General features: G+C 39.8%; 3 protein-coding genes across 3 annotated transcripts; 2 read left to right on the top strand and 1 right to left on the bottom strand.

Moving 5' to 3' along the window:
- Positions 1-11,517: 11,517 nt before the first annotated feature.
- LOC310922469 (protein FAM199X) lies at positions 11,518-24,356 on the bottom strand (the record flags this gene model as incomplete). The annotated part of the gene is made up of 6 exons (XM_083883050.1): positions 11,518-16,473; positions 17,311-17,571; positions 18,673-18,834; positions 19,155-19,304; positions 21,394-21,613; positions 24,169-24,356. 6 exons carry the CDS (start codon positions 24,354-24,356, stop codon positions 16,303-16,305), a joined length of 1,152 nt encoding a protein of 383 aa, XP_083739176.1. The 3' UTR covers positions 11,518-16,302.
- Positions 24,357-24,572: 216 nt separating this feature from the next.
- On the top strand, positions 24,573-41,055 carry COMMD5 (COMM domain containing 5; the record flags this gene model as incomplete). The annotated part of the gene is made up of 7 exons (XM_083883051.1): positions 24,573-24,714; positions 26,706-26,866; positions 27,951-27,979; positions 31,802-31,852; positions 35,900-35,995; positions 37,651-37,726; positions 40,439-41,055. The coding sequence occupies 7 exons, from the start codon at positions 24,573-24,575 to the stop codon at positions 40,538-40,540; spliced, it is 657 nt and encodes a 218-aa protein (XP_083739177.1). The 3' UTR covers positions 40,541-41,055.
- A 6,357-nt stretch (positions 41,056-47,412) lies between these two features.
- LONRF3 (LON peptidase N-terminal domain and ring finger 3) lies at positions 47,413-67,454 on the top strand (the record flags this gene model as incomplete). The annotated part of the gene is made up of 12 exons (XM_083884592.1): positions 47,413-48,034; positions 49,183-49,301; positions 49,839-49,961; positions 52,101-52,256; positions 53,655-53,898; positions 54,561-54,651; positions 57,879-57,993; positions 58,410-58,531; positions 59,180-59,338; positions 60,359-60,521; positions 61,461-61,610; positions 62,340-67,454. 12 exons carry the CDS (start codon positions 47,413-47,415, stop codon positions 62,496-62,498), a joined length of 2,223 nt encoding a protein of 740 aa, XP_083740718.1. The 3' UTR covers positions 62,499-67,454.
- Positions 67,455-72,089: the final 4,635 nt, after the last annotated feature.

The raw sequence follows: 72,089 nt of genomic DNA, 5'->3' as shown, positions 1-72,089 counted from the left end.
CTCTTTTAATTCTGTTAATACATTTTTCCTTTATATCTTTTAAGTTTAAGCCTGTTGCGCCTTTAGTGTTTTCTCCTAATTGGTAACTCATGAGCCCTTTGGCTCTTCTTTCTCCTTACTCTGCCCAACTATAGCAGAGGAGAATGAGTGAATGGCTTTTTTCGTGGGTGCCTGGCTTTCAGCAAGTGTCAAACCACGACAGTTGAATAACCAAGTGTGGTCACCTCGTGTTTTGGGTTCAGATTGGTCCAGGGTACACATGAACACTGCATGATAAGAAAGCTGATTGGTTAGAAGTACACATCAACAGCAACACCTGCAGTGGCAGGCAGCCAGTGTATATTGTTAACTTGTCACAAGAATGTAAATAGGTAAGAACTTAGCATCTGAATACAGCATAAAATGGCATAGATTTTTGCAATAAATTATTCTCTTTGGAACAAGAACCAGGAGGGTCCATGTCTCATTGCTACAAGCTCCAAAAATGGTGAATATGGTCTATAGTTATTATAGGCCTGATGGTTTAATCATCCAAAACTAACCTTCCTGTACATGCAGCAAGGTGCACAGGCTGGGACACTCACCTGGGATTTGAAAGACTAATTCTACTTCTGACTCTGCCCCTGCACCTCCACATGTCTTAGGCCAGACACTTCTCCATTTGCCACACTTTGCCCTGTCTGCAAAGAACAATGTCCTCAGGGAGAGGAGCACCAGTCACCCTGCTGCTTTGCACAGCACAAAGAACTGCCAAACACAACCCTCCAGCACAGCCCCAAATGGAGTAACCAAGGTCTTACTGGACAAATAAATCTGTCCAGTTGATTTTCAGGGTTATTTTACCTTTTTTCTGCTTTATATAGATACATTCCTTTCATTGTATTCCCCCTTAATTTCCTATCTTTACCAAAATTATCTTAGTTCTGGCCTCTCTTGGCTTTTCTCTTTTGTCTTGGGCCTGGTGATACGTCTCTAAAATAAAAAGATAAATTATCCAGGAATAAAATTGTTCCTATAACAGAAAGTGAAATGACTGCAGCTACCCAAACCCAGCTTTGCTCTGCATCCTAAGGTCAAGTTGAATCTCCAGCCACCAAGAATGCTGCTTTATAACGAATTTTCAGGGCATTCTATGGTGAGCTTTTTTCCAGAACATGTCTTTTGTTCATTTGGCTGGTGTCACTTCCCTCTCAGGGAACTTTTTCAGTACAACAAAATATTTATCAATGCTGAATGCTCTGTGAAGTAGAAGTGGGAAGATTCTCTTCAGTGGAAGATATTTAAAATATTTCACTTTCCAAGTAGCTCTGTGAATACAGGGAAGAAATGCATAACTTAAGCACAAGGAGTTACTGACCCAGAAGTGATTAGCATTAGTGTAAAGCTTTCAGACCCTTTTTCATCTTATTGATTCTAAGCAGAATAAATCCGTAAATGATAATAGGGCTCAATTTAAATTACCTACAGCAAGTGCTGCTTTTCAGCTCTCATCAGACAATCATGCTGTTCAATCAGCTCCATTCTGTATGTACAAAGCAAATTAATGTGTATAAAACAGTCGTAACTCAGGCCAGTTTTCAACAAAAGAATCTTTTATGTAGCACACAACTGCCTTTTATCGACATGCTTTTAATTGAACTTATAATGCTATATCCATATTCCACCTAATTATAGCAGAAAATTCATATATCTTTCAAAATACTGACCATACTTTTTCCTTTGTAAAGTTCTAGAAACTTTACCAAGGTAGGGAATGATACTCTCAGTTAAGCTCAGATTTGTTTAGGAACACTGAAAGGGCACACGAAGGCAATCCTGAGCCTGTGGCAGCCAAACAATGTCTCAAGGACAATTACACTGGTGCACTGAATCGGCAAGGCCAGCTCCTCACTCCCTGAATCCAGCCTGTAAATGTGCCTCCCAAAGCCAGGGAAAGAGCACTGCACATGAGGCATTGATAGAGAAGCCTCCAGTCTGCAAGAATTCTCTCTTAAGCAATTTGTTTCTGCTTCAAAAGGCATTCTTTTGTGTGTCTCACTTTCCTTACTGCTGTTGCTGAGTTTACCAGGGAACAGGCAGACAGGATACTAGTTCTTTAAAGGGAGAATTCCTGGGACAGCAGAAGCAGCAATGCAGGAAACAGAATTGAAGATGGACTCTGGAAAATACTTCTGGGGCAATCCAAGACATTTGGCCTGTGGAATTGTCTTTGAGAGGGCAGCAGTGCCACTGAGGGGGGAGATTACTTGCACTTGTCTCTGCCATTTCAAGCAGGATGGCTTAGAGAGCTAGTGGGGATTCTACAGAGATGAAGGAGGGCAGAGCACAGGCCTTTTATTTCTATTTCAACATCACCAAGTCCAGGCCTTGCTGTGGCCAGGAAAAAATCCTGTTGTCAACTTCCACAACCTTTGTAATAAAGCCTCAAGCTAAGACAACAGCACATATTCTTCTTTAAGAACCATGCATGCCATACCATGGTTACCAGCAGCAAAGAGCAAATAAACCCAAGGCTAAAATCAACTAAACTGTTGACATTGATTTTAACATGGGTAGAACTCCACCTCAAGGATGTACATTGCAATTACTCAGTTTTATTGCCAAGCTCTTCTGACAGGTCTGGTCTGCGTTGACACTACACATGGGACTCCCATTTAACATTTTGCTTTAAACATTTTTTATTAACCAGTCACCCCAAACACAGATTAAGGTTGAGGACATGAGTGCAGCCACTCTTAGGTGCACACAGATGCAGCAAGTAGCTGGGAACACCATGCAGAAAGGCAAGTTCTTCAGAAGAACACAGATACTCCTCCTGACCAATGCATACAAAAGAAACCTGTAGTGTAAATTATTCAGCTAGACTTCCCACCACACAAACACACTTGCCTGGCACACAGATGAGCAGGTGGAGCATGGCAGCCAGTGCTCCAACTCAGTGCAACAGCTCTCTACAGGAGTGACCTTCCCTTCCTCTTTCTTCATGTCTCCTTTCTTGAGGAGTTTGTCAGGCACTGCAATTGAAAGTTTGTGAGCACTAGTGGAGTTAAAGTAAATAGATGTTTAATCTCTCTGGGGAAATATTTAAGAAGCGTACCCAGATGTATTTACTGAAGATTTCACTAATTCAAATAAATCAAGTTAAAATTACAGACTAGACTGGCTATTGTCAGTTTTCTGAAAACCTTTCAATTCAAAAAAGCAAATAGAAATGGTAAGTTCATTTGTCCTTAGCTTTTTGACTGGGAGCAGAGCTGACATTGATGTGAAAGACATTAGTATTTAACTACTTGAAGAAATTCACATTACCACAGTGTCCTTTTAAATTGCTGTACTTATGTTCGCCACATATGTTGCTATTAGCAACTCTAAAAAAACAAAAAAAACCACCCCTTATATTACAGTCTTGAACATAGCAAAGGTTTATTGTACTAAATTCCTTGGATCTTTCTTCACTCAATATTTGAAATAGAATTAAAATGCTATCCCTGGTATAGAACTTTCTTCTAAAGTGTATATATCACTCACTGTAAAAACAGACTTTATAAACTAATGTAGCTGACAAGTAATCTCCAAGTTTTATATCATGAGGTAAAACAAGTCCTTGTGAGAATATTGACTTGCCCCTTAAACTTGACTTTCCAGCTTTTAAGCTAAATAAAAGCATATTGGTAAAATCTTTATATTGAAGTGATTTTGATTTCTCCGAAGCATGTGATAATTCCTGTTTGCCCTCCAACACTTTTTTTATTTGCATATCACTTTTTCCAAATTTATAGTACAATGAAGTTCTACAGGAGTAGAATTTAGATGGTAGGTATTTAAAGTTGAAACAAACATTTTGTCTAGGACATATCAAACTCTTTGAGAGAATCTGACTTAAATATTTAAGTAATGATTCTCTAGGAATAAGTGAGACTACGTGATGTTAAAAACAAAATAATTTTTTAAATGTCTGCTTTACTAAATAAAAAATGTTCTGACATTTAGATTTGGTGGGCTGAGGTTTCCGTTCAGGTAAACAACATTCTATTGAAATAGCAAAAGAAATCCTTGTTCCTGAAAACACTCATACTCAGCATTAACAACACAGAGTGACAACATGACTCAAATTTTAAAAAATCCCAACATGCCAGTATATTCTCATTTACAATACTTTTACACAAGAGGATCAAATTAACAACTCAAAACGAAGAAAAGAGGTCCAATCTGGTAGTAGTGTAGTATTAAAGGAGCAAAATTCTGAAGTCAGGAAGAATGCTGGAAGGTCCTGCTTCCCTTTCAACATGTGTCAGAATCCAGGTTAGCTCAGAGTATTGTGTTTTCCTCTCTAAGAACTGGGCAGTAACACGTCTTGGACCTACAGGAATGAACACAGGATCAACTTGCTTTGGTACAGAAGCACCTTTGCTGTCCTGTATATACTCACATACAATCATCTAACCTGTTTAAATAATACAAGATAAACAAAAGCTTCAGAGAATGGAATTCTTTCACTGACACTATGAAATGTCTCACTGGCAAAAATAAGAAGTCTCAAAATTTCCCTTTATGAAGGTTGGAGCTTAGTGCCTTGCAGCAGCACAGAGTCCCATGTTCCATTAGGCTCCATTATCAGTAATATTCTTTATGGTATTTTAGTCAGGGGGACACAGTTCATTAACTAACCAGGGGGAAGGAACACGAGTGATAAGGAATGTCAATGGCAGAAAATGGTTCACATCACGTGCATCAAGCAAGTGAGTTTATCAGCTTGGGGGGAAGATACACTTTCCCCATCAGTGCCAAAACACTTCACTAATGAAATGTAGTTAAATATGCCTTCAGAAATGGGCTGAAATACTGCAGAAGTGGGGCTTTCAGGTTTCACTTTAAAGTGAGACTTCAGATTCTATTCTGTGGAGTTAAAGAGGGACCAAAATTCATTTTTCTCTTACACAAAGACTCTTACCTAGACCACCTCCAAAAATGTTTTTTTAAAAAAATTATGCCTGGACTCAGATTCTTCTCAATTCTTACTTTTTTTTCTGGCAGTACTGCTCAAGTTAATTTTTGTTGTCTCAGCAGAATAGATCCTAGATTTCCATGCTTTTCTAGTTGTAAAAAATTCTGCTTTCTTCTGGAACAGAGGATCTAGATTTAGTTCAGTCACTACATTAATTTTTCTAATGCATTCCAGGTCTCTGCAGACAGGTGGTCCAGGATGGAGAGATATAAATATAGCTGTTTCTCCATGGAGCATTCTGTTGCCTCAGGTTTCCAAATCCAAATTAAGTAGTTAATGATTTATGTATACACTGAGCATTAGCATCTTTGTGCCACGTTAGTCATCAGATCACAAGTGGCTCTAAAGAGGCTTTAGTCAAACAAATGAATATTAGGTTGAATGATTCAGCTCCCTTCATGTAAACAGTTCCAGCATGTTCACATCGATCATCACTAAACGGCACAGAGGCAGCAGGCTCAGTTGTAAAGGTGAAGGAAAAAACCAACACTACCATTGGAGCAGCAACAAACCCCTGGCTCTTCTTTAAATTCAGGCTTTATCACATGGATATGCCCTTTTCCAGATGTATTATCCAAGCTTGCAAGCATTCACTGTAGGTAATGTGTTTATTAAAGCTTCACAGATGCCATTATGAAATTTCAGGACTGTGTCTCTTCCTTCAAAGATAACTTCCAGCTTCCACAGTCACAAGAAACCCTGAACCTGTAAATTCATAACCAGAGACCAGCTGTATTTATGCATACATGCAAGTATTAATGATTTTTTTTAACCTAATTCCCAATGCAGAGATTTAACTTGGACTTTTTAGACTGAATAGGCAATACAGGGCATATGTGAATTCTTCATTCTCACCAAAGCTTCTGGCTGTACATTTTGCTCTTTAAACCAAAGTTTCCTCTGAGGGTGTTGGGTTGGCTTTTCTCTTTCTCAGTTTTGATACTCAAAGTCAATCATTTTATCACCTTCACATTGTCTTCACTGATAAGACCGACCCTCAGGAATCTCTGATACAGGAAACCAGGGTGGAGGAATGTTGGAACAAGACTTTCCCATGGTCAAGAAAGACTGGGTTAGAGAACACCTATGCAAACCTGAAATCCACAAGTCCATGGGCCCTGAGCACTCTAGGAATGAGCAGGGTTTACTATGCTAAGGAAAGCAGAACTGTCTCAAAAACAGAGTTAACTTGCAGGGATGGCCTTGCAAAGAAAAATTCAGACACAACTTGAATAAACCAGTTTTCAAGGTTAAATTAGTTTTGTTTTACAGATTCATGATCATTACTGCAAATGGTTTGGCCTGACCAAGTAGAACAATTAAATTTCAAGGAAGGCAACAGTTCTAAAATTTTTGTTTGTTTATACTCTGCTTTAGATCAAGTGACATCAGAAGTCCTTTAACAAAAGTATTCCTCAGCTGTATTCCCAGTCCCGCATTGACAACAAGGCAATTCTCTGAATGTAGAGAAGATAAATTGTGCTAATGCCACTAAGCAAACATGACATTTTTGTTGTACTGTGATCATAGATGAGTCACCAAGTAAAATGATTAATCACAAATCCATGTTACTAGGCTCATTTAGAGATGATTCTCCCTTCACAAAGCAGGTAGAAGCTCTAAATTTATAGGCTAATGCGTTTATTCTAGCTGTAGCAGTCTCATTATTGGTCTTAAGCATCAGAGTCTGCAGGAAATTTGTGTGCAATTAAGCTAAAGTGATGACCTCCTTATACACATTTTGGCACTTTTTTATCTGACAGTCTGTTGTGCAAATATATAAATGAATTGAAGCATTACATAGAAATTACAGCTAATGCAATACTAAGAAAAATAGACATATCCCCAAACTTTAATACATACGCCAATAAGGTATCTCGACCATAAATTACACTCATTTTATCAGTCTACAAATGGGTTTATCAGTCCACAAATGGGTTTGTGGTAAGATTTTAGACTGCTTCATTTTTGCTTGGCTAACATTTGTAAATTCTACAAACAGTTTTATGATCTAAATTGTTTCAGGAGGAAGTGCATGCATTTGTGGAGCAACATGTTTATAAGTCAAACACACATTGTGAATACTTTCTATTTGGTAAATAAACTCACCTTATTTAAAAATCAAGCAGAAAAAAAATATTCTTTCCAATTTCATAAAGTCTTGCTAGCACCATAGTGCTTTTTCTCTTACCTTGAATTTAATAAAATTAAATTCATAAACTCATACATGTTTTTATCTGCCTGCCAAATTAGTCAATACAAATGGTCACTGAAGTGATCATTTCCATCTACCAAGAGTAAAAGGTTTTACCAGTCCTAGACATGATGGGCCCTGGTCCCCTGTACTACCCGAGAGGGAATATTCCAAAGCAGAGCTGGCTGAATATCAAACATGACTTAAAGAACATGAAATAAATACATGACAATTTGATGAACTTTAGCGTTCAATTATACTTTCAGCAGGGAGTAATTAGTTGAATATAATAAATATACTTCTGAGTATGTGGTGAAAGTCACTTAGCACCATAATCACAAGTTTTTAGACCCTCCTAACACACCATGTTTTTGCTTCATTCAGCAGTAACAAAGAGATGGGACACAGAGGTCCTCAAACTGGTCTGTGTTCTAGAAGAGCAGAGAGGAGTTGCCAAGTAGAACCACCCAGGAGTTGTGAGATACTAAGCAAAAAGCATTTATAGTAACTGCTAAGCAGCTGACACTGCTCTTGCCAGAAAGTGAACACATCACTGTGCTCTGGCTTTGGAACAAGATCAAGAACAAAATCTCTGGGCATGCACAAACCTGCCCCGCATGAGAAGCATTTATTGTTCAGAGTATATGCCCATCATCTCAGTTCTTGCAGACTTGCAGTGTTCCTCAAGATTATAACTGGTGCACTGCATGTTTAAATACCACTGGAACACAGGATACATGAAACCTACATAATGATCTAAACTATTTTTAGATGCTGTCCACACCTAAAAATTGACCAGGTATTAAAATGAAAGAATTTTCAGCTCCTCCTTTGCTCCTACTAGGCACAATGGAAAGAAAAACAAAACCCTGTGATTAATTACTTATTTCTACATTGAACAAAGAAAGCAAGGACTAAATCAACTTTTAAATCACTACGAAAGGAAACAAATACCATGAAATGAGAATTACCTAAATAACAAGAATGGTCTACAATGAATTAAAACTATGTTTTCAGCAACTCCTGCAATGAACTGCCATGTTGTACTCAGACCTTATTGTTCTCAGGAAGTAAACACAGGAAGTAAGTGTCAAGAAAAACAAGCTATGTTGATATAAACAGCTTTCTGTCACATTTTAAATCTCTTTACTCTGTGATTATGAATTTAAAACTTTGTTCCCTCCTTTCAAAATTATTTGGGGCACACATCTTCCCTAGGGCAAATATCCTACAGTGGAAGACTTTAGAATCTGCTACTGTTTTATGACAGCTACTGACACAACAGAGGATGGTTCTGCAACCACATAGGAGTGCTCAAGGCCTTCCTAGTTCTGCACAGAACCATTAAAAGCTTGACTTCCAAGAATCAACCAAGATATCAGGGAGAACTCCTCATATGCTCTCTGCAGTTATACATGTTAGTAAGCTTTTTGAAAGATAGCAAAAACTGTCAGACATGCAAAGAAAGAAAAAGAAACACTACAGAATAGTTCCCTTTGAATCAGTACTTTCCTTTGCTCCAAAGGAAGCCCAATTCAGAGGTTATAATTTAAAAAAACAAAACAAAACAAAAAAACCAACCAACCAACAAAAAAAAAAAAAAAAAAAAAAAAAAAAAAAAAAAAAAAAAAAAAAAAAAAAAACACCCCAAACCACGTAGTCAAGCTACATCTTTTTTGCACTGTCTCCCAGGGACAGACAGCTATGTACATTATGAGATTCGGCACATTACAAGCTGGCTGCTTGTTTTCTATCATCACCTAATATTTTCATCTGCAAAGTTCTCAGCCCCTAGTGAAGAAGTCTGAATTCAAAACAGAAATCAGGAAATTTAAACAGCAACACAGTACATACATAACACTAAACAGGAGTGTGCTTCTACCTTTCAGTTGCAATAAGCAGGATCAGGCAAGAATTAGCAACCACCATGAACAGAAAAAGCTAACTTTTCCCTTAAGTCATTGGAAATTATTGCAAAACTGACCCTTAACAGCAACATTCCTACTTCAAAAATAGCGTAAGAGAAGAAGCAAATCTCCCTAACATCTTTTAACAGGACGTAACAGAATAAAGGCAAGCGTTTATAGCAAAGCAACGTTGTCAGGTGTAGTTTAAAATCCAGTAAATGACCACAGTGCTCCCCCTGGTGACAACAGACGGGCCGAGGGACTCGTCGTGGGAATCAGCTACTGCAATAAATCCTCTTTCTTCGAGAAACTTTGTACCAATATTGCAGCTGCTTCCACTGAAGTAAGATCAGAAAGACTCTAATGCCATGATGAATTATTATGCTTTAGCTTCAGGCACGTGTTCTACATTATCAGAAATAAGTTCTTATGCCAGTGATGCTGCCAGGTGTAAATAACTGCAGCATGGAGGAAAGAGCATTAAATGAGATTTCATAACAGAAATGTGGATTTGGATTGTTAGGTGTGATGCCTGTATAAAATAAATCGTGCTTGGGAATTAAGAAACATAGAAATAAGAAATTACAAGCGCTACCGAGAAAGCTGATTTACATCTGTTAGGGGATGGGCGGCTCCGAGGAGGAACCACAGAATTTACAACAGGAAAAGAGCTGCATCCACGGAGATGGGCAATCAAGGGTGATCAGCCAGGTTACAGCCTACATGACTGATACTTGATATGCACCTAAGACAAGACGCCCAAGCTCGTCAGGACTGAGCATCTCAATATCGGCTTCTGGGAAATCTCATCAATCCCTCACCTCTGCCCAGAAAGCTGTCCAGGAGAACACAAGTCCCAAAAGAAGACGCGTGAATATGCGACCTGAGCAAAAGTGGACAAAGAAAACCCTGCCTCAAGGAAAATAAACTGCATATAAACTGCACCTTCAGTGGTGGTGGTGGGATTTGTGAACAGAGGAGGACTGGTGCGATAGAGGTTCACCTGGCTCCGATCTGAGATCGGAGTTGTCCATTTTATTGTGGCTTTTCTGAAAACGCTATTATGCAAAATAAATTTTATTTTTTATTATCAATCTGGCTGATTCGTTTATAACAGGATTTAAATTTAAATTTGATTTCAGCACTAGAGAAACAATGGATGAATGTTCTGGAAGGTGAAAAAAATGCTTCTACCCAGTAGAGCACGGGATCTTTAGGAACACATACAAAGGATCTCAGAAAACCAAACTGTAACTAGTTTTGTACTGGAAAATATTTAAATGAAGTGTACAGTTCAGGCCCATATAGTAAGAGTGGGGTGAGGACAGCAAGTCCAATCCAATGACACCTTTTAATTAAGTAAAGCAAGTTTATGAATTGGTTTTGCTAGTGTGGAAATCTTCATTCAGCTTGTGCCTCAATAGTGTTTGGCCATCAATGCAGTGAAACTGGCTACACTTGAGAGACAAATGAAGAAATGCTTAAGGATGGCTAATAAGAGATTCATAACATCATTGGTTGTACCATGTAACCCTGGTGACAGGCCAGCAGCTCAGACTCAGCCGCGCAACTGGCACCTTGATAATGAACTGCTGCAACAGGACAGACAGGAAAGTTCCTGGGAAAGTGTAAGCACCAGCTTCCCCGAGCTTCTGGGTGCCATCCAAGGAAACCTCAGCCCTTAAAACAAGTGAGCATCTCAATGGGTCAAGGTCCTTGGAAACATTTCGGTTTGGTTTTTGCTGCAAAACATTCCACACTGTCACTCACCTTCGGGTGAAAACAGAAAAAGCACACAAGCAGGCTGCTCAGGTGAAGGCATAGCACCACAGGAGCAAGAGCTTCCACAGCTCTGTTCACAGCAATTAAAAATCTCTCAGAGTTCAACAGGACTTGCTGTGATATGCAGCATTTTTCACCCTGTCCTTCTCTGTCACTTGACATCTACAGACACTGGGATAGCAGCACTTGGTCAGTTTTAAACTTCTGTCAGTGTTTGATTAGAATCAACTCCCAGAAGTGTTTGATGAGCTATAGCCAAGACAAAGAAGGCAGTTTTAGATCCCTGAGATGCTGCAGGAAATGTTTCTGCACACTGAGGAATACATCCCTATGCCAGCTATCCTCTTCTCAGGTTTTCAGGATGATTTTTTTTTTTTTTTTTTTTTTTTTTTTTTTTTTTTTTTTTTTTTTTTTTTTTTTTTTTTTTTTTTTTTTTTTTTTTTTTTTTTTGTTGGATTGCAAGGGAAAAAAGGAGCTTTTGCAATACCTCAGTGTTGCAGAAGGCAATTTTTTTTCAGGGACACAATTTATAGAAGCTGGCAGGTGTCCTCACTCTTGTCTATTCAAGGACTGCCATGTCCTTGCTGGTGCTGAGCATATATATAAAAAAAATACCTCTGGCACAGGAATCAAAACAAAGGACAGTTTTAAGTATATGACCTTGGGTTCACAACAATTCACAACAATTAACTGGTTCCCTATGAAACAATTCTTGTCAGATTTTGTGGCTAACAAACACCTTTGGCTGAGGGGGGACCAGTCTGCTTTCTGCCATCAAGAACAGTTAAGATGTGCCACTTTATTTGTATTTTCTGCCTAAAGAGTGACTCTGCAGGTCCTGCATACAAACCCCCCTGCTTTGAAGAAGATACCACATTGTTTCATAAGAACTTTTGCTATATCATTAATTTTAATTCCAACCTGTACTTCAATATGCACATAACTATTTTCAAATACAATGAAAACTTGAATTCAACAGCATCAGAGTTTTCAGTAAATCCTTCACAACTTCAGAAAAATCTCTATAAACATTGTGTTAAGTAGATACAGAATGTACAGAGAATGGTTTTCTATACAAAAGTGCATTTTAGCAATACAGTTAGCAGAGAATCTGGGGGAAAAAACCCTCAATTTAAGCAATACCATATACTCTAATCTATACCCTCATCTCTCCCCCCACAAAAAGAAAAAAAAAAATCTACCTCCCCACCTTCCCCTTGCTTTGGTTATTAACTATATTCAAGGCTTCAATATTACAATTATTTTTTTTTACACGGAAGAATTTGTCATTTGGAAATATTTTAAAGTTAGCCAGATGAGAGAGAATGCAAATATGATTTATCAGAGTTAACAGTCAAAATAGACAAACTTTGAATATTACTTAATTTGCCCTTGATAGATTAATAAACTAATCTTTGCAATCCTTAAATGGACAACTGTTGACTTTTCTGTGCCTAAGAATTGCAAGATCAGTAAGCTTAAGAACATTAAACCAATAAATCTAATGACATTTGCCATGAAAATCTGGCTTATATGAATGAACTTTAAAAGCTCCCAAAACAGTCAGGTTTATTAATATTTATAGACCAATGCATCAACTGATTTCAAAGTTGAAGGAGTGTTAGGAGGGAAGAAATGGCGTCAAGCCATTCAGCATAAATGAACAGTAAATATTGCCATTTTTATCTTTCTGTATTGTATATGCACTCTGATGTAAATGCATGTAAGTTCAAGCAGGTTGGTTGATTTGTTTTCTCCCCAGAGAATGATCTTCACAGGTTTCAAACCACAATATGAGAACGAAAATTTGAGCCCAGGAAAGTCATGGAAAGACTTTTCCTGCTCCTCTGAGTAAGCACCCCATACTGAGGACATTGTAACCATCTTTTTATCAGCTTCCCAGATTAAAAAAAAAATAGGTATTTTAACAAAAAATTATATTAGATACACAGCCAAGTTTGTCAGGCAGCTTTTTTTTGTCATATTTTAAATCACATTAGAAAATAATGTTATCTCTTGTTTACAGTCCTATTGCAATCAGACTTTCAGTGCTCCTTCTAAGCCTTTTTAGAGAAAAAGTTACCATGGAAGCAAACTGTTACCATTACAGAGTGTAAATCGATTATATTCACATTGCAGTCGGTATAAAGTTCCTACAGACACAGTTTCAGTACCAAAGAAGCCATGTAACTATGAGCTTTTTCCTGTGTGTCTCTGTGTTGCTTTTAGGCTTGACACTTTTTCCTCTATTAATAAAAAGCAGGGATTTATTTTTCTAAGAAAAAAAAACCACATTAAAGATGCATTATTTTAGCAGTCTGTTACTCTTCTTCACCAGAACCCAGCAGTTACACCTGTAGCCACAATGGCCAAAATGGCAAATCAGCAAGACCAGATTTCACTGACATTCTAACTATTCGACTAATACTATGGGAAATTCATAGGTTTAGATTGGAAAAGTCCTTTTAAGATCATCAACTGCAACCCTAAATCTAACACTGCCAAGCTCAGCATTAAACCGTTTCTAAGTGCCACATTTACATGTCTTTTAAAACTGCCGTGGAGGGGGTTTTCCTGAGTAAGCACTGAGCATACTGCAGAGAAAAACGTGAATCTGACAGGAAACCTCCCCCCACTACAAAATGAGTGTGTCACTGGAACTACAGAGGATGAGAAAGCAATAGGAAAAGAAACCCAAATGTGTAGAAGTATGGGAGAATTCTTGAATCCCAGAGCTACTTCAGGCCTGATTCTCTGAGATCAGGAAAAGACAACATTGTATCTTTGGCAAAGAACATTCAAGGTAACGCAAGATGTTATTCTGCATTCTTACCAGAACATTCACAGTTTTGTATTCTTTGTATTCTTATGAGCAACTTAGATCTGTGAGATCACAGAGCTACAAATTATTAGCATGGAATCCCTGGAAATCCACTCTCTTCTGTCATTTTAACTGTCACAACACATGACTGAAGTACCTGCTGGAGACAACACAGCACAATCAGCTTTCTATTCTGGCACCCAGGACCTTGTTGTCCAATGTAACAGATGAGCAACTGGACCCATCTAATCACTTAGAATAATTTATACTTACATGCTCACACTATGATGGAAATACTATCCTCCCTCACTTCATGATCTCCGGAAGCTACTAGACAGGTGACCAGAATGAACTGTACCTCATCAAAATGATGGGGTCTTCTCTCAACAAAACCCTGAGGCATTTTAAACTCTGAATAACTGCTGAAACAGAATAAAGTGACACACTTTCATGCTCCACCACACTGAGATATTGCACCTTTCTTACAATTCACTTCATAGTTTCAATTCTTTACAGTACAAAGTGTGCATTTTTCTTCAGAAAAAAATTCAATTACATTTCAAAGTCACTGCAGAAAATAAAGGTTGTACTGAACTGTGACAGTGTACACATGGTTAAGTATTTCATGATGAATTCTTCCATTACCATGGAAGAGTTTAACAACCACACCCTGAAATTCTCCAAATTGACAGCAATTAAATTTTATCTTCCATACAAGATATCTAAAAGAAGCTCCAGTTTGAAGCCAATCTAAATTCTCAATAAAGTGTATAGTGTTAAGAAGTTTTCAGTATTCATTATACAGGAGGGAGGCATCAACCAGCAACAGCACAGTACAAGCGAAGATTGACAGGTCACAGACACTCGTGGTTAGTGGACAAATAACTGGTCATATGGGATAGCTAACATGAGCTTAAAATGACATTACCTGGCTTTTAGTCAGTCAGTGGCCAAGCCTGGGGATCTGCTGTAGAGCAGCACTAAGTTCAAACATATTTATTTGACTATGGACCTCATTTATTTCTTATCAAAACCATTTCAAGAGGCCATTGTTCAGGTAATTTACTGGTCAGCTTATTTTGAGGATAAAAGGAACGCCACTTCTGAAAGAAAAATACTTCAGCTGTCAGGGCTAATAAGTCTGTGCAGGACATGGAACATCATTGTCAGTAGTCCTAAAGCTGATCATGCATTTTGCAGGATTGGGTTATATCCTGCAATTACAGACACCTGTGGCCACACTAAACTGTCAAACTCCTTAATTCACGAGCAAAATTAAAGTAATGAAGCATCAACATAATTAAAAATTATTTCCTAAACTCAGAACTCAAAAATACTTTTATAAACTTTTAAATTTCATATTAAAATTCAGAACTATCATTTTTATCTCAGCCATAGGAGGAAAGAGTTCTGTAAAGGTAGTTCCAAGATAAAGACTAAAATCAGCTTAAAGATTGTCAGAATTAAGAAAAAGGTTGAAACTACTACTACTTCCCTACCTGAAAGCCACAATTTCACATAATTTTCTTATCATGAGAAATTTCAAAAGCTGATAGAAAACAAAAGGAGAATTCTGATACATGTCATGGTGTAACGACCCACACAGAAGACAACCTCAGCTAAACATACAATTTAAAAAGTACAGATGCATTAATTAAGTTCTCCTGACAACAATATGAATCTATTTAGATATGCTTTTGGGAAGAAAACCACTTCCCCAGAAGTATATCTGAATATGTTGTGTGCCGTTTGTTTGCACTTCGGTTTCCAGTAGAGTTTTTAGAGTATTTTAAGTAGTGTTCTAGACAACTTAATTGCAGATTAGTGTATTTTCAATGCATGAATGTGTTTTTATTGGAGTTTTTTCACAGAAATATTAGACATGTACTGGTGAACCATTAGTAACAATCATAAGATACTGAGCAGCAAAATAACCTCCTGAAGACTAAGTCTGCAATTATTTTGAGGGTTTTTTTTGAATTTTAGTTGATTCCTAAGAACTATTTTTGGCAGTGTTTGTATTACAGACTCTCTGCATTAGATGTCCTACTTCTTGTTTTCTGTGTAGTTTGAGTTAAATCACAACTTGTAGAAAAGTATAAACAATAATTTGATTTTGTACAAATCAAGAGCAAGGCTGATGAAAGCCCCGTAAAGCAAAGGATTTTTCCTCATGCTAAACAATCTTCCTAATAATGGGAAAGGAAGACAGAAAAAGTCAAAGGTAATAATAACTCTAAGTTGGAAAAAAACTAAAAAAGCTGAAGTATAGTAATGCATGCTTTGTCTCATCCAAAAGCACCCCTAGACTTACATGCAAGTAAGTTAGCATGTTAGCTAACTTCAACTTTCCTCAAAATTGTATCTATTCAGCAGCTTTTCAGAAAACAGGTAAGTTTCCGAATTCTTTGTTGCAAAATTAGTCTCAAAAAGCTGAAGTTACTCAATACTTAGACCTTCTTAGCAAAATTACACTTGAGAAAACATCTGGGCTGTATTGTGAATACTAAGCAAAATTTGGTCAAGAAATATATGTAAACAATAAGGATAATACATTTAAGGCTTAGAAAGAACACTGATAAATTCACCCCTGTCACATTAAAACATCCACATCTCCTTCATGGTCCTCCTCAGTCACTTTTAAAGACAGCACTTCTTCATTAAGAAATAATCCACTCAGTCTTTCCTTACGAGCTTGTCTTTGCTCTTTCAGTTGTCTCTTCCGTATGGCCTTTTGCTGGAGTTTCCGTTGCTTGGAACGTTTCTGCCAAAATACACAAGAGACAAAACGTAAGATTTTGTTCTGTAAATTAGAAGAAACACCTCTAAAGCTGGTAAATATAAATTAACTTCTAAAATAGCATCTGCTCTGAAAGAAAATAAATGTGAATTCTCAGAGGTGGTGTAAACATTCATCCAAAATCATCCAAATATTAAAATATCATGACCATTTACCACAACTGAATTATGAGGCACAACATTATCCTGTGATGTTGCATAGTTAAGTCTTTGATTGGAGGAATCTATATTGCTGGAGAAATGTTACAGTCTTAAATTAACAAACCCAAGATGCTGAAGAGCAAGAAAGAACTGCTCCTCTTCTTCACACTTAAAATTAAAATTATGGGGACAGGAGTGTCACAGTACTACTTTAAATGAAATATACTTCAGATGGTCCCTTCTCACCAAGGAATCTCATGAGGCATGCTCAAAAAATAAAGAAGGTTCAAAAAGCCTGATAAAATTTCTAAGTGAGAAAAAAAAAAAAAAAAATCAAGGGTGTCTCTACTGTCCAAAAATTATGCCTAGATTAGCGTGACCATTCTTAAACATTTTTTTTTTTTAAGTTAGATGCATAAGCCCTTATTCAAGCCTACTCAACTTATCCTAAGCAAAAGGAATTAGAATATCTACTACATACAAACATCAGGCTTTCGGTTAGATGGGAAGAGCACAAGTTTAAAATCCTTATCATCAGTGGTTTAGATAACTCAGTTACCCTGTTCCTCCAGGACAAACATCTCAGGTGGGATTCCATGAGCAAGCTTCAGGAGTTAAGACAGCTCACTTTAACAAAGATACACATAATTAGAAACTTTACTTTTGAATCCCGGATCCTTTCTGCAGCACTCGTGGACAAATTGCTGTCGCTGTGCGCTCGACTCATGTTGGCACTGGAGTTTGAAGTGGAGTTGGCAACGCTGGAGCCACTGCTGCTTGCTGAGCTGACCATGCTGGCACTGCTGCTGCTGGCACTGGCACCACTCACGCCGCTGGTACTCGCACAGCTGTAGCTGCTCCTCTTCCAGTTCTCCCTCGCAGATCGCTGCCGAGGCCCGTGCTCCTTGATATAGTTTCTCACCTTTAGAACAGAGGGCAGCAAAATTATTATAGATTGATAAATGCTGCACTGAGATACTCCTTTACATGGAAAAAAAAATATAATCTGCCTGTTAATAATGACGAAGTTATTGGGTTGGTTCAGTTAGGCTTTTAAAACACATTCCTACGGCTGCTTAAATCCCAAGCCATCTGGAGTCACCCAGAGAACTTAACTAAGTCAACATTTGTGCCATTTCACTCTGGAAGGAAGAAAAATAAGTAGCAAGGGCTGAGGGGTTCTTGTCTCTTCTGCCTGTCAGGTTTGTGACTATGTAACAATATGTTATTCTTTTAACACCAAACAGGAATATCAGAAAAGTATAACTGAACTTAGTTGTTCACCTAATAAATCAAACTCCTTTATTTTGCTAGGTACACTCAAAACAAAAGTGTGTGTAAATAAAGAAGCACTTTTTTACTTTAAGATGACACAAAATGCTTGAAATATGAAACAGACTAAGCCCATAAAAGCAGTGAATGTTCTCCATTTTCAACTTTACCTTCATCATTATCAGTCCAACACTGAGTTCAGCTTGTTTGGACACTGCATCCCTTCCGAACAACACATCTCAATAATTCAGTGACTGAGAAGACAGTAGGATGTATCTACCCTATCGGCCAGGTACCCTTCTTGGTTATAATCTGCATCTTGTAACATCTTTAAAACGCATTATTCTCTATCCCTTTCTACATTAAATTTATGGTCTTTCCCAATGAATTCCAATCTTTTGGAGTTTTAAATGTTAGTTTACTTTCAGTGAGCAAATGAAGCCTCTCAGCTAACTAATGGTCATGAAGTGGAAGTGCTATAAGCAGCACCAGGTCCACAACATAACTCATTACAACTCACCAAATCTGGCTTAACACACAGTGAGAATATATAACCAGTCTTTTATGGAAAGGTTTAATACATACAAAATGCTTCTGAACTCTATTTTCCACCACTGACAGTGGTGGCTCTAGTGTCTCTCTCTCTACATCTAATGATTTTGCATAAAAATTGATCACAAGTCCAACAAGATTTTGCAGGATGTAATCAGATGCTGGAAGTCTAAAGTCAAATGTGCAAACCTTAACTCACCTGTTTCAGTTTTTCATCTGTGAGACAGTTCAATTCAATAATGAATTCACTATCTGTAGGTGAGATCTGAGCAGTAGGATCAATAATTTTAATGATATCAAGTTGCTCTCGAAGGCCCATCTCAGTACTGACTTTGCGACTCAAATACTCAATATATTCAACCTAGGACCCAAAAAAAAGTAGGTCATTTTCAAGCATTATTGATTCTAAATGAGAGACAGGAAAAAGAAAGAACTGACAGAATAAAACATGCACAAATATCATGGTTATAGCCTTAAATATCCTTGAAAACTTATGGCGAATACCTGAGTAGGCATTAAACTGATTCCTACAGATGCAAAGGACAAGGTTTAGTTTTCAGAATCAAACAGTACTGCACAGGTCTGCATTTACACCTACAGCAAACAGGATGGCCTTTAAGTTGTGTCTTTTAATTGGAAGCTCTTCTGTACATTGCAGTTCTCACATAGGAAAAAAGTCACCTGTTCATCATTTGTCATTGCGCTCCATGGAAGTTCATCAAGATTCCTATGCTTGTTTTTCTTTTTGGGAAGCAGACAGGGAGAGCTTGGAATACTCGGTATAACATCAGAAAGCACATCACTCCCACTTGTAATGTCGCTGCCAGGCAACTTGTAACATGCAAAGGGAAGAACAAAGCTTTAGAATAGAGTAGGCAGAGAGTAAATCATTCTAACACTATTAACAATTCAAAACATACCATCAAATTAGCAAATTGATTATCTCTGTACTTTAACAAACTCTTTCTAATTACTCATAAACCTGCAATACTCCCTTAAATCTTCCCATAAAAAACATGTGCCTCAAACTAAATCCACACTATTCTGTACTTATCAATCCTCTTTTTAAAAAGATTGTGTTTAAGAAAACAGGAGACTGGAGTCGCATTTCAACTACTTCCCTTCTCCATCAGTGGAAATTGTCCACTACAATCCAAATCTAAATCTAAACCTCCCATTTTGGAGCATAAATCTAGATTAAGGAAGGTAATTTTAGAGTAGGTCTGTAATTCCTAACAATCTCCATAATTAGACAATTCAATTAACATCACTGTCATTTGACTGGAAGCAACTGAGAACTTTAGCTAGCTTCATTTGTACAACTGATCCATGATTTCTGTACTTCCAATTAAAGTGGGACAGTTGGATTACTTGTGCTCAGATTCTGCCAGATAACACCACGAAGAGCTACAAAAAAGTCTTTCCAAAATCCCACAAATCCAATCAAGTAAGTCTCTTAAGACCAGCTTGTTTTAAAAAACAAAGAGTAATAAAAAAGCTAGTTACCAATCAAACATACTGTCAGCTAGCTAAGGCATAGGAAACGGTTTCTTTTCAAAACAATTGCCAAGTTTATCAGTCAATTGAAATTTCATAACTCAGTGAAGCTCTTAATCTCTGGGATCCAATAGCCTGAGCTGTTCCTACAGGCTGCGCTATACACACACACACTTGTAACTTCAGTGATGTAACTACATTGACACCAACAGCTGGACTAAACCAGTCAGAAATTCAAAGCTGATCTCAGTACACATCTCAAGTTCACTTGCACCTTCTGGAACAGGATTTGAACTTCCTTGAAATCAGTTTCCAGTTCTTGTACTGTCCTTCGAAGACTCTCTACATGCTCCGACTAAGCTTTACAACAAAATTTTAAAGTATTCCCCAATAAATTCTGAAGCCCTGTGTTGCCTATTTCAAAGTTATATGTACATTCATAGTTGATTTAAGTCTTTAATATAAAAAGTCAATTTAAGTCTATAATACATCAAAAATGCATATAACATTTGAAAAACTGCTGAACAGTGAAGACTATCACAAACAAGAAATACCCAAAAAGGACTGCACAGACTAGGGAAAAGGACATGATTCACCTTCCCATTCAGTGAGACAAAATGAGCTCTGTACTCTCACTGGCAGAGAAAAAAAATAGGACAGAAATAATCTATGGCAAGAGTTGGTACACTTTACCTACAAAGCTTCAGTAGGACCAGATATCTATAACCAGATTTCATTAGCAGGGCAGATCCTCAGTTCAAAGACTCTAAGCTCATGGCTTTAAGAAACATTCACTGGACCCTAAAATCAAATGACCATAATGCATAAATGTCTTTCTTTGGAGAGCTGACCTTCAGTCTCTCCTCCTGATTAAGGAGGTTGGAATAAAATGAAACACAACATTTTTTTTATCATTGAAGATTCAGATATGTTCTCCTATGTTCAGTAGTTACAAAGAAACAAGTGCTGAGGTCACTTGGTTTGTTCAGAAGAGGAGACTGAGAGGAGACCACAGCTGTCTACAGCTTCCTCAAGAAGAGGAGGAGGGGGCACTGATCTCTCCTCTCTAGTGACCAGGTACAGGACACAAGGGAACAGCAGGATATGCTAGGTAAGGGGAAGTTAAGGTTAGGTATCAGGAAAAGGTTCTTCCCCCACATGCTGGTCAGGAACTGAACAGGCCCCCCAAGGCAGTGGTCACAGCACCAAGCCTGACAAGAGTTCAAGGAATGTTTGGGCAATGCTCTCAGACACAGGGTGTAATCCCTGGGCTTGTCCTGTGCAGGGCCAGGAGCTGGACTTCGGTGGTCCTCGTGGGTCCCTTCCAAATCAGGATATTCTATTCTATTACTTTTCAACTACAGCTAAATCCAGCATGGAATAGTCTCCACAAAATTTTACACTTCCAGCAGAACCAGTTTACCTGCCACTCAAACTCGCTGTCTGACCAATCCCAGTAGGTGCTGATAGAAGAGGAGACATCGCTGCAGACGCTGCCCTCGGGGAACAGATCAAAAGAGGTGAACTCCTGGTCATCCAGCAGAGAGTAACAATCATCCTGATCCCCCACTGACACCGAGGAGAACAGCTCCTCGCTGCACTCCGAGCTGGCCACGCTCGTCCCACAAGATGTCAAGTTCCACCTGCAAAACAGGACAGCACAATTAGAGAGCAGCAAACCTCGGCATCATGTGTGCTAAGAAATTCCTTTAAGTCTTGTAAAACTGTCTCCGCTTTGCTAGTCAGCGATACTAGACACTGATTTTATTGAAATAAGTCGTAATTATGTAAATTGAAGTATTCTTGAAGAATTTTAAAATATTTTTAAAGGTACATAAACAACACCAAAGAGAACCATGTTACAAACATCAAGGCAAAAATCTATAAACAGTTAGTATAATTACACCTTTATTCTGCTATATTATGAGTTTCTATCCCAGAGCAATGACTGCTATAGTATGGAAATTGCCCCTTTTTTTTTTTTTTTTTTTTGCTGCTGGTTGGGTTATTAAAACACACTGATCTAAAAATAAAATTTTTTATATATTAGGATATTTAAACTTCCATATAAATTGTAATAAACAGAACTAAGTAATTAATCAATTTGACTTCAGAACAAATAGAAGTCAAAAAGAAATTTCACCCTGATGGTCCTCCACAAAATTAAGGCTCAGTAAGGAAACACATTATGGATCTATTATTCTCAATCCTGAATGTCAAAAACATTGGACATGCTATTGGAATGAGACAGTGCAGGATGGGGGAGTGACCTGTGTGAAAATGATACCATGCCAAAACTAAACACTTTTTTCATCTCATTATTTCATTACAAAGCTAGTTGAAGTTGTTGCCAAAGGAAAGTTATTGAGAACTCAATTTTCACAGAACAGATTTTTTTACTCTAACGAGAGTAAACTAGAATATAACAAGCTCATGAAGTCAGTCTCCATATCTGGTCTTATTTTACATATTGGAGAAAAGTAGGTCGAGACAAATATGAGTCAGCACAGCACTGCAATATGGCCAAAACAATTTGAAAAAGGCTTCTAAAATGCACCACGCAAACCCACACAATCAACTCCCGTTCCATCAGCCTGTCCACTTCAGCCTGGCTAACTAGAAAAACACTCTTCTGTCCAACTGAGAAATCCTATCAACAGAAAGGCTGGCCCTCAATCTCATTAAGCTGCACACCAGGCTGGCTAAATATGTTTGTGACAGATTCACTCCCACATACACTTGGCCAGGTGTGAATTCAACCAATGTTAAAGACATCTTCAAAACTTTCCTTGTAACAGATTCAGGAGCTCTTACCCTGCCTCCCTTTCTGCATCCCTCACAGATGTGCAGTCCTTTATTGGTTTAGACTCCTGTGGGCAGGGCAATCCATTGGTAATGAGCAGAAGAAGACTGTGGTGGCACAGCCACGTTACTCAACATGAATACAGTTTCAGAATCCATGAAATAATAATGAAAGGAAAGATAGAGTGGACAAAGTTTCCAGGCATATCAAAACAAAGGGTGAGGTACAGTGGATCTAGCACCAACAAACTACACAGATACTCCAGGTGGTCCAGGCAGTCAGTGTTGCCTTCTCACAGCTGGGGGGCTGCTGTGCCCCCTGGGGTGAACTGGATTAACAACAAAGGGGAACAACATTAAAATTACTCCTGACTTTAAAAAAATAGAAAGCCTTATATGAACAGCACGGGTTGAGCTGCACATCTGCAATGGCTTAATCAGTGCAAGACAGGGCATGTCCTTTTCCAGAGAAGTCAAACTTTGAGATGCCTGGGCTACAGACCTGGGCTTGCAAACCTGAGAAACATACTTGGGAAAGCAACACAAAGAGAAACGTACAAAATTAAATAAATGCAAACTTGGTGACTATCATACATTTATTTACAGATATTCTAAGAATATATCTTACTGCTCATTTCTTATGACTTAAAAACTATATTATGAAAGTGTATCATGTTTGATCAAGGCTCTTCATGATGAATCAACTAAGAATGTACAATTAAGAGTCTGCCCTTGTGAATGATACTTTTAAAGTGCAATTCCCATGACTTCATATAAATTCACGGGAATTTCTTTGCAGAGCTGTATTTTCACTTCTAGAATAGACCTTTTCTTACAAATTACAGGCAGAGTAATTTGCCCTTAATTAGCAGCATGGGGTGGACATGTTTCTGCAGGAGTCAGCACAGTCAGCAAGCCGCCCTAACTCATCCTGAATCTCTAAAGGTCTGCCTCGTGTCCATGCAAGGCCTGCCTTTAAGTCTTACAAACACACCATTTTTAGGGCGCCTACAGCCCTCAAAAATTCAAAACCTCAAAGAAAAACAAACTCAGAATGAGGCTAGGAGCAACACGATCCCAGTGGAAGCTCTCCCTGCTCGGGGCAGGGGAGATGGAATCAGATGACCTTTAGGGTCCCTTCCAAACTAAACCATTCTGCCACTCCGCGAAAAACACATCTTAAAAAACCGACCCAGCTCACAGTGTCAAGTGTAAGGTGACGAGGCGAACCCAGACCAAGGCAAAGGGAAGATTATCCCAGCCGGGAGAGCGGCGGACAAACATGCGGGGCACCCTCAGCCCGGCCTTGCCCGGCCCAGGAGCAGGGCAGGGATGCGCGGCCCTGCCAGAGGGGCAGCCCCGGCCCCCTCAGCACCACCCGACCCGCCGAGCCGACCTGTTGGAGTGGAAGCGGTGCAGAGGGTCGGTGCGGTGGCAGGAGGAGAGCTGGCAGCCGAAATCGCTGACGTCCAGGCAGCCCTCCTCGCTCAGGCTCAAGCTGCCGCCCCGCGGCGGGTGGTGGTGCGAGAGCAGCGGGCAGGGCTCCTCGGGGGTCAGGAACTTCTCGTACGGCTCCTCGGTCATGGCGGCGGGCGGCGGGAAAACGCCTCAGGTGGAGGAGGCGGCGGTGGCGGGAGCGCCTGGGGCACACGGCGTCGGCGGCGCCGCCATCAGCGGCCGGTCCCGGGACGCGCCGCGTTGTGGCCGCGGCTCTTTCCGGCGGGGCGGCCCCGCAGCGCCCCCTGCCGCCGGGAGGCCGCGCTGACACGGAGGGAGGGAGGGAAAGGAGGGAGGGCGGCCATGGCGGCCGGGGCGGTGCAGGGGCTCGGCGAGGGCGGCGGCGGCCGCGGCTTCCTGGGCCCGCGCGTACCCACCGAGGTGGAGGCCATGGCCCGGGGCGTGCAGGATGTGGGCAAGGAGACATTCCGGCGGCTCCTCAAAGGTAGGGCCCGTGCGGGGGGGCGGCCCGCGGGCGCGGAAGGGCCGCGCTGCCCCAGCGCAGGGACACGGGGGGTTCCCAGCACCGAGCCCCTGGGTGGAGCCGCATTCCCTGAGGGAGCCGTGGATCCTCGCCGGAGGGCGAGGACAGCTGTTAGAGAACTTCCAAAGCAGACCAAAGAATACGATGAAAGGCCGTAGGGGGGAGGCCGTACGGACTGAGGTCACCTGGCCTGGAGGGGGCTGACTGAAGGGACACCTCAAATCAACTTCCTCAGTTCCTCAGGAGAGGCCGCGCAGAGACAGACGCCTCTGCCCTCTCTGGTGACCACTGACAGGACCCCAGGGAACAGCAAAATGCTGTGTCAGGGCACCTCGGCTTAGATATCAGGAAAAGATTCTTTCTCTAGAAGATGTTGGGTACTGGAACAGGCTTCCCAGGAAAGTGGTCGCAGGACCAGCCTGACAGAGTTCAAGGAGTGTTGGGACAATTCTCTCAGGCACATGGTGGGAATTTTGGGGTGTCCTGTGTAAGGCTGAATTCGACTTGAAGATCCTTCTGGGTCCATTACAACACAGAACGTTCTGTGACAGCTGGAGGGCTGCAGCTTCCTGGGGCACTTCCCACTGCCTTTCCTGACAGGAAGCTAGAACTGAGCTTTAAATAAAACGAGGGGCTTGATTCATTGTATTCCACAATTCTGTGAAATCGGTGATAATGAGGAACGGAGCTCTGCAGCTGTGGATGGCCCCCGAAGTCAGCTGAGTGCTGTTGAAGCAATTCCTCTCTCATCCCTGTGTCCCAGAGCCAGCAGCCCCAGACACTGTCAGGTTGTGTGTGGCAATCAGAAGACCCTTTGGGCATCTGCAGAACTTGCAAGAGACAATACAGCAACCCCAAGGTGCAGGTGTCCTACTGAGGTTGAGGCTGGAAGATTGAAAATTGTGGTGAGATTTTTCTCAAGGCACCTTTGACCATCAGAATCAGGAGTTACACAGTCGAGTACATTAGGGTATATAAAACAATCGTGAAATAATAGAATAGTTGACTAGCAGAGTGAAAGCACAGCTTGCTGGAGAGTAGCTCCTGCCCAACATGGTATAACCCTGGCATGTTCTCTCAGCTAACACCTTGTCAGGGATTTTCTTTTTGATTTGAAGGACTCAAAACATCTGGTAGCTGGTTTGTCTCTAAAAGTGTTGCTGCACAGTAGCAGAAATGAGGAATGTATCAGATATTCCTTGTAATACTTGAAATAATAAAGCTGTTTATAGGCAGAGGCATTTGGGACAGAAGTAAATACACATGGTGAACCATATTTGCTGTCTAAAGCAGGGACATAGAGACTGAAAAGCCTTATCAGTGCCAGGAAGCCTGACTGTCTGGGTTTGATTTTGGTGTAAATTATCACCTGCTTTTGGGTGTGCAATAAATGCTTCCTACCATAGCTGGGGCAGACAGTCCTTCAAGCTGCCTGGAGCCAGGACAGTGACCCCAGTGCAGATCCCCCTGGAGTGGGTGGGCACAGCCTCCCCCCAGTTATGCAGAGCTGGCACAAACCTCTCATCCCTGTCTGCTCTTGCTGACCTTGTGACTCACAGTTTGCAAGGCTGCAGTTTTTCCTCGGAAGGTTTTGTAATCTTTGAAGATGGGGTGGATTTCAGCACCGTATATCTACATTGCTTTTACACTTGCACCAAGTTAGTTTTTCCGAGGCTGTTGTTGTTACTCTATTGCTAAATAAAGATTAATGTAAAAAAATAAGAGGCAGGTTCGTGTGCCTGGTCAGTTCACCGTGTAAAAACTGCAAGTAACAGTATCTGAGGGTTATCCAGCCAATGACCTGCAGGCTCTGCTACAGTCTCAATTTTTGATTTCATTTTTTGTCTGTGAGGCTTCTCCCTGTGGCAAGAATTTTCTCAATGCGCCTTTGACCATCAAAATCAAGAGCTACACAGTTGAGTAAATTAAGGATGTTGCTTTCTTATTCCCAGTCACTGTTAATGCATTGGAAGGAAAAGACTGCAAGGAATCTGTCAGGCTGATTGCAGAGAGCGCTAATCTCTCAGAAGAACAACTTGCTTTCCTCATTTCTGGCATGTACACACTCCTCCGAGAAGCACTGAGACTCCCCTTATCAACTTTCAAACAAGAAGTAAGTTCTGGGAGTACTTGGAACCCTGATAAGGTAAAAGTTGTGTCAGACACAAGTCACCATCTCAATTTCATTTTCCTGGGTGGGAAGCTGCACATAAAAATGATTCTCCTAGCTAAGGTTGTTGGAAGAAACTGCTAAAAATCTGGAACTTACTATTTCACTTGTTGGGTAGATTTAGAGAGAGCTTTTTGAAAAAATATTTAAGCTTTATTAAAAAGATTCCTGTATCTATTTCTGCTTCAGCATCTTGTTTACTGTGCATGTTTGTTTTCACTCCTAAATTAAAACCACCAAACCAATCATAGCAAAATGTTATTTCATAGGTATCAACACTTTCTCTTACTCCAACTGGGTGTTCACACATACCACTCATTTTTGTCCATGCTTATAATTTCTCTTTTTTGTTTGCCTTCTGTGTTTGTATTTCTGCCATAGAGGAAGGTCTTAGACCAGAACAACATAGTGGAATTTGGAAGAAATTTCGACTGCAATTTCCCCTTATGCTGTGGATGTTTAGTGCTCCCAACCCCTATCCCTTCTTCATGGCTATTTTTCATGTTCCTTTACCTTACAACTTTCTTTTATCATTTTTATGTAAGCGAACCACTTCTGGGTTTCCAGTACCTCTTGTTTAAGATACAGCTTCAAATTTACCCAGGCAACACTGGCAAAGCTCCCATATTGCAGGAAATGTAGTGGAAGTATATTTTTAGTATTCAGGCCTTATATTTTACCGTTTCCTTCTTCTTGTCATAGTTTAAACAAGTTACTGCAAGGGAGTATTTGGAAATAAGGGCACGTAGTTAGTCTAAAAGAAGAATGTATCTGAATAAAAAGAAGTGGCAGAGATGTTGTTTTGAAAAATAAAGGCTTCCAAAATATTTAGGTCTTTAAATCACAACTTGATTGAACGCTTCTGAAAATCCTTTTCAATATATTACCAGTCTTTCAAAACTAGCAGCACTCAAGTCTAAAATTTTTGGGGAGAGATACCAGATAAATAACCACCATTGTTTCAGTAGGCAAGAGGTGATCATTTAATGCTATATCATGTAAAATTTCATCTTCCTTGTCTTTTTAGGTTTTTAAAGAAGACCTGAAGGAGCTCAGGTATGCATGTTTACACCAGTTCTTTTAATGTTTATTTTTTCATGGTTTTTATGTAACCGCTTCCCCAAATTAACTTTTTTACACAAAAAAAAAGTTGTTATAAAAATTACCTGTAAATATCTCATAACGCGTCTGTTGCCAAACATCACACAAAGCCAGAGGAAAAAAACAGGTATTGTGTAAGGCTTGATTTAGCACTGAGCATGAGCAGTTTTATTTCACCTGCTGGGGACAATGCTCTGATTTATTCTGTAATGTGGGTTATGCAAATATGAGTGACCTTCTCTCTGCCATACCCACCTTGCCCTGCAATATTTTTTGAAGTGTTTGGTAAGGCAGTGGTAGCATTTCAGAGGCTAAGAACTGCCCTACTTCTTTCCTTCTTTGAAAGGTCAATGATATAATGCTCATGAAACCCTACCACCATGATCAGCTATGATTTCTCCTGCCCATTACCCAAGAAATCATGACCTTTGTTACAGCCTTTCCCAGAATCTGTATCAGTCTTCCATGAGTATCTCTGAAGGGATCTTATACTAAAAGCTGGATATCAGATGCTAGTGATATTTATAGGTTTTCCCTTATTTCTCTATTTAGTAGCAGTGAGAGAATAACAGCAGTTGATGTTTTCTTCTGTGGTAGAACCTCTGCATCAAGGCCTAATTATTTTAAAATTTTCACGCATTTCTTCAAAATTCTGATTTCTACCTAGGAGAAGTAGATGTTTCTAATGCTGTCCTTTTTCATCCTTATTTGTCCATTAACCTGTACATTGGCTTTCTCCTTGTAAGCAGTCAAGTCGTAAGCATGATTTACTTTATGAGCAACTTTAGGCAAACTAAAACTGGTAATTGGTGTGTCATCAATGAAAGGTGCCTTTCAAGTTGATACAGTTTTGTCTGCAGCTCAGTGCTGGAGTTTTCAGCCTGCCTTTTGTCTTGAGAGCTCAAATGCAAGCTGCTGCCTCTGCCATGCCATGGAGTTCACACCCAGGTTAAAGTAGGTCAGTAAGAAAGTGACTGATTGCTTTTGACCCAGTGGGAGCTGGTGTTTTTTTTTTTTTTGAGGTGCACACAGAATGTGCCAGGTTTGATTACGGAATAACGAAGAACACTAAAAGCTCCATGCCAAATTCTCTGGGGCTGGATGAATATTCTTCTTCTCAGCAGTGCAGAAAGTTGGTATAGGAGTGTCAGAAGTCACTCTCTGGGCTGGTTTTGTCTAGAAATGCAGATTCCCAGGCCCCTGTCCTTGTCATTTGACCACACTTTAATAACTTAAGCTTTTGTATTTGTGTTTGGGTTTTGGTTTTTTTTTTCACCTAATGGTTTATTCACACATTTTCCTCAGACACTTTTCAGTCTGGATGATATTTTTTATATCTTTTATATCTTGATACATCTTTTTATCGTTTTGTTCTAGTTATTATGGCTGATCTAGCAGCAGTAGTTAGGTAACTGGATTTGTGCAGCTTGCAGACTAGTTGCTGCTATGCTCCATTATTCTCACAGTATTGGGAATCTTCCTAACTTCCATCTTTGACAGTCTTACTTCCTTAAGTAGTTTTCTTCACCTTGTGGCTGAAGTTTTAGAAAAATAAATAGCTTGTTCTACTCCCAAGCTGTGATAGTTAGAAATTTGGTAGCACCTTTAACACCTTCAGTTCTTCTGAGAAACATAATTTCCTTACATTTCCCAATGGGCTTCGCTTTGGAGATTAAATAAAATTAATTAGTAAGTGTTTTTAAAGCACTTACTAATTACATTCAGACACTTAGCCTGCTGCAGTGGCCATCCTGTGATCAAGTGCACAAAGAATGTGACACTGGTTGAACAGTAATATCTTGGCAGTATTGGCATCCAGTGTTTGGGCAGATATTTTGTCTTTTAAGGCACAAAAAAGGGCTTATAGCCCTCTTTTTTGTTCCGTCTTCTTTTAAAAGGTTTGAACTCTGTGCCATATAACCTTTTTGTTTTTTCACTTTTGTTTCTTTCAAACATCTGAAGCTTGAGCTAATTCTGCCCATATAATATCTTATAATTCTAAGTTTTCTCATGAGGTACCTATCTTGGCTTCTATTTTTATGAAGAGAGAGGATGGAATACATGCCCTCTTCTGATTAACTAGATCAATAGTACTAGTTTAAAACCATTACAATTCCCTATTTCTTAGCCTGAGTGGCTGAGCTAGTGGGAATAAATTCACACCAAATTGTGGGTGGCTTTTTTTTTTCCTTCCCCTCACAGATCATTTAGTAACTTTATGACTCAGGCAAATAACATGGGATTGAGACATCTTCACACGTTTCTTGCCCTTCAAGTCCCTTCCTCAGAATGTTCCACTGGCAAGTGATTGCAGTCTGTAGTTCAGGCTGAACTGTGCCATGTTCTGTCTTATCTGTGTTTTGTGTGACTGGCCTGTACTGCCTGAGCCAGGAACAGAATTTTCAGCAAAATCATTGACTGCACAGCAAAAATAATGCAAACTCAGAGGTAGTGTTAATGTTTCTGTTTTGGTAATACCAAGTGGTATTTGGTAATCTTGGATACCTACCAAGTTTTGTGGTAGGTATCATCATAATCATATTACAGCCCCCTGTCTCCAGCTGTTCCACTACATAGTCAGGATATCCAGTCAGTGTCAGGATGTGCTAAATGATACACTTTCATGGAAGTGTAACTAATGTTTGCAGAAATCGTCTTGTCTCTTCTGAAAGACAGACCCTGGCAGCCAAAAAAGCACTGTTCTAGTTCTTGCTAGAAGGAATTTCTTTTTTTCCAAGCACTATTTAAAAATGTGGTTTAACCTCACTTCTTCCTTTATGAATTTAAGCTGTAGTAACTGCTGTTTCATCTTCCTGCTGTGTGAGTTGATGAGTTGTTTTTTCTCTGGTCATTAGACACTGTAAGCTCTTTAGGACACATAAGTTCCTTGTTTGCTTTGATTTTTCTTTGATACACTGCTGTGTGTCTCAAGCCACTGGTGAGTAATGTCTCTGGGTGCTGATTCATGATGAGTGCTGGATTTAACCTGGCAGCAGCAGTAGTGACTTCTCCATTTGCCCAACCTGCTTCTCTGTAGGAAGTTACTGTCCCTGTGGCAAAGGCAGATGAATGGGTAATGTTTGCTCTGTGGCCTTTGTAATTCACAGCCTGATCTATTGAACTGAGAATCAACAGTAGCTTGTTTGTAAGGCAACAGCAGTGTCAAAGGAATGGTGGAGTGGAGAGGTGTAGGGCAGATGGAATGTGTTAGTCAACAGTTAGTCAACCAGTCCCCATATATGCTACTTTTGTAAGTAGCCTTGGCTGCAAGGGCCTCTGTTTGAATTTTGAGGGGGCAATTCCTTCTGTCTTTGTTACACTTGAGGTGAAAATGAAATGAAATGTGTACGTTTGGGATTTTTGAAAGCATGTGTTGCTGGCCTGCCTTCTACACTTGTCAGAGCCATCAGTAAAATTTTTCTTGACTGTACTGAGAGAAGTTAAGCAAATACTGGGTTCTTTTGAAATCCACTGTTCCCATACAAGGTAGAACAGAAAGATATAGTACAATTTTTAGGATTCTTGATATATAAACATAGGTTCTCCTTTTGAGAGCCCTGATCTTGATATATAAACATAGGTTCTCCTTTTGAGAGCCCTGTCTGAATCAATACTGAAGGGCTTATGTAAGACCTGGCAATTTTAAGCAATGGAAGATGGAAAATTTTAACACATTTTTTGTGTTCTGTAATAGATTTGGGGTTTTCTCAGGTAAGGCCATATAACTGTGGTTACAAAAAAACCCCCTAACTGTTTTGTCTTGCTCTTCTCTTTCAGAATACCAGAAGATTTCATTGTGGACTTTTCCAATGTAGTCTTTGGTAACAGGTTAGTGTCTTCATTGTGCAGCAGGGCTGCACAGAGCTCTGCTGACACAAATCCTTGGTGTATTGAAGGAACAGCAATATTTTCCAAATTAATGAGAATAAGTCCCATTATTTTGATTCAGCACAGTGTGATGTCCATCATGCATGGCAATACATGCATTAAGTACCCTTCTTGCCAATTTTCAGTTTTTCTGTGTTCATCAGTTTTTATAATGTTCTATAGACTGTGAGGTGGATCAATACCTACAGATGAAAACTGCAGTGCAGAATTACTCACTTTTGCCATCATTATCATTATCAAGTTATAGGAAAAGAGGCAGGCTACAAAAGCCCTCTAAATGCTCTGGTTCATGGCAGCTTTCTCAGCATTTCTCAGGTCTTAATGTACAATTCAGTTGGGAATTCACACTGAGTGACTTGATGACAACACATATGAGATATCAAGTGCTCTGCCTGCTGTAATTCACTTTTTAAGCAACATTCCTCTGTAGCTCTAGAGGAAGTTCTAAATCGAGGACTTTTTGAACAGCCTGTCTCTTTTGTCCATTCTTGGGATTCCCTTTTTCTAGAAATTCCTCTGCTCAACTGTATTTAGCCTATTCTACATCTAGAAATTCCAAATCTTGAACATTTTGAATATGCAGACTTGTGCAGGGACAGGAGTTGGACTCTGATGATCGTTGTGGGCCCAACTCAGGATACTCTATGATTCCAATTTTCCTTCTTGAAACTTGAGGTCACTCAGCACGTGACATCACTAACCTAATGCTGCTCCAGATTCTCTGCATGGAAGACCAATAATCATAGTTGTGGTTTTTCAGTTACCCTCAAGGGTCTGAGTGCTGCTACCAAAGCTAAAAATATTTTTCATTTCTTTGATTAAGATCTTGGCTTACAGCTAAAGGTTCCTGGAGTAAAAATAAATTCAGTCTTCTCATCTTTTCTTTGCTCTTCTGTTTGAATTATAGGTGTTAAGAAAGCAAAATTCATGGTTGCAAAGTGGAAATATTGTTTGCAGTAGGGAAGGAAGATAAATTTAGATGTAATTTGAAGCATGCATGATTGTCTGTTTTCTACTGTGAAATCACGATGCTGGAAAATTTAGCTTTTTCCCATTTTGAAAGCTGTGATTATCCAGTGTAATCTTGCTCTGTGTTTTGAGACCAAAGAAGAATACCTCAGGTTTGATTTTTAGACAGCTCTGCTTCTACAGTCGTAAATGTAACACTGAATCATACATATGCGTATTGAGTTGTAAATATATATGTTTGTGATGGTAAGAGATGCATTAGCATGTGATCAAAAATTCAGTAATTCAGTATGAGCTAGATAACCCAGAAAAATCCATTTTTAATACTTTTCCTGGCATCTCATCTTATTTTTGGAGTTCTTTTCTCTAAACAACAGCTCTGAAGTATTTGGCATTTGTATTTGCGTTCCCACAGTTCCACCAAGCTATGTAGACTGAAAGAAAAACTTGCCACATTGACATCAGCAAAAAACTACATGAAATTTAAACTGGTTTTAAGGGAAAGGATAGCAGTAACTTCCCCTTCTCTGAATGCTTATAATAAATGCACTGATTTTTTTTTTTCTGAAGATGTAGCTTTAGTTTCTACTAGGAGGGTGCATTCAGTGTCCCATTTGTCAGCATTTCACACGTACAAGTTTGTTCAGCCTTCCAGTTCAGTGGCCTGCTAGGCATGTCTTGTTATGTGCATAGGGAACCATTCAGAATTTGTATATTGGTTGATCAACTGCTGCTCCAAATTCTCTAATCTTTCATATTCGAGTTGCTTCCTTTAGCAGGTGGTGTTCTTGTCAGGTGTATTATCATAGATTGTATGGTCTCTATGATACTTTACTTGTTCTGATTTCTGCCTTCTCCACAATGTGCTGACAGTATATTGCAGCTGTGGGCACAGAGTGTTTATAAAATGTAAATATAGGCTGTAGGTTTTGGACGTAAGATTCATTGAATCTTTTCTGCTCCATTTTGCTATTCCTCTCAGAAATCAGTGGCTTGATTAGCAGCCTGTGTAATTTCTGTATGCATGTTGGCCACTATGCACATTCTGTTATCTTTACAGGATTCTTGCAGTTCGTATTGTGGTCTTGTCCAAGTTGGGAAGGTCCTAACAGAAGCTTAAACTAAGCTATAGAAGCTGTGACTCTTCCTGGGAGAATGGTGCAGAAGTGCAGTCCTGACCAGAAATAAAGCTTCGTGTTTGACCACAGAAATGCCATCTCTCAACAATATTCAGAAGCTTCCCCTCTGTTTGGGAGGTCACCATTTCTGACCTTTCCCACCACTGCTAAGTAGAGTATCTCTGTTTTTAAAACTCCTTTCTTCCCCCAGAGTGCTGGTCCTGCACTGAATGGGCTGACTTCCATTGATGGGAGTTAACATGTCTTAAGGAAACGGTAGTGGTGTGGCTATTTTTAGGGAGTCTCCAACTTAAGCAGTACTCTGGCAGCAGCTCTCCACTGAGGGAAAGGCCTGTTCTTATTGTTTAATCCTGCTAATGACTGTTCTAGACTCCAGCTTCTCATGGCTGCACCCAGCTGTGGTGACCTACTTCCTGTCCAGGAGCTGACAGTGAGTAAGAACCAGCTGATCTACTTTTTTTGCTCATTCCTTTACCGTGCTATTAGGAATGTGTGTCACTTCTGACACCACCCAACCCCCCAACCCCCTCTCCCCTCCAGCAAAGAGATAAATTGTTTCTTGTATCTCCTTTGCAAAATGCAAGACACTTGGAGGATCTCAGCCTGTGAGTCCCATGTACCTTATCAGATCATTAATCTTTCTGGGCAGTTTCTAAAGGCCCAGCTAACTTGCACACAAGAATCTGAATAGTGATGTTAGATTGCCATTCCTGCCAATCACTGCTTGGTTTGTTCAGAGAGGATTCCTTTCTGATGCAAAGTCTGTAATTAGATTATGTCTAGCACCATGGATAAAGGATGTAATGTTTCTTATCCTGCCCTTAATGGAAGTACTGGAGTGGGCTTGGAATGTACCATAAATAAATTCCAGGGGCATGGGATGCTTAGAGAAAAAAGGCAAGAAAAAAAAAAATAAAGAAAAAAAGATAGGGGGAGCAGGGAAAGGAGAAAAAAAAAAAAAGGTAAGTAACACAAAGTTTGGAAGTCCAGTTCCTGAATGGACCAGCTCAGTGACTTCATTCTGAAGTTATTTCTGCATATGTATCTAAAAATGGTTATTATGTATTTGTATCAGGTTTATTGTTTAGTTATCCAGAACTTAGGATGCTGTTAAAATTTAAAAAATGGTCAACCATCTGAAGTTTGATTGCTGTTAACTGTATTTCCACACAGGAATAAACTAGGGCTTGATCAGCCTGATTCCTGCAATATGAGTAACAAATGAAGTGCTTGGCTTCTTACACATTAGACTAGGCAAAAATCTTGAAGGCTGTGCTGGGGTTGGCAGTGAACATTATGAGGAACTTAAAGTTTGTAAATTATGTTGGTTCAACACGAACTACTGTGGGTTTTTTTAAGTATACTTCAAAATACACTCGATACACGAATACTATTATGTCTTAAAACTTTGCTGTTTGCCAATACTAGATGGTTTTTGCTGAAGAAGATCAGTGACCTTATGCAACTGTTTTGCCTAAGTCACCTGTCTTGCTTGTTCCTGTTGGATTTGCATGAAGATATATTTGCAGGTCCCTTTCTATGCCTCACAGTTGCATGTAATTGAAATAATAGGTATGCCAGCCACCACAATGACTCTTACTAAACTTCATAGTGACATCAGTTTACTAGAATTACACAGTCACTTGGTCTCTTTTTTCAACATGGACTACAGTTAAGCATAGAAAAAGGGGATAATCTGAGCACAGATGTCTTAAATCCACAAAAATTCCACTTGTTCAGACCCCCTTAAGTGAGGACAGATGTAGGAGAGAAACAAATTCCAGACAGGTTTGTACTAAGGAATCCTATTTTCTCTTTAGATTGTCTCTTCTTGTATGAATTTTGCATTCCAATCTCTTATATCTGATTCACTCTTCAGGCGTCCCACTTCCGAAGGCACAGCTCTGATACAAAGAAGTCGGCTGCCAAGTATCCAGGACTTCAAGTGGAGAGTGGATGTGGCTATATCCACAAGGTATAAAAGAGAATCATCCACATCCCTGGAATTCCCTAAGATTAAACTGATTTCTTGTGCTGCTTAAACATTTTAATGGGGTCAAAATGTGCCTTGCTTCTAGGAACTGGCAGGTAGCATTAAACAGTAAGATACAGGTGGAATATTCTGAACAGCGTAGAAGTCAGTGTATATACACTTTACTGCTGGCAGCATTTCACTCAAAGTTTGGGTCTCTTACTTTAAAATTTAATAGAGCTGATAAAAATCCACAGGTCCTGGTGATGATGGTATAAATTAGTCAGATTGAGCCTCAAGCAGCTAGGCAAGGTCTTAGTTTTACTGGAGCAGGAGAGGATATTCATCTATTCAACTTCTCAAGCAGACCATAATTTGTCGCTTGTACTCTGCTTCTGCAAAGAGAGGTTTCAGGACAGCACCTTTACACTACCATAGTTATACAACTGGTCATTGAATTACCTCCTGGTTTCTTTCACAACAGGAGTAAAAGCCTTTGAGATCATCCTGCCTGTGCCTGCTGTCAACAGCTTCTTGCCATCTGCCACAACAGCAGCATGGGGGGAACTAATCTTTGGCTAGAGCCAGGAGGAAACAGAAACCTGTTGTCTGTGCTGTTTGGTCTCTGTCTAGTTCTAACCAATACAGACCAAGCTGAAAGAAATTAGGTGATCCAGTCTTTGTTAGCAGTGTAAATTTTTAGCATGAGTGACTTCCTGATGCGTGTCTGAATACCTGCATCTGGGAGAGAGTGCTGTCTCTTTGCTGACAGAGAGGCCCATGGCTGATCAGGGATGGCTTCCTGAAGTCAAGAAAAAAGACTCCTTAGAGAAAATTGGAATGGCCACAAGCTACTAGTTCAGGTGACTTTCTGTAAGCACCACACACATATCACTCTATAGAAAAAGAATCTATACTGATAAGAGAGCAAAATGTCCAGATAAACATCCTTAGACACAGCGCTTGCAAGGTGAAAGCAGATCCTATGATTTGTTTTCCAAACAACACAGGAGCAATACATCACTGGTTTTTGTTTTCCTTCCTTTTAGTTTTGTTTTCAGTTAGTTTTCCCCGTGGGATCTCTTGTTTATCATCCAGCAACAGCCTCTGCAGGGCAGTATGGCAGTTTTGGGCTCTAGTGCCTGTCTGTACCTGAGCAGGCTTTGGCAATGTCAGTGGATGAAAGCTGCACAAGAATGACTCATTTCCCTTCTTTGGGTCATCAAATAAAATAACACACAAATTTAGGATGAAGCCTGGAAGAGGTTGATTTCCCCAAATGAGGTGGCAGTTGAACGTATGAGGGGATGGAAATGATTAATGCAACATGGTAAACTGCGTAAGAAAACTGTGCATTATTATTAGCAGTACTTGGTCAGCTCTTATCCCTATCATAGTTCCACTAAACCAGTTATGTAAAAATGAAAATGCTCCTCAACTTGCAGTTACTAAACTATTAATTAAATGTTAAGTCTCAATACTGAGGTAAATTGAACAGAACTGTTGTGTTCATGAGTTTCCAGCCAGACTCTGTGATTGAAATTACTCATGTTCTGTGTAAAGCCCACAAGAACATCTAAAATTGTTAATGTGCAATGGTGTACTCATCACACTGCTGATCTCTGCTGCTGTAATAATAATGATGTAAATAATTTCAGTTCACTGGCCCGTGCACTCCAGCCATCCATTCTGATGATGATGAAGCTTTCAGATGGGACAGCTCATCGCTTTGAAGTAAGTCTGATTGCCATAATAAATAGTAAGGAAACCACTTCTAGTTTTATTTTAAAAGTTCAATTATTCGTTAAAATACTAAAGGTTTTGTGAACTATGTGTTACCATTAGTTGGTTTGCTTTGGAATTCTTCATGTTCAGTGTAGCCACATAAAATATTTAATGAAATACCAATCAAAATAATCTCATACCTTGTTCCTACACATGTTCTGCTGAACTGCAATTTGTTAGAAGAATATTAATTACTGGAAAGCACTATTACATAATATCTGGTTTGAGTAAAAGTTATGGGGTTATTGTGAACTGTAACCTTCAGACCTGATGGTGGCTCTTGAAGGCAGGAAAATTACTAGGTTAGTTTATATAATGTATGATACACTTCTAAGCCTTCTGGGAGAGAATAGTAACATTCTTTTCTGTGGCAGTGGTAGTTTTATTCTGTTTCTTTGGAACTGTTCTGGCTGCTAGAAAGTAAAAAAAAAAAAAACAACCTCTTTGCTTGTTACAGGATTAGTCAGTGGCAGTATTTATGACACTGTACCTAAAGGCTTGCCAGAAGCTGGCATAAACTCTTTCATACTTTTAACCTTTGAAAAGGAATGCTATTTGTTCTATAAATAACATGGTGGTGCCTACAGGAATTCAATGCACAGCAGGCATTGTAACATTTGAACTCTGTACAGATCTTGGCTTGAGTTCTCTCATTAGCAGGAGTCTGGAAGAAGCACCAAAGCCCTGTGGGTTGAAAGAGGTGGACTGATTTTACTGTTTAATTATTTTGTAAGAAAGCATCTGTTGAGGAAGGCGTAAATTCTGTCCTACATTGCAAACTGTTGAGGGTGTCACTTCACAGGAGATCATATTTACCCCTCTAGACAGTCCAGCTCAGAACATCCCATACACTGTATTTGAGGACTTCCATGGAACTTAAATGATGGACTTCAGGTTAACCCTTTACAGCAGGTTAAGTTTCAATTGTGAGAATAAAACCTAGTTTATACTCTATTCCCACTTTATTTCCTGGCATATAATGTAAAGTATTAGTCTTGGTGCCATTGTTTCTGACTCTTTTGGCTTGATTTTAGGGTTTTGTTTGGTTTGGTTTTTTGTTTGTTTTTTTGGGGGGGGGGAGGGAGTTGTTTTTGTTTGTTGTTGTTGTTGTGGTTTGTTTTGGTTGGGGGGGGGGGGTGCGTGTTTTTCTTGTTTAGGCTTTGGGGGGTTTTGTGTGTTTTGTTGGTTGGTTGGTTGGTTGGTTGGTTGGTTTGAGGTTTTTGGGGGTTTTTTGTCATCGTGAGTCTGTGGAATACCCTTTGTTATTCTGCAGTGTGTTTGTCCAGCACATGCAGGAGTGCAAATATCTGATAACAAACAGTGTGCTGCTCTTAGAATCAGCTCTTTGCTGTTGATGCTGCTTGGATCTGGATGCCAAGGATGTGACTGCAAACAAGGTTTCTTTATCTGATGAGTCGTCTTCCCATAGTTAGTAGCTCTTTGGAATAAACTTGCGTTTTTGGTTCAGGGTACCATATACAAGTAAATGTAGACCTCAGTTTGTAAATGTAAATGTAGATCTTCAGTTTTCCTTTATTTCAACATATTCAGAATGTTCTGCTAACTAACAGGGCTTATGTAAGATGGTAAGTCCAGAAAATAATTCTGTTTTTAAATGTGTATAGCACAGGGAGAAGTTACACTCTTTGGTCTCCTTCTGGTATTTTAATCACAGTGTGACTACTGACTGAAGTTGATGTTTTTTGGTTTTTTAAAGCAGTGGCAATTGCAGCATTTTGAGTCTTCTTGTATATATGTCGAAAGTGAAAAGGACATGGTGCCTTTTTATGCATTTCTGATGTATGTGGAAAATGCAAATCAGGTGTTGGATTCCTCTCGTATAATTGGTATCTGTGCTACAGTGGGCAGACTGATGACAAGGGTCTCTGCCAAAAGAGAACTGCTGTCTTCAGTGCAGTCAAAAGGAGTAAATTAGGCAGTGCTGTGGTGCAGACTGTGTGAGGCCAGCCAGACTGCACTGGGCACTCCTGTGAGCGTGTGTTTGTATGCTGCAACAATGTCACCAGTCTGTGTCACCAGTCTGTGCCTGCACTCGGCTGAGGTCTCTCTTCAAAGATAAGAAAGATTTCCATCCACTTTGCTTCTTGGGCTTGAAATGGTAAAGCAGACCCCATGAGTCTCCTGCACAGTTGAAAATGCTCTGTATGTTTAACCCTAAATCTTTTGCCTTCCACATGTAGTGTCCAGTGGTATTTGCTCTTGAGGTTGCTGTCAAGTTTCTTCCTCAAGTCTCAATTCCTTTCTCTTGCAAGATCGGACAAGGAGAATATCTTGAATTTGCAGCTTGAGAGTTCTGTAGTCTCCATGACCTTCCAGATGTCTTTCCTTCCAGTCCATGAGTTTTATATCACCCAAGCAGCTCTCAGGTTACATCCTTGAGTATTTCCTTTCTCTCTTCAGGCAGTACAGAAAATGTACCATGCAGGTGTTATTTCTGGTTTTTCCCACTCTCCTTTTCCACGTGGATTTAGTTGAATTAACTGAATTTTATTAACCTTAAATCCTTTGTCTTAAGCCTCCAAAAAATAAGTATTTTAAGAGAAATTGGTCTTACACTGCAGAATGTTCCATATCCACGGACATGCCCTAGTCAAGATTCCTGAGATGTCTTGTGTTTTCTTACCGAGTGTTCTGTTTCAGGTGCCAGTTGCAAAGTTTCAAGAACTGAGATACAATGTTGCCCTTATACTGAAGGAAATGAATGATTTGGAGAAGAGGAGCATACTGAAGATCCAAGACTGAGCACTTTTAAATTGAGAGTTTATGGAAGAGATCTGAAACCCTCAGCATGTTTTGTGAATGCAAAACAGGGGACCATCACCACTTTGCCTCTATGAACTTCAATGTGGCATTTATGATGTCTGCTGTAAATATTTCTTTTCAATTCAAGTGTTAAAAGCACAAGCCCTTTTTCTAAGAATTAGGGAAAAAAAAACATTTATCTATGAAAAAGTATAATGCTGTTTGGGAACATCTTTGCATGATTCATCAAAACTTTATTTTAATTACTCTCTTAATAGATATAAGAGTCACTTATTTCTGATTATGATTCATAACTTTAATTTTTTTTTTAAAGTATGCTACCGGAAGCCCTATCAATGTGTACGTATCATAAGAAAGCTCTGCAGTATTTCAAATAAAAAATAAAATAACAAACCCACTCCTGCCTTCTAGTATGACAAATATGATCTTGAGTTTTGCATAAAATTGTTGCCTTGTTTCTTACTAAGCGACTAAAGTTTAGCTATGCATATTTAAAGGCTAATTTGGAAGAAAATTGGAAGTCTATGGATCAAGAAAGAAGTATCATCTGGGATTCCAGGACTAATTCCGTGGAATAACTGCAATGGAAAGGTGAAATCTGTTTCTTTATCTGGTTGATCAGAATGGGCTAAATAGCAGTAATCTCATAGTTTTGTAACTGGAAATGCCTGCCTCTTGTTTAATGTGTTGCCTGTGTGTTTGATTCCATGAAATCAGCTGACATGACTTGGCAGAAACCTCTGGCCCTGCAATGGTGGTGAGCAGCAAGGGGCAGTGATCTTGTAACCCACTACAGCTCATCAGTCGTGCAGACCACACCCCAGGATGAAGGGGCTGCCTACAACCTCCAGGGTAGAAGTCACAGGTATGAGGATATCCAGACCCCCAGGCTGAAAAAGCAGTTAGGCACAGGCTGAAGTTTCCTGAGTTGCTCAGGCAATTGTACTGGGTGGTCATTGTAGGTCCTTCCTTTTGTACTGGAATAGTCTATTCTAAGTTACTCCTTTGGCCCATGGGTTTACCTTGGAAGGACTCCCTTAATGTGAAACATGATTCAAGTCTCATTTAAATGCTGTGGGACCACATGTATGTCCCGAAGAGCTTTGCCAAAAATAGACAAATTCCTCATTCTTTAACAAATTTTCCTCAGCAGCAAAGGCAGGGAGGCTTGTGAGCAGTTGCCCAAAGACAGCAGGCTGTGGCTCTAGAACTCAGTTTGTCAGAAGTCAGAGGTACTATAGAAAGCACATGCCATTGTTATTCAAGCATTGGCTTATTCCAGCTAATTGCAGGGTTTCCATCACAGTAACACCACCCATAATTGTCTCTTTCATGTTTTGTGATTGTAGAACTTGCCTTTATCTTCCTCACTCCCTGCAAAAAACTACTGAAATTAAAATTGTGGATTAAAGGGGCCTTTTACACTCCCACAGATGTTTGTGTGGGAAAGGATGACTTGCCTTTTGGATTTAAAAAATCACAAGCATAGTAAGACTTTTTTTTTTTTTTTTTTACTTCTAAAGAGGAGGCTTCTTTCACAGCAGTCCACACCGATCTAAAGATAGCTGAATAGCTGTGGTCCAGAAAGCTTTTAAAACCTGTGCAGGAATGTATCTTGTAGTTTCAAATAAACCATTAGCCAGGATTTCAAATTATTCAAAAGCTTCCTGTTCCATTTGCTTTGTAGCAGACTCATCAATAACTTCCAGCTTTGATCCATACTGCTTCTTAGTCTTTTAACTTCCAAGTGGACAGCGTAAAATGCTCTATGAAGCTTGTTTGTCTTCCTTCTGTATTACCACAGGCTGTGAAACAAAGCATGCATCCCTTGTACCTTGTTACTACATTTCCCTTCTCTCTGTTTAGGTTTACATTGTTTCAATGAAAATGTATCTCAGCTGAGCCTAAGTCCTTTCAGACAAAGAATTCTGCTGCACGGACATAAGAGGACCTGTTGCTCAAGGCATTTGCAAAGTCATTTCTTACTGATCAGAGTAGAGAAATCCATGAATACCTTCTAGACAGAATGTATTCATTTGATGGTTCTGTAACAACAATTGCTCATGTTCTCCAGAAATGTAGAGGCTTCTTGACTGGATTTGTCATGTTCTCTTGACCACTTACTCTTGACTTTGTCTTGTCACACATTAATCAGCAGTTTACTGTAATTGGAGTGTGTGCTGATGGGTGCTTGAAAACTTGGCATGTTCATTCCTCTGTACTTAAGAATTAATTTGGCCTTTCCTCCTGAGAGATTAGTAAAACAGAATTTGTCACCAAAATGTCTAGTGGGAGTGCATTGTGGATAGTTCCTCAGTTTTGCTAAAATAAGAGTCTTCAAAATATTGTTAGATTTTTTAGAATTCATAGTTAATTACTTGTTAGATATTTGTTCAATGCTGAAATATCTTCTTCCTTCACAAACTAAAATACCCTGGAATTTGAATTTCACTGAATTTCTGGCTGTAGTCCTTTCATTCCAATGCAGAACAAAAGTAACCTTCTAACAATCTGGATATGGCTGAACAGAAACTATTTTATCCAAGTCACTCTAGGTTTGGTTACGCTTCAAGGGCACCCTGTGAATCCCCCTCTCAGTAACACGCAGTGAGTGATACAGCCTGAGTGGGATGCTCGCTTTGTCGGTCCTGAGGTCTTGTCAAGCTGATCACTAGTCAGTCATCAATTAAGCAGGCAGGGGTTTATGTGGGAAGGGCACTGGGGTTTTTTTTTATTACACAGTTCATGGACCAGTAGGTAACAAGAACCTTTTTCAGGCTCTGTTGATTTTTTTCCTTGAGAAACAACACCCTGTGATAGAATTGCTCTCTCTGTTGGTGCCTTGCATTTATTTAAACTGGATCATGTATTCGTGTCTTAATTTTAGTGATTTTCTAAATAAGGCATATGAACATAAACTTCTCCATTACACCTTTGCTTTAATTTCCATTATAGAGGACAGAACATTATGCCTTTTCTTTCAAGATTAATTAATTTTAAACCGATTTAAAGTAAAACTTGGACTTGATAGTTTCTCAATGTAAATAATGTGTGTATGATAGCAGGGAAGCCCAGTCCATGAAGGAGTAGTCACCATAGGCAGAATGCAAAAGAAGAGGTAAAGATAGTTGCCAAAAGTCATTCAGAGGTTCAGTGGCAAAATGACACAAAAGAGCACATATGTCTTCTCCTCTTGTTCTCTGTTTATAAGTTAGTGCAGCTTCCAGACATAAGGGTCAGGCCTCCTGCTTGGTGCTTTTTTGAAATTGCTTCAACTGTCTGAGCCATCAGTCCAAATCTGTTCTGGCTATGGATTATTACAGCATGTGCAGAGCACATGGAAATAAAAAGCCATCTCTGGCTGTATTGGTGATGTGACTTTTCACATCTCTTCTTCTGCTAGAGAAGGAGCTCTGTCAGTGTGACTGATGGTTTGGAATTTCACACTTGAGTTCATTATGTTTGAGAGGGTAGAGTTGCAGGTTTATTGGTGACTTTTGTGGCCTCAAAGCCTGATGCACTTTATAGATTCATAAGACTGAAGAATGTAGTCATGCTCTCATGCTGCCTGTTATGCCAGCCATTAACTGCTGAAGAAGATCAGTATTGTGCTCATTGTCATTAAAAAGAAGAAATTGAACCTCCCTGTTCAGAAAAATCATACAAGGGAGATGTGCTTTTGCAGAGTGAGTCACCTCCTCACTTTAACTTTTTCTGTTTAAGTAAAGGATAAATCTGTTCTTGATCTCATGAACAATGCAGGTACGCAGGAGGGTGCTTCTTTGCCTCTTTCTTTTTTTCTTTTGCCTTCTAATCAAGTATACCTCATGACCTACTGCTGCTCCAAATCCATGAATATATGTATGAATGTATGAAAACTCTATGCTTTCAGGATGTGTTATATAAAAACACCCCAGCATATCTAGATTATGTATGATCAATTCACACAGCTGTTTTTGCTTAAAAAGCCTCTGCAGAGCCAGGCCTGATGTCAGAATCAAATATTTAGTAGTTGTTTGACTTCTAGTGAACAGTAAATTAGTATCTTGGCTTTAAAGTATTTTGCTGTTAGTGACTGTACAGCTCACTCTGTACCTGTCACACCCCACCAAGTACTAACATTTACCAAACACCACACATACCAGGAACTAGGAGAGGCAGAGCCAGCTGGTTTCTCCCCTAAGAAGTCACAGAGTCGTTGCCCATGGGCCATCTGTCATAAGGTCTTAACTATTTGCAGGCTTGGGATAAAGGTCTGTGTTCTGAACCCTCCTCAGCACACAGCTCCCACCACGGGGAGTAGTTCATAAGTACAGCTGCTCTTTTCCCTTGAAATGTTTCAGCCGTGTCCTGCTGGTAGAAGAGAATTCCCAGAAGTGCATTTCCCAGTGCCTTTTTGAGACTCCTTTCAATCCAGAGTGCTCAGACTGCCAGCCAGGTCTGCAAATGCTTTCATACATTGAGAAATAGGAATAATGGAAGTTCCTTGCAGAGCACAAATGCTGATTGCATTTCCTATGATAAATCTATTCCCCTTTCCCTATCTCAAATTTATGTGCTGCTAGAAATCCTCCCTTTATACCGTGACTTATCTCTTTAAGTGTCTGCTATGTAACTATGTAAATACCGGTGGTGTATCGCTGATAGAGATTGTCACTGCATTGCTACTGGTAACCAGTGGTTATGTCACTTTCCCTCGCTTGAATAGGCTTTGACTCATAGTGGTTTTCAGGACAATGGTTATAAAATAACACACCGAGGGGTTGCTGAGACTATAGTTTTGCAATAGAGACAACTGTAAACCTCAAGGCTACAAGAAAGCATTTTTTCTTCTTTTTTTCTTAAGGGTTTTGTTCTTTTACAGCATGAGATTTTCTTGCATGGAAGTTTGGAAAACAAGAAGTCTGTGTTAGCAAGCTGGACCCTGGAGAGAAAACCCCACACTCCTGAGCACAAATGCTCGTTCTTTCTAACTCTTCTGAAGCACTGCTTAACTGAAATTTTAAGTGTTTCAGTTGTCCCACCTTTCTTTGGAATACTTGCTGGCAGTCTGTGCCATACTTTGGGTTATTGTCTGATTTAAATGATGGCAGAAAGAAGTACTGAAACCGCTGCTTATTCAATTCTTTTTCTAATTAAAGGACTTGCTTGAGAACAGCAGTTGATGTTAAACTTTTTCTTTCCTTCTTTCAAAGATTCAAGAACCCTAGAGACAAGGGCCAAATTTTTGGCAGATGCAAAATGTCTTCAAGTCACAATTGTGATTTGTGAATCAAAAGACAATTGAAGGGTCTCATGGCTGGTTTCTGTTTCCAGGTACATATCTGATTTTCTATATAATCATAATGTTGCCTGCACATGGACACAAACATCAGAAAATCAGTGTGTATCATTAAAAGTTAAAATCCAGATTTTAAGCAGCTTTAAGCTAATTTTTCCTCTTTAAATCTAAGGTCATCTGAATTTTCTCAAGTATCCTCCCTAAACAAGGTCTTGCAAGACTCAGATTGCCTTTCCTTTCTTTCATTTTTTTTCCTGTCCATTCAAGCTCCACAGGCAGGGCTCGTCCCTTAATACCTGCTTAGCTCATGCAGTCTAAACTGAGGAGTCCAGACACTTCTGCAAGTAAGAAAATGGAAATTAATTCCTTCATCCCCTCCCTTGAGCTTCGTGAGGATGCTGGTGTATAAGTAATAGGATATAATCAGAATTTTCAAATCCTGCAGTGGATTTTAAGACGGTGTGAAAAAAAATCTGTATTTTTAGAATGTAAGCGTACGTATACATAACGTGGACATTTCTGGTAACTGTAAATATGCATAAAGCCGCAAACAAAAAAGCATTACACAACTTCTTTTAGTAGAACAGCTTATTTTCTGTAGTAGCACAGGTGATTTTCTCTCCAGACTACATTTAGCACAGACAGTTACACAACTAGTGCCACTCTCTCATTTAGCAAGAATCGGCAGGAACGTGCAGATCTAAACGGTCAACAGAACTGCTCCTAAATAAAACAAAGATACATCAGAAGGAATGTGCATTTCATCTAGAATCTGGCACAGACAGGTAGAGCCGTGCAACGTGCCACACTGCCAAACTAAATAAACACAACATTTCGCTTTCTGATGTTTTCCTTGGTTGTTCTAAAACCAGGAGCACCTGACATTAAAATACCTTCACTACTACGCAGATCCCCTTGAAGAGAATGATTAGCCACAAAGCTTCGCTATCCCAGTCCTAGCAGGAAATTGCCTTCTCGCTTTTTAAAACCACTTGGGAGCCGAAAGCGTTTCTTTAGCGCTACCGGAGGCACCAAAACACCAAAACTCCGCTTGTGCACAGACACACACCGGCGGGCCAGACCCAACTCCCCTCACAACAACAACAACCCGCTTCTCCGGGCGGCCTAATCCACCCCGGCACCGGGGGGAGCGCGGGCGGGACGGGGTGTCCGAGGGGCTGAGGTGTCCAAAGGGACGGGGTGTCCGAGGGGCCGGAGGAGCCCCGGGGTGTCCAAAGGGACTGTGTGTCCAAGGGGACGGTGTGTCGGGGTGTCTGAGGGCCCTGAAGAGCCCCGGGGCCGGTACGGGGCGGCCCCTCCCGGCGCGGGCCGGGTCCTCCCGGCGTTACAAAACCTCCTGGTTTTGTAACAACCTGCGGGCGCCGCCCAATCAGCGCCGCCGCCGCCGTCACGTGCCCGCCCGTATATAAGCGGCGGCGGCGGCGCGGGGCGCTCCCGGCGCGGGGCGGCAGCGGCAGCAGCGCCACCGCCATGGGCCGGCCGGGCCCCGCCGCGCCCGCCCCTCACGGCGTCCCGCGCCGCCCGCCGCGCTAGAGCCGCCGCCGCCAGCATGGGCTCGCACCTGCCGCCGCGCCCCGAGCCCCAGCTGGTGCTGCAGCTGGCGGCCGGGGCTCTGCAGGCGCAGAACTTGGAGGCGCCGGGCGGCGGCCTGGGGCCCGAGTGGCAGGTGCTGCTCGGGCGGGCGGACGCGCTGGCCTTCGGCGGGCGGCTGCACGAGGCGCTGCCGCTGTACCAGCTGGCGTCCCGCCACCAGCAGCTGCGCGCCGAGCAGCTGGAGAAGCTGGTGGAGTGCCTGGCGCAGAGCGTCCGGAGCAAAGAGGGGCTGCCCGCCGCCGGCCAGCCCGCCGCGCCCCGCGAGTGGGACGTCTTCAGGTGCCGCAAATGCCAGGGCTTCCTCTTCGAGCCCGTTTCCTTGCCTTGCGGACACACGTTCTGCAAAAAGTGCCTGGAGAGGGACCGGGCGCCCCAGTCCCGCTGCGTCCTGTGCAAGGAGGCGGGCGGCGCGGCGGCCGGGCAGCTCCTGCGGGTCAATGTCATCCTCAGCAACCTGCTGACCAAGTGGTTCCCCTGCCAAGTCAAGGCTTCGCAGCTCCGGCACGAAGGGAACCTCCTCTACAAGGAGAAGAAGCTCCAAGCCGCCCTGCAGAAGTACAACGAAGCGGTCAGCCTGGGTAAGGGCTCCCCTTCCCTCCTCCTCTCTGCCAGGGGCGATAACTTTGCACCGGCCGGGGCTCGCCCGCCCAGCCCTGGGTTTGGCCGGGGATGGATGGATATCCCGGTATCCCGAGTGTGCCGGGGACGCGCTCCCCGCCCGCCGCCGCCTCCCCGGGCCGGGTGTCGGGAGAGCCCCGGAGGGCAGCCCCAGGGAGGGGTCTCGGCTCCTCGGCCCGCGGTGAATCTGGGTCAGGAGAGCAGCGGTTGCGTAAGCCCGAGCCTGCGGTCCGGCGGGGCTCCCCCCGGCCGGCGGGGCCGTTGTGTAACCGGCCGAGCTCCGGGGGGGAGCGCCGCGCCCCGGGAGGAAGGGCTCTGGACACGGGGATCCCGGCTGGCCATCCCTGGGATGAGGAGCCGCTCTCAGCCGGGCGCGGGGGCAGCGCCAAGGATGCGTGTCCCGCACCTCCCGCCCGCCCGGCCCCGCTCTCCATCCCCATCGCCGGGAAGCGCCTGCAGGGCCGGGCAGGGAGAACTTTTGATGCGGTCCTTTCCGTGCAGTTTGAGGAAAAGGAAAAGTGACTCACGCTGTGAGTGCTAAGTAGAAGTTAAAGGCAAGGTGTTGTAGGGAAGCGTTCCCTAGAAAAGTGCCCAGCCTTCCCAGCGCACGTTGTCTTGATGCTCCAGTGTGTGTAACTCTGTGATCATTGCAGCGCTACCTGATTCTTCATGCTGCCCCTTCTTCCCCTGTATTCGGAGCTCTGGCATGAAAACACCCTTATTTATCACTTAAAAACTTCGATGCTACCGCTTCTGAAACTCCCTACAGTATGACAGCATTCTTCCTGCTGTCTTAAATGTCTCCTGTGCGTCTCTACCAACCATCTGATCCTCAGTTGGTGCTGGTAATTTATTGTGTGAGCGTCTCAGCATTTATTTATGCAATGTTCTCTGCAGTTATATAATACAGAGCCGGCGTTTTGTCTGGAGTTGCCCAAAGAGGTTTCCAGATTTAATTTAGTACATGGTTATTTTCAAACTGGATGTTTTGTGGGTTTGTGCAACTTGGAAGCACCAACATGTGCCTAAAAAAAATAAAAATTAAGGAATATAGCTTATGTAACTAGTTTCTTTTAACCTAATCAACAACTTTTTCTGTTTCCTACAGCTCCAAATGACCACTTACTCTATAGCAACCGGTCCCAGATTAACTCTACTTTGAAAGCTTGTGAAGATGCATTGCACGATGCAGAAACGGCATGCAGGCTCCAGCCATACTGGTTGAAAGTGAGTTCTGGCTCTTTTTTAAAACCTTGATCCTGCCCTGGTAGGCAGAAATGGTTAGAATGCTCAGACAGTGGAATCTGAAGGAGACTTTAAGTCCTGTAACTTCTTGGACTCCTGGAATTTACAGACATGTAACCATTATAATCTTGACCTCCCTGAGGTGAGGAAAGACGACGCTAGTCCTGGAGAATAATCCGAGATTATTATCTTTGACTTGGATGAGTATCAATTTTGTGAACTCTAAAAATTGAATGCTAAGGACAAAAATGACTATTTTGGAAGGTTGATATAGGGGAAGTAAATGTTTCCAATATCATTTGGGCTCAGGTGTTGTGGAAATCATACTTGCATGAGTGGAAAAATATCCTGTTTATCCTTGTAGTTTTCAGGACTATTGTGTTTAGAAATACAGACACTGGTGATGTCTAGGTGTAAGATATAGTTATACTGATTTTTTTTCCTGTCTAACTTTTCCTTCTTCATAAAGATCTTTTGTGGTTTCACTGTGGCTGCAGCTGTGGATGTGTTTCCTTGCAGGGTCACCTAAGGAAAGGACAAGCATTAGCTAATCTGGGGAAAACAGAAGAAGCTTTAAGGGAGTTTCTCTTCTGCCTTGCTTTAGATACTGGGAACAAGACAGCCAAGTCTGAGGCACAAAAGGTGAGTTCCCTAAATCATCTGGAACTGCTCAATTGTTTTCAATGGCCTCTCATAAAGGAGGATAAGATATTTTTTTCCCTTCTCTCATTACTGCAGAGTGCTGGATGGAGATACGAATCCAGACTGTTGCTCACATTTGAGTCGTGTATTGCTGATCTGAAGATAGGAAGGTAGCAGGAAAATATACTCAGCCATTCAGTGGAAGCAGTTAGTGATAGCATCAACAATTTTGAAGGAAAAAATGAATTGTTAATAATTGCCACCCACAGACTATTGTGATTCTCAAATTTCTGATCTGATTCCTAGTCTGGCAATCTATTAGCAGTGATGGAGTGCAGAAGAGGGGGAGTTGCTGTTGAATGATGTATCAGGCCAGTGACTGGCAGAACACCACACGCAGCACTCATCAGACTCCACTTGGGAGCAGCAGCTTTCTTCCTACTGCCAGTTATGCTGCCCAAGTGTCAGCGTGTGCAGAAGGTGTGAAAGAGGAAGCAGTCAACAAAGGAAGAGCAGTTTTAAAACAGTTTTTTAGGGTTGCTAATAATTATTGTTAAATAAGCAAAAAAAAAATGGATCTGCAGTGAGGCTTTTTTCAGTTGCAACATACAATGTGTCTGAATTCTTATATGGCTTTTGTGAATACTGCTGGTTTACCCACCCCTCAGTATTTTGATATTGGATCATTTTTTTGTTGTTGTCATAGTTAAAAGGCTCAGTGTTGCAGTGATTACTTATGGCAATAAAAATATTATAGCTTTATTTTCCTTTATGGCAGTGTATTTATGCCATTCTCAATCACTAGTGGGATGGGAACATTAGGGTTTCTATGTGCTGTAGCACATAAGGCTTTCTAAAAGCACAGTAGAATTCTTACAGTAAAACTCTATTCATGAATGTAACAGTGTATATGATTGTAGTGAAATCAGATTTCTGTCTCGTTTTATATATGGTTGAGATTTCAGCCTCCAAGGATTTTTTGTCACTGACGTTTGAGGGTTTTGTTTGCTTTTTTCTCCAGTGGATTCCATGCAGTCTTTCATTGTCATTATGTCATGATTTGTGCTCAAAGTCATGCTGGGAGACTTTCTGTGAACTAGAGCAAAAAGACCAGAAACAAACAGATCCATTTCTAAATTTTGACTCCAAATAGCCATTTCTAAGATACTTAATTTCTGAGCAGTGAGGTTCTGAGAAAAACTAGGCTTCTTGTGACTGAAAGAATTACTCGTGCACTCATCAGACACAGAGTTCATCCATGATGCAATATTTTACTGGGTCATTTCCAAGGCTGTTCTCATAACAATGACATACTACATTTTACTAAATTCTTTGGGTGCAGTTGTGACGTTCTGCTTTTATTAAGTATCTGCCTGTGTTAGTTTGGACACAGTGTGATCCTGTGAAATCCTTTTTGGCTTTAAATAGAAATCTCAGCTGTCATGTGGCTTCCTCAGGCATCAGCAGGATCACCTCAGTAGGATGTTGAAATTAGTTTTTGAAGTGTAAGTCTTCTATTCAGCTCTGTTTCTTTCCTTAAATATTCATCTGATAATCTATGCCATACAAGGGGCTTCAAGCTGCTACTTGAAACAGATTCACTTATTTTCTTATAGCTAATGAAAAAATAGCATTTTTCTACTGCCTACCTTTTTTGTATTCTCACATAAGTCAATTAAAAATAGCTACAGTTTACAATATCAGACACATTTACCCAGCTGATCTTGGATTAAGCCTGTGAGATGAGTGCTCTCTGTACTAGTAAACTCCAGTGAAAGATGATGTACAGGGAAAAAAAAAAAACAAAAACCACCACAAAAACATTTAAGAAAGGTATTAATAATTTCTGGTGAGCCCTGAACTGCAGGACAAAGAGGACAAAGGCAGTGTGTGTGTCACATCACAGAGAATGGTTAATAACTCTGTGGGCTTGTTTAACTCTGAAAACATTTCTTGTTTTCTATTTGGCCAGTATTGCATTAGCTCTTGCACTTTTTGTTCCTACCCTAGTTTAAAGGGCTCTTTAAATGGTTTTAACAAAACCCTGTATGCTTCTTTCAGCTATTCCCTTACTTGCTTTTTCATTTAGAGGTTGCAAGGAAGGAACTAAGCAGTGAAGTGTTCTGTTTTATATCACAGCTTCTACTTAGTTTGTTTTCACTCATCCCGGGAAATGCTCAGGAACACTTACCCGATATCCTGCAGCTGTTGTCACATCACTCTAGATTAAAGGGGAATCTCCTAAATTCAGTGGGATCTGGAGGCACCAGCCATAACCTACAAAGGTTGCTCAAGGTAAAGATCAAGTCTGATGTGTGGTTCTTAATTTATTGTGTGTTTTGTGTTCACATTGGGAAGCCTTCTCTCCTTTTTGCCTCTGGGAGGGAGATAGGAGGGTATATTTTCTCAGTTTTTTACTGAGTTTCAGGGCACGCAAAACTGTGTTAACTTACTGAAGTCTCCTTATTTGACTTCTTTTCTTTACTAGAACTCCTCTGTTTTTTCTGATAAATTTTATGTCAGAATTGAGTCAGTTCTACTCCTGTAATTCCTTATTTTTTTAAAATCTTTCAAGTAGCTGGTAGTGGAAAAGGGCCTCTGTAGATTTGATTTGGATACCCTCAAAAGCTGTGAAATGCTAAAATCTAGAGCTTTAACCTGAGTTATAACTGGTGATGCCAGTAACGGAGTCATTCTATAATCAGTCTGTACAATACTTAGAGGTTATTGTAGAGCTACATAAGATATATTAGCTACTTCATAACTTGGGTTTTGCAGCTGTAGTTTTGTAAATGGCTGCAGAGGTTTACAGTCATAGGTTTGTAAGGATCAATTCTGCTTTGCTGAAACCTGAACTTTGGGATGGGGTTTGCATCTATTGTATATTTAGGAGAAAACTTGGCTAATCCTTACAAACAAAAGTGGCAGGTTTTGAGCTGCCTTGTCGAGATTGATAAGAAACAATCAGTGATATTGCCCCATGGAAAGGCTGTTAGGATATTCTGATAAGAAACCCTTTTGCATGACTCTTTCACAAAGCCATTCAAGGCACAGTTCACTCATCTTCCTGCATGTTACACATCACAATCCTCAGTGTCTGTTTTTGGGTCCATCCTGGGAGATGATATTACAAAGCTGGCAGGAGATGTCCTGTGCAGTGGCTGTTCACAGGATGTCCTGTGGCTATAATGAGATAAACCCTGAACTGTTTATCCTCTGAGAAGGGAATCTGCCTTGCAAGAGGAAGCTCTGGGCATTTTCTCTCTTACAAATTTTGTGTGTTTTTACTGCTTCCTTAAAATGAACTGATGTAGTTTTGATTTTCCTGCTGGTTAATGCTATCACCATGATATAAATAATATGCATTTTCCCATAGCTTCAATGATAACAATATATTAAACATGAGATCTAGCCAGATATCTACCTGAATCCAGTTTCACAACCTTCAAGCTTTAAAGCCACACAAAAGGGCTGGAAATACTCAGTGGTGGGGAGGGAAAATCAAGTTTGTTGGTTGCTTGCTTTTTGGGGTTTGGGTTTTTTAATTAGGATTAGCAATTCTCAGACTCTTCTTTCTTGACCTACAACATCCTTCCTGGTGATCCATAATACTAAAGATTTTTGACAGGTTGAGGTATTTTCCTTATCAAGTTGTCGGAAGTTTGGTCTAATGTCAGTCCTCTCTTCACACAGGTCAATGTGGAACAGAAAAAGGGTTTTTCCATTCAAGAGGAACCAAATGTAACCACTTCAGGTAGTTTGAGGAAATCTATACAAATTACAGAGAGCAAAAAGGACTGCTCAGAGGAGGAGAACAAATTCACCTCCATGCCAGAGTCTACTTTTCTCATCTCTGAGAAATGCAGCCTCCTGAAAAGGAAGTGCTGCTCAGAGGAGATGCGAAATTCTGAGGTGCCCTGCAAACTGATGAAGAAAGGTATGTTTAATTACACACAGGACAGGATCCATGGAAACTTTTCTTTTGTAGGATTCAGACAAAGAGGGACCAAATTACACTTTGCCTTTTGTATTTTCTCTTTTGCCTAATCAAGACGTGCATGTTGTGGAATCTTTCCTCTTATGTGTAGAGGAAAAAAAAGTCTAAAAAGGGGCAAAGAAGTTTCGGTCATGTGCTTTACCCAGCAGAGCTCTGAATCTTTCAAAGAACATCAGTGTTGCACATGGTCTGAGCACTTTCTATAACAATTTTAAAAGTTTAGAAGTACAAACTCTATTTGTTCTTGATATCTGCTCTTGTTTTCATGCTGTGGGATGCAATTACAATGGTATGAGAGAAAAATTTGTCTCACTTTAGACTTTCAGCACTAACAAAACGTGTTTTGACATTAATTGCTAAAGCAAGGCCAGATTGAATCCTTTGTAAGTGGGTATAATGTGACCAAAATTAGGGGCACATGTGCTGATTTGTGCCAAGGCTGAATTTAAAGATTTGCATAGAAATTACTGTAATGATGATTCATGTTCAGTAAGTTGCAAGTATATACAACACATTTAAATATCAGATGCTGGCATAAATACATGAGAGTGCATTGTGCTTGCATAGTTCTGTTCAATTACTGTTTTTTTCTTTATTGATAGATGTAGTTGATACTAAGGAAAATAGTACTGGACAACATATTCCATTTGAAGTTGTGGATCCATCGGATTTGGACTGCTCCCTGTGTATGAGGTGTGTTCTTTTCTCACAGATATCTGTAGCTTTCCAGCTCTATCTTCCTTGCTTTTATGACCTAGAGCTTTTCTAGCTTACTTGGCACTTACTTTTGCCTCTATCATGAAATTAGCTTTTACTGTGATTTTTACTCCAGTGACGTATTTCTAAACCTTTAGTTCTGAGCACCGTTGATGAATGGGGACTCTTTGATCTTCTCTGGGCTGTGATTGCTTTGGAAAGGGCACACAAAGTCACATGAGGGTTAAGCATGTTAGTGAAGGTGTCTGAAAGATTTGCTGTCACCAGTGATACCCACCCAGCCACTGACACAGTGCACAAACCCACAGTTTGTCATCTGGGAATTTGTAGAGCTGTTTGTCACAAAAAGCACAAAATACCTGAAGAGACCACATCCAGTGAATATTCTGAGTTGGCACATGAGGTACTGTGTTGCCTGCAATAGGGGGATCTTGCAAGTAAACAAGAGAATGCTTTAACTCTCTTGCTCAAGAGATGTGTTCCTCACTTTGCTGAGGCAGCCACTCCATTTGCTTGAAGATTTCTTCTTCCAGTTAAACAACAGTTATTCTTGGGAACAGCAATGGCTTAGTAAAACAAGTAGGAGTTGTCAACTGTGTCTATTTTACTACTTGTTTTGTACAAAATACTTTAACTTTGGCAAATACATTATGTTGGAGGTTTTTTAGTGACTTAGAAATATTGGGAAGGTGTTTCACTTGCTGCAGTGGGTGTTGCTTAGGTTGTTTGGTTTTTTAATTGCCCAGATTTATCTATAATTCATGTTGGAGTTATTTTTGTACAATTTTTTTTAATTCTTAAATTGCAGATAGTCTCTTTAGGGATTTACTTCTGAAGGCCTGTGTTTCAAGAAATCTGGATTTTGTTTGTATGCAGAGGAGGAGGCTTCAATTTGTTTCAGACAAACTGAAAGCTTTGATGACCAATTGCTGTATTGTCTGATTTGCTTCTGCTTGGAATAAATCAGATCTGCCCCCCTCCCTCTGCCTGTCTACAGCTAAAATATGTTCCAAAAGTTTTTGCAGCTGTCAAAACACTCCGTAGTGCAAAGAACAAAACTTTCCTCTAACAGAAAGCCACACAATTAGTCTTAGATGGTTTAGTGATTCTGCCTGTTTATCATGGTGTCCACAAAGGATTTTTCAGGTGTTTTCAATAAAATAGTTAATCCTACTTTCTCATCCTCTATGTTAAATCAGAAACAGCCAGACTACAATACATTTGTAAAGGCATTAACCCAGGGATTACTGTTTCCCTTACAGTATAGAGCATGGAATTGTAGTCCCAACTGTGCAGGCCTTGCCTTCAGAAGGATGTTGGCTTTGTAACACCACTGCTCAAGGAAGGCTTGTGCTCAGGAATGCTCTCCTAAGATCTTTCTTGTTATTTATGCAGATCAATTATAATTATTTCCTGCCATGTCCTTCAGAAGTGTTTTGGGGATTTGATTCCTGAGACACTTTGGACTAATTACCTAGTAACCTACTGACCTGTTCACAATTAGCAGCAGGAGCTGTTATTAACCTGTTTGTCTGATGGAGGGGTCAAAATGTTATTGATCTACCTTTGCTCCAGCAGCAAGCAGAAAATACAAAGTAGTCAAAGCAACATACTGGTGAGAAAAGAAGGAGCATTTATCTACAGCAATTTAGTTTCTGCTGTTACAGTAGCTCAAAATAATGTCATGAGGAGTCTTGCTCTGTAGTGTTTCTTTCTGCAAGTCATGGAGCTTGTCCAGGTCCTCTAACAGTTGTTAGGAAAAGCTGCTGCTGGCTTTTGTGAGAGCTAAGGCAGAGTCAGGATTTTTAACAGGAGTATCTTGTCTTTATGCTACATTTCAGATGAAGTCAGTGCCTACCAAATAATTACATATGCAATGCAGTGCTTACTGGAACACGGGGTAGAATTCAGTGTTTCACATAGTTTAAGTGAGGTTTCTGTTCATGAAACAGTTAACAAGTGTTTTCAATTACACCATCAAGTTGCAATCAGATAGGTGTGGCATTTTAGGTACTATTTCATATGTTCCATTGCTTAAATGTCAATGTTTTTAGTAACTAATGACATTTAATAAGCTCTCTATGGCAGTCTTGTTAAAAGCCAATTGGATTCTTAAATACACTCAAAGATGTCAAAGATGCTAATAAACGTGGATTTACATGTTGTAATTTCCACGTTTAATAGAACATGGTGTACTGTTTTGATAAACTAGTACTTTAAACAAAAAATATTATTTCACCTAAATTATAATGAGACTAGTATTTAAGACCTTAAAATGCTCAGACAGTATGTTGTAAAATACAGTATATTCCAGACAATTTAGTTTCTAGATTTGAATTGTTTCTATTTTTATAAAAACTTATGTATTATTTACATCTCCTTAAGGTCTTTATTGACAAGGAGACATGACTTTGCAATATCACATGATCATAATAAGGAAAAAAAATCTTTTCATGAGAATACGTGTCATAGAGGTCCTTGAAATGGGTAAAGAATAGCTATCATGATACTTTGAAGACTTGGCCTTATATATTTAAATATTCTTTCAGATGAAACATGAACCTCCTGTCACTCATTTTCCAGAAAAGCAGTCACTTGAAGGTTAAAAACTTTATTCAAAAACAAACAAACAAAAAAGAGATGAATACCCATTAGAGCTGGCATTAATAGAATAATAAAATTGTTTAGGTTGAAAAAGACTTCCAGGATCTTTGAGTCCCACCATTTATTCCAGAGCTGCCAAGTCCCATTTTATTGCAATTGCTGATATGGGCTATTACTGCAAATAGGTATTTTGTGCTTAGCTCTACACATATAAGTAATCACAAAATTTCAGTAATAGTTGAGCAAGAATTACTCAATTTCATTAGTGAAGTCAGATGGTCCAGCTTCTGCTTCTGTTTATTGCTCACACAGAAGAGAATTAAATGTTGGCTTGTTAGAAGTTTGTGACAGTATTGTTCCTCACATTCACTGAATTCAGAGTTCATGGGCTGCCTTTCATGTTGGGTGGCAATAAAAAGTCTGTAAACTGAATAAATACAAAAGCTGTTTTAAGATATTAAAAGCAAGAAGTAACTTTATCCCTGCAATAGTCAGTAGTTAAGTTAGTGAATGAATTCAGCTTTTTTTGGTAGCAACGTTTTTCTTTTACTTTAGTACACGATATTGTTGTCTTTTTGCTCTTGGATTTTCCAATCCAGGCTCTTCTATGAACCTGTCACTACACCTTGTGGACACACCTTCTGCCTCAAATGTCTGGAGAGATGCCTGGATCACAACCCAAAATGTCCCCTGTGCAAGGAAGGGCTCTCAGAGGTAATCCTTGGATTTCTTCAGCAGAAGTTCAAGTGCAAATGATAGGAACAACTTCACCTTCAGACAGCTTTGATGTTTCCCAACACAAAAACAAATATTACATAACTCAGGAAGAATGTGACTTTTAAAATGCTCTTGTGAGTTGCCAAGCATGGCTAGTCTCTGTTCAAACCTTGGAACCAGGCCTGTACTTAAAAAATCTGTAGGTGATTTTTACTTTCCAGATTTCCGAAGTAAATGTCTGTAACACGGGGAATAGTTAAAAAAACAACTCTTCAGTGGCAAGTTTAACAGATGATAGAATCACAGACATCAGAAAGTGGGGGTAATGGATGGTGCCCTTTGCACAGGCACCATACTCTGTGTGTGAGGTGCTGGGTGCTCTCTCTAACTGCTTGTGTGTGTTCTTACTGCAGTGCTTGGCTATGAGGAAATACTGTAAAACAGTCCTAATGGAGGAGCTAATAGCCAGATATCTTCCAGAAGAACTCACTGAAAGGAGAAAGATTTATGAAGAGGAAATAGCAGAGCTTTCCAAGTATGTAATCCATTTATGTAAAATCCCATCTCTAATTCTGCTGCTGTTAGCTGTGAATGGCTCTGCCTTCTGTGGAACATGAGCTGAGAAGATGCTGATGGAGCTTCTTTCTCTGTATCATGTGATTTCAGAGAACAGGGTCCAGGTGAAACTGTGCTTGAGTGAGCATAAAAACTAGACACTGTGCTAAAGAATAGAGAGAAGTAGAAGAAATCCAGAAGGTTGCTTTTTAAACCAAGTACAAAGCAATGTGTCTGCTTTCAGTGAACCTCTGTTAAAGGCGTAGACTGAGACAATAGGTAGAAGTAGTCTGATAGGATGGGGTTTGGCATCTACTGGATAGGGAAGAAATGGGATTAAGGGAAATAAAAAAAAATAAAAGCAATACTAGAGATCTAATAATGCTTCCACTAGCAAATCCAGAAAGCTCAATGAAAAATTTGTCTGCTATTAAGTGGTGTATCATTTTCTAGAGTATTTAATCAGTTAAACGGAAAATAATTTTAGCTTTTACTTATTCCATTAAAAATTTTATTCTAAGGAAGTTATAATTTCTGGTTTAAGATGTCATAATTTTAAAGAACATGAGACTTATGTGTCAGTAGTTTGGTAAAAGGTCATATCCTATTTTTCCTTTCTTTCTTACAGCCTAAATAAGAATGTTCCCATATTTGTGTGCACAATGGCTTATCCTACAGTCCCATGTCCTTTGCACATCTTTGAGCCGTGCTATCGGCTGATGATCCGGAGGTGCATGGAGACTGGCACCAAACAGTTTGGGATGTGCATCAGCGACCCTGTCAAAGGGTGAGTGAAGAGCTTGGACCATTTGAGGAACCCACTTAGTCTTGAGCCAGTGGAGAGGTGCAGAAAGGTCCATGGCTGTAATATCTGCCATAGTTTTCCAGCAGAGAAAGTTTCTTCCTAATCATGCAGGTTAAAGACATTGAGGAGACAGAAGTTTTTCTCTTGAGCTCTTGGATTCTGACTAATATGATTAATATGATAATGTCTGTTCTCTCAAAGCACTCATAACTGAATGTATGTAACATGTGATTGAGCTGCAGACCTCCTGTAATACATGAAAAGAAAGTGTATTTTTCTCTAGCTTTCAAATCTGCTGAATGTTTTGGCACGAGAAATCAAAATAGCAGTAAGGTGTGCTCTTGGTCTAAATTTCCTTAAGTTATGGGATATGTTTAAATCCTCACTGTTCTGAATATAGTGGAGGCTGCAGAAGTAGAACAGGACCTTCATAAGTACTGGCTGAGCATTTACATTGAGCCATTTACAGTCAGTCTTAGGTAATTTGACTTCAATGTTTGACTCTCTATTTGGCTTTTCTCCCTTCTTTTTATGCTGTACACCTATTGGGTACATATACTCTGTGAAAAGTACAATTTGCAGAAAGTGCCCACCTGCAAAGTAAAATCTGCTGAAATTGTGCAAAACCTTTTTTCTTCGTAGATTTCTTCCATAATGCTAATATTCTGAATTGCACTTCCCCTTCTGTACAAACTGACTGACCATATTAGGATTATGGAGAAAGTTTGCTTCTGTCTGTATATCTTCCAGTTTCATAAGATGTTCCCTGTATTCCAAAACATCCAGTTAGCATTAATCAGATTAGACAGTCTGAATCTTCCTGATAGTTTTGCAGACAATTGTGGAATAATTTGAACTACAGCAGGTCAGTGCTATGAACAATAGAAATGAGCTGACATTGGTAAATACCTTTGTGGTAGGGACTGGCTGTATGGCAGCTCTGTGGAACTCAGGGTGGAGAGAATAAGACTTGTTTACTTGCTTTTGTTCTGATTTCAATAGGTTTGCAGATTATGGCTGCATTCTGGAGATAAGAAATGTTGAATTCTTTGCTGATGGTCGCTCTGTTGTCGACAGCATTGGCAAGAGGAGATTTAAGGTGATCCAGCACAGCCAGCGTGATGGATATAACACAGCAGATATTGAGTATATTGAGGATCAAAAGGTAAATTTAGAAATATTTCATTTAAGCCATATTACCTGAGAAATTCTAAGCATGTATGTTTTTAAGTGAGTTCTTTTTTCTGTGCAAGTTTCTAATAAAACCAATTTGTGGTATTTAATAACTGCTCATGGTAACAGTGGGACATATAATGGTTAGCACAAGCACACATACACACTGCCAGTGTACTGAAGAGTGTTTTCTGGAGGTATTTCTCAGAGGACAAGTCTAATTGAACCCAGGATGAGATCTTGCTGCTCTTCTACACAGAATAACTGCAGTTCATAAAGAGGGTGGAGGGAGAACCTGATGCCATTTGTATGGAAGCCAGTTAGAAAATCCCCATTCATGTAAGAAGCAGCAGGATTGGTTGTACCAAAACCTTCAAAATTGCTTGCATTAATTCTTAAGAGCTTTTGGTATGTAATGGGAAGATAAAATCTCTACTCTGAGGCACTACTGATTAAAAAAAAAAAAAAACAAACCTTTGCATAATCTTTTTCCCATTTTTGTGTGATGTTTGTGTAAAGGTTTTTTCATACAACAATCCAGAAAGGGCAGAAATACATATTTTTGAGTTAGAATACAGTGAAAGTGAAGAATTTGGGTAGGGGAGGGACATCAGAAGGAGAAAAACACCAAATGAGCTCTCTATTTATTCCAAAACTCTTTTGGCATGCGGTTTTGTTTTGGGTTTTTTGGGGGTTTCAGTGGGGTTTTTTGGTTTGGTTTTTTTTGTTGTTGTTTGTTTGTTTGTTTCTTTTTTGTTTCTTTGTTGTTGTTGTTGTTTTTTGTTGTTGTTTTGTTGTTGTTGTTGTTGTGTTGTTGTTGTTTTGTTGTTTTGTTTTGTTTTTTCCCCTACCCAGCCCTGAAAATCCTATGCCTTCCCCAACATGCAGGCTGAACTAACAGTAACCTTGCCCCTCTCATTGCTCATTCCAGGTGCAAGGACAAGAGTATGCTGCATTACTTGTTCTCCATGACTCCGTCTATGATCAGGCTTATATGTGGTTTAACTCCCTCAAGCAAGCACTCAAAAGTCGAATTCTCAGTCATTTTGGTCCAATGCCAGCTAAGGATCCTGACCCACAGGTATCCAGAATCAGTGGCTTATGTAACTTTTAGAGACAGAAATAGCAGAGATATCCGATAAGCTGGCAGGCATTGTGTTTTAAGATGAAAATATGAATACTCTGCATTTACCCCATGTAAGCTGAGACTCTGAATTCTGTTGCCACACACCAGTGGTAGCACAGTTGCAAAGAAAAGGCTCATATTTAATGTTGATAACCTGAGACTGTTTATCTCACTGCATTAATCCCAGGAGACTGAACTGCCTTTTTGCCTGCTCTGCTTCCCCCATTAAATGACTGAGAATGAATAGGCAACTGGAAACTTGTTATTTTTTTTAAAGGACTGCAAATGGTGGAGTCCTAAAATAGCAGAATATAACAACAAGAGCTAAATATGAGGTAGTGTCATAAAGTATGGGGAAAGAAAACAATAATACTAAAGAACTGGGTCAGTAATAACATGGGGAAAAAATTGATTTTTAAAAAATTCAGAAGGCCCAGCCAATAAATTGTTGCTAGTAATAGAAATTCCTTTAACATCCTATTTTTAGGAAAGACACTACTTGATTGTAATCTGTTTCAGGCCAACCAGTAATCAGCCATTAGGCTGGCAGTGAAATTATCAACTTGCTACATTGCTATCAAAAACTGTGTTTTCAGAGTTAAATCCTCAAAACCAGAACCTTACCAGCTGCATAAATCCTGACTTCTAATTTGTTGTTTTGGGGTTTTTTTTCTCTGACTGCAGGCTAACCCAAATGGGCCAGCCTGGTGCTGGTGGGTTCTAGCTGTCCTTCCACTTGAGAACAGAGCTCAGCTCCCTTTCCTGGCCATGAAATCCCTCAAAGACCGCTTGAATGGCATCAGACGTGTCCTTACGTTCATGTCCCGCACCAGATCGCGGTGATGGTGAGGAGCAGAGCTGGGGAGTCTCCCACAGTCCTTGACTGCAGACTGTCTCTTGTAACTTCATCTAACTGCAATAATGTCTTACAGATTTGAGTATCAGGGTGTTTCAAGCCTGAATTTCAAAGAGAATGAATTACAAACAGTAGGGGATGTTTATGGATACTTCAATAGTTTCCATTTGGAACTGAAACAAGTATTCAATCACTGCACTGCTAAATTCATAACAAATGTGATAGAACAAAAAGTGATCTTGTTTGCCATAAACCTTTAAAAAATCTTAAGGGTTTTTTTTTAATTTATTTTATTTTTATTTTTTAGTGGATAAAGGATAAACTGTGCAGTTTAATGTGAAGCAGAAATAATAAGGTTAATGCATTATTTCAGTGAACTGCAAAGTCTTTTATTCAAATGGTTCAGGTTTTATATAGCATTGTGTAAAATAATGTTCACAACTTCTGTTTGATAATTTATTTTTGCACTATGATTTTTTTTTTTTGTTTCAAAATGTATATTATTTATGTGTTCATTCACTAAAGGAGAGTGAGCTGCTCTATTTATAGTGTTTTTACCCTGTATTTATGACTGGGGGCAAAAATGATGATTCTAGCAGTGCACAAGCAACTGCTTTGATAATTTTTCAGTTATTTGTGTTCAAATACTTTGAATGTTTTTCTACTCATCCCCAGTTCTACTGTAGCTTAAGAACACCCCCAAAACATCCTGCCTTGAAGTCTTTGAATACACAGATTGTCTGAGTTAATTCAAGCACAGCTGTTGGAGATTCATCCTATGCTTGTGGTGAGGTTCCTGATACAAACAAACAGTCAAGCACCTGTTTGTGTTTAAGTGGTGGGTAAATTCAAGTACTGATGGTTGATGTCAGCGGGAATTGACCAGAGTGGTGACAGAAGGCTCTATCCCCCAATATTTCACAGAACAGAATAACTTGAAGTTGCATTTATATCTGAACTCTTTCTTGCAAAAATGGACAATGGCTACAAACAGCTGTGAAGAAAGAGCTGCAATATATGGAAAGTGGCTTATCTTAGAGAAAATTGGAAGTATTGGTGTCATTTTGTTGTGGGTTAATACATAGAATTACTTTCCTCCCCCCCATCAACTCTTGTTGCTGTTAAGATGAGTTTTATTTCTTTTAATTGTTTGGTGGGATTTGGCTTTGGAGTGTGTGTATGGGAGGGGGAGGGGGGATTTATTTTGAACTGTAGGACTCAGAGGGTAGTTTGTGTCACATAAGAAGGAATATGTTGTAATAAATGCTATTTATTTCACCCCAATCTTCAGGTTTCTGTTAGCTTCAAGTCTCTACCCAGCCATTGCTTTTCTCTTAAGAGACTGGGTAGTGTTGCTAATAATAGTTATCTCCCAAGGAAAGCAAGTGAATTTTAGTGTGATTACTTCTAGCTATAAAGCAGGTAAAAATAGGGCAGAAATGAGAACAGGAAGTATCTTGGTTTTGTTGTTTTGGGGTTTTTTTAACCAACAGTTCATATACTTCTTTTCCTGCTTTTATTGCTTACAGTGTACCACTTTCTGGGACTGCTCTTACCTCCATCTGATTTTGACTTTCACTGATTTCAATGTGAGCGAACCTGGGCCTTTTATTCTAAGCTACTGTTTTCCTTTTCAGTGGCAAAAACTAGGATGAAGTGAGAATGTTATGGAATGCTATAAATTTCTTGGGGTTTTTTTATGCAGGATAGCACTCTGCCATTTCATGCCTTTATGAAAAAAAAAAAGCAGTAGAGTTTAATGTCATTTTTTCTGCATGCTTTTCCAATCATTCATGTTTTTCCATTATCTCATCAGAAATATTTATTAGTTAAAAATAGTTTCCATAAAGCTACCTTTGTTCCCCTTCTGTTAAATTTGTAGGACTTTTTTTATAAGGGTACCAAAGAAACAAATGGAAGACAAACATGTTTCACCCTCGTGGTGCACATAGAATCTGTATCCTGTTTGCATTGAGTTACTTTGGAAATGCTGTAACTTCCTTCCACACTGCTGCATTACTGCACTTCCTCCATGAGTGGTACTTGGCATGCTGTAAACAATGTATAAAAACACCTACATGTTCTGAACAGTACCAAGTGATGTTGCCTGCTAGGGCATTTTATCTTCATAAGTCAACAACAAAGTGATTTCTAGTTGTTTGGAAGTGAAGCTGCAATAAATGCAATGCTTCCACAAGCCATTATGTGCTATTGCAGAGCATATTGCTCCCACAGGAAAAAAGCTTCCACTTTTGTTACTCTTATCTGTGGGAAAAGGAGCTTAAATACTAATTTAAACTGTTTTCTCACTGATGTAATTATTTTTTTTTTATCCTGCATGCTGTAACTTCTACATACTCACTCTGCCTGTTTTGTTGTTTTAGAAACTGTCATGGAAAGAATCCTTTATTTTAGAGATGAATATTGGTTTTTTTCTGTTAGCCTTGAGTAAAGCTGCCAGAATTTCCAAGCAGAGACTTGTGTACATGCCCTGCATGGTGAACACCCAGTGCATTTGTTGCAGCTTGGAAGCACTGGACCTACTGCATGTAATGCAAACAGGTGATCTGCATATGCGCAACAAATCAAAATTCCTTCTGTACAGGTACAGTAGCATTCTCTATGGGGATATTATATGGCCACGCATCCTAGATTAGTGGCCAAAGTCTGCAGATTCCATCAGAAGTGAAAACCAATGCTGAGAAAGATATATGCTAAAGAACACAAACCTGTCCAGGAAAAACTGGACAAGGAGTACTCTTAGCCTTCATTATGCTGAGATGCTGAAATTTCAGTAATGATGTTTAAAACCAAAAAAAATCTAGGTATGCCACACTATCACTGATTTTTTTCCGTTGCATAAATAAGAACAAGGATGTAAATGCAACATTTATCACAGGCATGAATAAACAGCTGAACAGATTTAAAAATACCTTCAGTTTAATTATAGAAATAGCATTGATCAGATAAAATACTAATTGGGGGATATTTTTTTTAAGCTGCTCACATTTTTCTAGACACCAAACCCAGTTTTATAACCAGTCTTGCTCATCTGCTAAAAACAAAAAACCCAACAAACCAAATCATGACTCAAACTTGCATTTCCTGTGTGGTCAGATGTATTGATTAATCGTTGTGGGGGCATAAGTAATGCACAGGCTGCTTAGACAGTAGTTCAGTAGTTTTATTAATGAAATGATAAAATGGTGTGATAGGCCTTTATGCTAAGTCTTAAGTGACATTCTGGTGTTAGTTGTAGAAGTTCCTCTTGCTTTTTTTCTGTAGTTACTTTAAGTGCTGCTATCTTCCATTACAATGTAGCAATAAGAGTTACCAGCTGTCAGACTGAATGGATGAAGTGTTGCTCGGCCGTCCTTCTGTCCTGTATGACTGCTTACTGACAGAACACCTCAACCATGGATTTATTAATCCAAAGATTGTTTTAATCTTAGGAAAAAAAAAAAAAAAGTGGATTTGGATGTAGCAGGTATGTCTTAATCTGTGCTGTAGAGAAAGAGCTTCATAGAGTTGAGTTCTGTTTTAGATGGTCTTTTCACAGAATCATAGAATCCCAGGTTGGAAGGGACCTCAAAGATCAGCTGGTCCAACTTTTCTTGGCACAAGCATGGTCTAGACAAGATGGTCCAGCAGGCTACCCAGCCAAATCTCACAAGTGTCCAGTGTTGGGAAATCCAACACTTCCCTGGGAAAATTATTCCAATGGCTGATTGTTCTCATTGTGAAAAATTTTCTTTTTAATGATTTCTACTTGGTGCTGAAGTTTTACTGGTGTTCAAATCAATGACAGGAGTTGTATTTAAATGCAATGTTTAGGAATGGAGAACATGTTCACAAACACTTATCTAAAAAAGAAAGCTAAAATTAACTGTAGGGTCTTTGTGCTTAAAAACCCCATGGACCTCTATGCACTTAGGGTAGTGCTCCCAATTTCCCCCAGGTCCTACATCAGAGGAACACAGTCTTTCTTTTCAACCCCTGCTTAGTTCTCATTTAATTCACAACTGAAACTGTAACTAGTGCAGCATGTAGTTAAAGAGCTGGGGTTTATTTCCAAAGCCCAGTAAATCACTGGAAGTCTTATAGCTATAGCAAAATAGTAGCTTGAGCAAAGTCACTCTCTTGAAACACTTTGCTAAATAAATGTTGTCTGAAAGAAGAAAGAAACTAATCTGCTTAAAGGGGATTAAAATGGTGGATAATAAAAACCTGAACTATTACATTGACTTGCTCATCCAGGTATCATGTGAAGTGCTTACTAATGTTGGATTTTCATAAGGTCTAAAGTAACCCTCACATAGAAGTGCCTGTATTCTGTTATTGCCATTCTTGAGCTTTTTAATAGTCATAGCCATATATTTTATAAATATAAAACATATGCACCTTTTAATCTTTACATTCAATTTGCAGAACAAAGGTTTACAGAGCAGAAGTGTAGCAAAAACAATGTAATAGCTTCTATAATTCCCTGATAAGGAATGGGAGAAGTACAAAAATGAGGAGCAAAAGACTATCTGTGTAAGATGTCTTAATTTGGAACCATATACTTGTCCAATTTAATTCCATCAAGCTATGTGGTTACAAGAGTGCCAGAAATATATCTATCAAGCCATTTTAAATAAAAAGTTTTGTGGACTTGTATATTCCATTTGTTTGTAAAACATCCTTTTGTGCACTGTAATGAACTTGAAATTAAACTTAAGTTATACTCTCATATCACTGGACAGAGTACTGTTCAGCTACCTCTACGTAAGTTTGAAGTAAATTGTTTTTTTCCAGATTTGTTTGCATTGTCATATAAAATATATTTTAAAAACTCATAGTCCAAAGAACCTGTATGTGTTTGTAGATGTACTTATAACTATGTTGTACCAACAAAGTCTGTGTGGAGAGTTGTTTCCTAATTAAAATTTTTGTCTTCTTTACTCTTTGGCTTGCATAACAACTACAGAGGTGAACAAATATTATGTGGGATCTGCTCTTTGTAGATGTTTTAGATAAGGGAACAAAGAACAACTCCTATATCCTGCAGTCACACAACAACACTTGAAGTGAAGAAGCCAAACCATAGAAATGGCTTGTTCAAGCCTCAGGTGTTGTAAAAGAGGACAGCAAGTGCTGCTGGTTTTTGTGGGGGTTTGGGGCTTGGTTTTTTTCCCCTCCTCTCTTCCTTCATTGCTGTAGTAAAGTAAAAGGAATGGGAGCTGAAGAAGGCCTGGGTTACTGCTCTATCCTGCACTTCTCTGGGCTTTGCTTCCTCTGATGCATTACTGCTTGCTTTACAGTTTGCTGGAATTTAAACCTATGACCAAGATTCCTTTTCATTTGCAGTCTTGGGCAGGAATGCATCCAGCCACATTTAAACTGTGCCTGTGTGGTGATGAAGGGACTGCTTTCAGTGATGACTAAAAGTTCCATAGGGCTATCAAAGTGAACTTCACAGAGAAAGCCAGAGAATACCTTTACTCATAAACCTAATATCAAGAGTTTGTTCTACAAAAAATATAAAGATTCACAAGTTTTTTGCAAGTTACATATGCATGGGCTGCTTCTTTTGCCTTGTCATTTAAGCAAGCTGTAGCACACTTGTGACTTGCTGCCTAAGCCCCAGCAACTGGTGGGGTCAGAGGTTGCCTTGCTGGACTCTTAGGTAATCTTGTTCAGGATCTGCAGTCACTTTAGAATTCAGGGCAAGGCCTATGGTGAGCCTACAACTCATTATGTCAAGGCCTCTGTTATCTGTAACAAAATATATAGAGGAAGTTTTGGTTGAAGTCCATTTTCATCAGGAAATAGTGAATAGTCAAAACTGGAGCTTTTCTTGGAAATGTGTTGATTTAGACTTGTTTTTAAGCCATAACTTTAGTTTTGAAAGCTTTAAGAGTGGTTATAAAAAAAGAGGGGTTTAGATGCAATATGAAACAGGATTTAACCCAAATATAGGATAGCAAAATATTTCCCAACTACTTTCTCACTATGTCCCCGTTTTATAACAGTGTACCTACACAGATTGATTCAAATGGTATTTGAAATATGCTAAAGTCATCTACACTTACATAACGCTTCATATTAAAATGATCATTAGCAATTTTGGACGATTTCTATCCTGTAAAGCAGTTAAAGGAAAGCCACTGCTTCCAGTCAGTCTTTGCTCCCCAATTTCCTGACACAAGACCCTGTGCCCACTTTGCTGTGCATGGGATCAGGACCCTGTGCCATACTGGGCAAAGGGAGGGGCATGCCATGGGACAGGTCCTGCCACAGATTCCAAATGCCAGTAACATCCTTTTTTTCTGCGAATGGGATACCACAAAATCCTGGAACAATCTCTTAATGTGCCATGGTTCTCTGTGTGACTGGGTGAAAGAGATAATGGTAACAGTTTTTATCTTCAAAAGAGGTGGTGATTTCTTAGTTTGAACAGTTTTTTAGCCTCTGCTGTAGAAATCATAGATTGCCTGATTTTTGCTCCATACTACTCATAACCAAGGAGAAGGTAAGGAAGGTCATGTCTCAGCCTCTTGGCCACATGTAGAGATGAAAGAAGACTAGAAACTGCTCTACTAAACTGTTGTAGGGCTAAGATAGGTTTTTAAAGGTTTTTCTGATTTTTGAACAGGCTTTTGTCACTAATATCAGGTGTGCTAAAACCTACATAACAGAAGAACTGGTTACATCATTACTAGGCAAGAGTAATGTTATATTTTAACTATGCAGATAAAATTGATACCAAAAATTAATATACAGAGGCTACTAGAAAACTGGTGTAAAGAACAAGCTTTGTTATGAAGACCAGCCCTCAGCTGACACATACTAAATACTTCTTAGGACAGGGTGATTTTCAAGTTGTTAAAGCCCAAAAATCACTGGCTGAAAGAATCTATATAATGGAAATATGCACATGCTGTCAATTCAGCTTTTATGCCAGTGTAACATCTTTTGTTTCAGTAGATCTGCTCCTGATTTATAATTCCATATAAATGAAAGGAGAATTAAGCTATTTATGTAAGTGACTTTATTTATATAACTGACTTACTCTGTATTATGTGATGGCAAAGAAAGCCAAGCACATGTCTCTTTTGTGTTTTCTGTGAGCTACAGAAAGATTTTGTAAAAGTAATGCAAGCAACAAACAGTTTTCTCTATGTCACATTAGAAATTCATTCTCATCCACAGGGAGGTTTTATCATGAGTAGAATACAGGGTAATAGATGATACGATAATGTGGAAGGATTTTAGCAAGTCTGCAGACAGTCTAGAAAATGTGAAAGCTGCACATCACAATTTAGACTGCAAATCAGTTCAACAAAGCAATTGTTATTCAAGCTCTTCCCTTCCTTGGATGAGTCAATGATTTGTACTGTGACTATTAGTACTGAATGTACCATCTAAAATTCATTTTGAAAGATTACTGAAGCATTAATGATTTTAAAATTGGTTCTACAAGTATTTTTTTTTTTTTAATCAATGAGAAGTCCAAACACTATCAAGGCTAAAGAGCATAATACAGGGATTTTCAACAAAGCGGACTCAGGGGGGTTTTTTTCCACATGCTTTTACATTGTTTTTTACTCCTTGGTGAACAATGACTATATAACATTAAGGAAATCAGGGTCAGTAGAGTAAATGTTTCTGTAGCAATGTGGCAGACACACCTTTCATAACTCATAAAGTCACTACTGGAAAGGCACAACTGGGTCACAGAAGTGCATGGTGGGATGCTGCTTTCCAGTTATGCAACCAGGGTAACTAAAGGTTAGAGCAAGTACTTGAATAACGAGCTTTTTGCCAGAAAGAGTGGAACAGAAAAACAGTGTTTTTAAATGCTGGCTTCTGAGCAGCAGCCGCCTAACGTGTCTAGTTAGGAGTCATCACACCGAAATAGAACCGGATGCGTCAGAACTTTGAAGAATGGCAGTGCAACATCCCAAAAGAAAAATACATCTGCTTGTATTCCAAAAGCAGATTCTACCGGTTCTCTCTTTCCCACAGATTATACTAGAGACATTTGCAGCATGCTGCTCCACTTTTTCTCCTGGCTCACGGTAGCTGGCTTCATCACTCGTCTCATCTTTTTACTTTCTCCATCATCCAGCAACATTTCCAACTTTAGGAATTCCACAGTTTGCCATTGTTCTCTTTCTTCCTTCTATGTGTATGTTGCTAGATGACTTCTAATAAACATAATTGGTGTGGAATTTTTACCTAACTTCTGACAGAGGAAAGAGGAGAGGAAGGAAATTGTGCTTCCACACTACAATGATTTTCCGAGGTTTGGAAGGCTGGGACCGTAGCTCAAGGGCACAAATTATGACATAACCAGCAACCAACTCCCATCAGGTTCAGGGATATTAGTTACAAAAACCAAAGGCTATTGCAAAGAGACTAAAGAAAATGGTGGTCTTTTAATCACAATTACATGTCCTGTTACAGCTGCACTCCAGATAAATATATTAATCAAAATGACCTCATTTTAGGCATGCGTAGCAGTGTGTTATATAACCATGTTAAGTATGCTATTTTATTTTCCTCCCGCCAAGGAGAAATGGTGTTTGTCTCACAAGAGTTCCAAATAACTCTGGTTATAAAGTGATGGAGAAAAGAACAGGAGGAAGAGACAAAAGTGAGAGCATTAATAAGCAAAATGACTCATTTCCCAAGTGCAGAGGTGATGTTACACTCCACTTCTATTTCACAAGCTCTGTAGGAAACTAATGTTGTCATCAGTAGTCTCAGCATTCCTAACATGCCCAGTATTTCTCAGAATGGGAAAAACAGATGTGTGACAAGGATGGAAACTACATCTTTTGAGACCTCATTGGTTCACAGCATTCCTGATTTGTTTTCAAAGCTGTTTTTGAAGGCTGCCTCAACAAACAAGGATTTGCAGAACCCCCCGGCACTCTTTTTGTTGCTCACTTCTTTGGTGAAAAGTGCCATTCAATTAATTCTTTTCCAGTGCTACTAATGATGCTTTAAACAAGCTCATAAGCACCCTTAAAAGTAGAATACATCCCCCCACACACAACAAGGCTGAGGCTTGTCTAGATTCATGCTGCACTACAGAAAAAAGGAGCAAGAGGCGTACATTTTTGCAATATAAGATCACTCAGCCAGAGAACTCTGATAAGTGCTGAAAATGTGAAAAACAAATGGCAGGGTATGCATTTCCCATTTGCTCAATACACACACATAAAAGAAACACTGTGTAGGCTTCACTGCAGCATACCAGTGCGTCCAAAACTCAAAGGTTAGTTACATAAATGATAAGGCGTGGGCTTAAATGCTTCATTCAGCTTGTTAATTACTTGCTTTGTGGCCTGAGCCAATGTTCTGAAGCAGGTTCATCCAATATTGTGCTGCTTCCTCTGAATTTTCATTTACTGTATTAAGCTGAAGTGCCGGGAACAATTTGTTGCAATACCTAGGAAGAGTCTGTTTTCTTTTCAAGCAATTCACAGAACAAACTTACTCAGACTAATCCACAGATGCTCTTTAAATGTCCTTGCTATTTCAGAAAATTATGAAATTTAATTCTTTGAGTATCCTCCTTAAACAAG

This window comes from Zosterops lateralis (genome assembly GCF_965231275.1).
Source record: "Zosterops lateralis genome assembly, chromosome: Z".
NCBI lineage: Eukaryota > Metazoa > Chordata > Aves > Passeriformes > Zosteropidae > Zosterops > Zosterops lateralis.
Note: the sequence above shows the minus strand (reverse complement) of the source record. Positions and strands in the feature narration are given on the sequence as shown.